A 53,024-nucleotide genomic window follows, 5' to 3' on the forward strand; every position below is an offset into this window, starting at 1 on the left:
ATTTGCGTATGTCTGCATATAATTTCCAACCTCGGGTAAATATTCCATGCAACGCTATAACCCGCCATAACTTTCGAAGTGATCTTTAGTAATATACGGTTGTCGTAAGGGGCAACTAACGGGATCGGATCAATTTTTTTAATTGCAATGGGTGTTGAAATTTTTGAGTTTGTACTAAGTTCACTGGGTTTGGAAACATGGAAACATATGTAAATGTTCAGAGTCAAATGTTTGCACAGCTACGATTTTATGTATCCAGCCAGATATCAAGGTTCTGTGTATGGGTGTAGGGATTTATGTGCTCATTTTACAGGTAATTAAAAAATGCTCATTTTAAGATGTTAGAGACCAACGTAAATGTGACATCATTAAAGGTACTACATAAATAGATAAATGACTGAATAAATGAATAAATGAATGAATAAATGAATAAATGAATAAATGAATGAATGAATGAATGAATGATGCGGTTATTTCAATAATACTGTCTGTCAGCGCTCGGGCAAGCAACCATAATTACAATATATTTCCCTCCAATGACGATGAAAAATGCTGATGATGATAACAGTTTCAAATTAAAAAGTTTGAAGAAAAGAATTTATGTAACCTTGCATTAAATCGACTCTCGCGCCCTCTACCGACCGAACGCTATTTCAGGCGAATCTCATAGAGTTATGTCCCCTGGAGCGATTTTTACAAATATCTTACGCGCAACTTGTGATTGAAACCAGTTCGTCAAATCCCGACCACACCGCGACTAATGTACGTGCGTCTTCGACGTACGGAGCAATCGTCTACATTCCATATATGGCAAGTGTTCTCTATCTGGAAGCTGTTCGCTGTCGTAAGAGGCGACTAACGGGATCGTTAGACTGTTACAAGGTGTCTCTGTCATCTGAACAACCCATGGAAACCACGAGAATTACAATAAGGACTCCTGGACCAGGGCAGACTTCATACTCATTAATATAACCTGGAGACCCTTGTAATGGATGGGCAGAAGACAAATCGGAACGATACTATTTTCCTTGCGCCTAGCCCTTAATGGGTGGTAACATCCTAAATGGAGCACGTCTAGTGCACCACACACGTCTAGATTTTCCCTGGTTCACTGAAAATCTAACACGCACGCACGCACGCACGCATGCACGCACGCACACACACATACACCAACACCAATACAAAAAATGCTAAAAAAACCGGGCCCACACCGGGTTAATTAGTGGTTAATTTCGAGAAATTCAGAAATATAGGTGTGGCCTTGAAAGACAAAAAGCATATCCAGGGCATGTATCGATCCTTAATTACTGGATCCTGGCACGTTATCCAAACTGCCAAGTCTCTGAAAATAGGAACTTTTGATAGAATATACATGTCCATTTATACCGATTTAGCCCCAGTGAGCTCGGAAACTCGGAACTAGAGGGCGTTTAGAGAGGCTTTATCATGGACTGTTACATTGCCAGAAAGGTGTGGCGGACAGCTTGGAGGAGACAGATTACTGTCACGTCTAAGGCCTCAGTGATGCAGGGTGAATGTGTCTCGTTCAAAGGGGGAATCGTATTTTAAAAGACTAATCTCCTTGTAATATTTGTATTCGTATTCTGGAAAATAAATATATACGTCTGAACCAGAAGAAAATTTCCTTCATTTAAAACACACTCTGCTGATCACAGCAGGTGGCTTCATAAACCAGAACACTGCAGTTGACTTCAGCCGCCTTGTAGTGAGTGAGTGAGTTTAGTTTCGCGCCGCACTCAGCAATATTCCAGCTATATGGCAGCGATCTGTAAATAATCGAGTCTGGACCAGACAATATCCAGTGATCAACAGCATGAGCATCAATCTGCGCTATTGGGAACCGATGACATGTGTCCACCAAGTCAGTGACTCTGATCACCCGACCTCGTTAGTCGCCTCTTACAAGTATACTCGCTCCTTGTGGTAAGCAGGGGTTTCTGAAGGCCTATTCTACCCTGGACCTTCACGGGTCAGAGCCGGCATGGAAGCAACCCTGGGCGAGGTATGTCAATATCTCTGGGCTGACGTTGTATTGATGACGTTCATCAGCTGATGATGATAGTGATTAATGAGAGCCAATTCCATGATGCGATAACTGTTGTCAATTCATTAACTCTCTGCTTGACTGATGATGCAGTCGTTCACCATACTGACATTGGGAATCAAACGGCATATGGCGTCGTAGTTTTCATCTACACGAGGTCACCCAATACTCTCAATATATGCATATACAATCTTGTGACTCTACGAGGGCACCGAAACAGTTAACACACAGTCCTGGCAGACTCCAGGGCCTAGGTTTTCGAAGCTCTCTTAGCGCTAAGATAGTAGTAAGTTCATGTTAATGAATGGCACTTACGACTACCGTAGCACTAAGAGAGCTTCGAAAATCTTGGCCTAGGAGGGCACTGAAACACACAGCCCTGGCAGACTCCCCATGGTCACTGTAACAGCTAACGTACAGCCCTGGCAAACTCCAGGTGGTCACTGAAACATTTATCACACAGCCATGGCAGAATCCACGAGGGCACTGAAACTGTTAACTCAGAGCTCTGACAGACGCAACGTGGTCACTGAAATAGTTAACAAACAGCCCTAGTAGCTTCTACGCGGTCATTGAAACAGTTAAGAAACAACCCCGGCAGATTCCACGTGGTCTATGAAACAGTTAACACACAGCAACGCTAGACCCCATATGGTCAGTGAAACAGTTAACACAAAGCCCCAGTAGATCTAGTCACGGAAACAGTTAACGCATAAGATGTAAACATTCGTTCCGATTATCAAACAGGTTTCCACAGGAAGAATTTCTAAATTCATTATCAATTGCCCTTTGTTAACCTGATCTCAGAAAAATCCCCTCACATCGTAAAACCTTCTTGTCGTTTTATTTCCTTCTAGTTTTAGGGAAGATGAAATCGATACTTAATTCTGAAACCGAGCTGTAGCCAGTTGTCAAGCTAGTGCTGGTGAAAAAGATATTTTGCACATTGCATGGACATCGCAAGACGCCTCGAATGGCGGCGCAAGTTGTAGAGGACATACCCAGGAAGTCAAGCAGACTCTGGTGGTTCGACACAAGGACGTAGGGAAGAAGAAATCGACACTTACAGTGGTTCGACACAAGGACGTAGTTAAGATGAAATCGACACTTATCTCGGAAACAGAACTGTTCGTTTGTGCGTCCGTTTGTTTGTTTGTTGTTTAACGCCGCACACAGCAATATTCCAGCTATATGGCAGTTGTCTGGAAATGATCGATCTGGGCAAATGGGATACAATGACAAGTGTCAACCATGTCAGTGGGCCTGACCACACGAGCCAGCTAGTCATGGGTTACACTGCTGATCGCATTACAACGCATGATTGGCTAATCTCAGTGTTGTTACAAACATGGTACAAAAATGAAACGAAATGGTTTCATATTGTTAGCATGTTGATTAAATATGTTTTTGTAAATTTTGTACAATCATAACTATTAACATGGGTGCTGGCCTATTCTTGCAACGTGTCCGAAGATATTTGCCTTTCTTATTTCTAATACGCCTTGTATTGGTACAATGTGGTCTTTCAAGTGACTGACTTTAGTTTTACGTTGCTTTCAGCTACATTCCTGCAACATCGGGACGGGGGACACCAGAATCACACATTGCACCCATGTAGGGAATCGAACCTGGGTGTTCAGCGTGATGAGCAAACGCTTTAAACACTCTGCTACCTCACTGCGGGCTTTCAAGACAGAATTAAGGAGAATCGTTGATTAAATGTCAGTCAGTCTGTAGTTGTTGCAACGTCAATCTTCAAAGTGATACTGCCACTGAACCATCGGGTCTGATATCCGCTTATCTGATAACGGTCTTCTGGAATGTTATGACTGGATAGGCTCGTGCACCTGGACAACCTGAAGTTGTCACAACACATGAACTGATTGCTGGTGACCAACGTATCTGGTGACTTCATTTTCCCCTGCTCTCTCATGAAGAATACATCCGTGAAGATCCGAGTTAAAGTTGATCTTCACTAAACGGCGTTGACGAACACCCAAACCAAATCATAATGAAAACAGAACCCACTCACCATTTGACTCCATGGCTACTTACATGAGGGTCAGGTCGTTTGATTTGAGGCCAACTCACGTAACCGGAACTGGGTCAAGTATTCTACTCATGACTGATCTCCGCGCATGTGCAATTTGTGGACAGACTGCGCACACAAGTTTCTGAACAATCTATAAGTGTGTTTGCACATCACATAACAGCCACAAAGATTTCATAAAATAGTTTATTTATAACTCTGTATACTATAAAGAATCACACTGATACATGTTGCCACTACCTTGAAACGTGGAGATAAGACCTGGCAATAAATACAACATATGTACCAGATATGTCTACATACATGATATCAGCACATGGCTGTTCTGGGTCCACTCCTGTTCTTTCATCGTGAGTCCAACCTACCAAATATCACACCATAACACGCTTATACACTTACATCGATTACGTTTGAATCACACTGGTTACGGGTATCTTGTACCAAAGTTCCAACAGACGAATCTAACACCTCAAGGTCACACTCACACTCTGAAATAAATGTCATATTGGCATGGTAACATATCTCAGCATTTTAACAACGGTACATGTGACAATTGGGTGGGGTAACAAATATGACGGCAAAACATAATAATGACCAGAATTTTATTAAAGCGCCTGCTGCCTGAAACAGGCCATCTAGACGAAGAGGCTGGTTTAGGTTACAGGGATTCAGTTAAGGGGCGAAGGTAAGGATACAAGGGTCTGGTTAAGAGGAGGTGTGGGCAAGGGTTCCAACTTCGAAGGGATGAAGATTCCACTTGGGTGTGGGGTGTGGGGTGTGGGGTGTGGGGTGTGGGTGTGTGAAAATATAAGTACAATTGTGTTAAGTTTCTGGGCGTGTGGGCAAGTGGAGGATTCAGAGAAAGGGGGACCAAAAACATTGGGTAAGAAGGTCTGCTGGGTAGTTTGTGTATGGAGCCAGTGTAAGTGGGTCCAAGTCGATACAGTGGGTAATAAGTCCTTTAGAAGGGGTGGAGTGTCCAGCAGGACAGGGCCAGTAAGTGGTCCAGCTAGATAGAGTGGGACATGGGTCCTTTGGAAGCGGGTTCAACTTGACAGTGTGGGTAAGATATCCAGTTGTATTAGGCCCAGCTAGATAGGGTTGGTAAGCGGTCCAGTGGAAGTGGGTCCAGCTGATAAGGAAGCCAGCAAAGGAAAGCAAGTGAAGAAGCTCCAGCTTCAGTAAGTGAACAAGGTGTACAGAGGGGTGCAGCTGTATCTGTCACTCACCATTACTGTGACACGACTATTTCTTTACTTAAGCACATAGGGATGGCTCACTCTTCAGACATCAACTGGGTGATGGGGTGGCCTAGTTGGTAAAGCATTTGCTCATGACACCAAACCATGGGATCGATTTCTGATGTTGGTACGTTTGAAGCCCATTTCCGATCCCACGTCATACTATTGCTGCAATATTGCTGAAAGTGGCATAAAACCCATCTCACTAGCACATCAACTGACTGACAATCAGTCTTTTACAATAAACAAGGGGGCATGATTTCACCTGATGTTTTGCTCGTGTCAGCTAAATGCAACATAGAAATCTGAAAGATAAGGTCAAATTCTGACTGGGACAGATCTTGACCCTGCTTGCACAGTGTCATGGATATACAGAGAAACACTGTCAATCGTTACCCTTAAAACCTCTACATACACATACAGCAACATTGGGGGTTGTGGGGTAGTCTAGTGGTTGAAGCGTTCGTTCATCACATTGAAGACATGGGTTCGATTCCCCGCATGGTTACAATATGTACAGACCATTTCTGATGTCCCCTACCATGATATTGCTCATATATTGCTACAAGCAGCATAAAGCTAGACTCACAACAGCAAAATGCTATATTAATAACTTATTAATCCATAAATTTCTGACGGTCTTCTTCAGAACAACAAAACAGGTCTCCTTACAAAAAACAACGGATTCTACTCAGATCTCTGTCAGTAGCAAAAAATGTGTAAGAAAATGTCTTGATTATAGAATGTAAGTGTCATGGGACTACAGTGGAGTGATAAATATCCGAGAGGTAACTTTGAGCAAAAATGCAAGAAAGAAATGAATACAATAATTCTCATGACTTGTGAGTGGTGACATGTAGGCTTGGAGTACCAACAAATCACAATTCTGAACATACTGATGCTGCAGTCCCCGAATTCAGACCTAACTTTGAGTACGTTCTGAGTAAATTTTAGAAAAAATGTTTTATCACAATAGTTCAATAGTTGATGCGTGCTGATTACACAATTTTCATATTAACAATAATTAATAATGATTACAATCAACAATATCTCTGGTCACCAACCTTTTTAGCTAACCCTAGTAAGTCACTAACGGACAGTTCAGTGGGGAGAGAGAGAGTACTGAGCAGCATGTAAAATGTGAATGACACTGCCCCTGCGCCCCATGAAAAAACTTCAAAATAGGTGACCCCAACCTACATGTCGAGTACAAAACTTCAATGGACATTGTTACTTTGTTTAATTGTTTACTGAATAATTATTTTTAATTCCAACCTCCTCTCAACAAAATTGGTGACCCACATCATCTCCGTGCTCTCCCCTCCACCCCCACTTTTAAAAATCATCATCACCCCTAAATAAATTATGAATGGTCCCTAGAACGTCTTGATTACAGATTGCAAATGTCATCAGAGTACTAAGTGGAGTGGTTACGTACCCTGAGACCACATTTACAGTACCCTGATTGGTCAAGAGTTTCACTTCCATCAATCTTTGATAACATCCTGTAATTGTCAAAGATTAACTCAGGACCTATTGCTTTATGATCAGTGTCCAATCTACAGCTTCATACACTGTGTGTCTGGAATGCACCAAGAAAGGGGTCTGTTGTAATGAGAGCTTGTGAAGAAAGACACTGTCTGCACATTGGGCTGCAGCAAACCATGAAGAACAGGCTTTAAGCTATCAAATTACAAGTACAGCTTCTCTAAAACTATGTAACGATAAAGTGTATCCTTTAGGTGGACTAAGGATCAAAGCATACCGTAACCACATTTTCTTGAGGTTGACCTCAGAGGCTGTCTTGAATGGACCCTATGTTAAAGAATGTGTTTTAGCCTGCCTCACACTGAATGCCTATAGCTTTGTTTCAGTGACATGATATACTTGTTGCACAAATAAACACTGGATCATGACTTGTAGGATTTCCAGTTTGTAGTGAAGACTTAGTATGCTGTTTCACAAAAATATCGACAAAAGCATTCACCATTCAGAATGTTTTGTTCAGTACATTCGAAAGGCTCTCTTTCAACAAATCCGGTTTGCTGGTGATGATTGCAAGTCTCTCATTCAACATAACCTGCTTGCTGGTGATGATTGTGACACTTTCATTCAACACCTTAATAATCTAATGAAGCAAACAAGTTCACATCAGATCAATGATACAAATAACACCTTTCAATCATGTGTAAATACAGATTTGCTCCTAAAGTGGAGCCAGTCATAAAAAAACATCATATACATATCCAGCAGGAAAAAGGCTGAAGCATAAAATAGAGCACAAACATGCTCAATGACAAGTTGAAAGCACACAAATTGTTCTAAATCCTCCAATCAAGAAAGTTTCAGTTTTGTAAAATGAATTCTAAAATCACGTATCCATCTGAGACTTGAAGATCAACTAGCTTCCGCAGCTGCTACTTCACAGTGGTGGTTACTCTGGGCTGACGTGACTCTAATGATGTTTGATTGAAGGCGTCCAGCATCTGTTGCCTGATGTCCTCTGTGAGCACCGCCACGTCCTCGTCCTTTTTGCCCACTGTATCCACCGGAGGCAGGCATGTAATGATGAATTTACCTGTGACACACAATCATAATGACAGCCTCAAGTGTTTTTTGACAGAATAAAGTCACAGGGAGTAAGTGATGTGTTTAGTTTCACACCATGCTCAGCAATATTTCAGCTATATGGTGGTGGTCTTTAAATAATCAAGTCTGGATCACTCAATCAAGTGATCAACAGCATGATCATTGATCTTCATGGGTCTTCTGTATGACAAGAACAACAATGAAAATGTGACCTGTGTGGACATGGCATGCCCAACACTACCAGGACAAGTGTTGTTTATTTTCGCAAAGATAAAAACTATTTTTGTCTCTTGGTGTGGATCCTAGTGCCTAGGCCTTGCACAGAGCTCACACTTCACCTGATAAAATCAACAACTCAACTTATGGATCACAAATTTACTCAGGTATGCAAGAAGTCGTGTGCACAAGTTCTAAGCTGAGCAATTATCTAACCTAAAGGGATCAAATCTCTTGTCCCATTTGGCACACAGTTGATACCTACCTGTTTCAAATCTCTTGTCACGTTTGCTGTAGAAGTCCGAGTAGGAGGAGAAGACAACTGGTACGACCGGTACCTGCAGCACAAAGAGAGTGTTACACAATCAGAGGGTACAACAAACACACACAAGTGGATAACACAATGGCTGTATGGCATACCAGTTCATCACAAAACACTCTTAAACATGTTAAAATGATATGCATTGCATTGTCTTTTTCTCAGAACCAGTATATCAGGTGATACAAATACATAACGTTATGTGATTATCTCTATGGTTAAAATTAAAATCAACACACTTTCATGAAGTTTTCCCAATGTAAATAACCGACAAAACAGCATACTTTGAATAAAAAAAAACAAAGTAAAAAAAGGAATTATAATCCTTCAAAATCACACATAATTTCAAGGTTTTTGTTATCCCACACATATTTTTAAGGCTTTAGTAGAAAATAGGCTTTGTACGTACAGTGGAAGCTGCCTAAACCAGTCCTCAATGGGATTGAAGAAATAATCCAGTTGAGACAGCGTGTCAGATTGTTGAGCTGACGCTGTTACCTTACACACATGAATGTACAGTTGTTCTATTATTTACCTGGGCCCACTTGCACAAAGTGGTCTTAGCGCAACGACTATCTTGACCTTGTATCTCCAAGCATTGTTCGCTACATGCCCCTTTATCCCCATGCATTACTCCTAACATTTCCTTGTGTCACCATGTAATACTCCCTACATGCCCTTGTGTAACCATGCATTACTCCTTAAATGCAAGCACATTAGACACCAGCAGCATATCAACCACAAACACAGTATAAAAATAATGAAAAAAAATGTCAGCCTCTCATCCCCACCGCCCCCTAAAATCTAAAACAAACCCATCAAGCACACTATAAAATGAACTGTGTAAAACACATACAGACTACACTACATATGAAGTGTAAGGCTAATGAAAGACTAATGTGTCTGAATATCTCTAATTTTGATTGTAACAAATAAATCCACAAAAATGGAAAAAGAGCCCAAGGCAGACCAGAGATTCCTGAACCTGGAGAAATCTATATGTGCCTCATTTAGAGCTTTAGCACTGCAGAGAGGGCTAGGCAGTAGGGAAGATAATGTGGTTCAGGGATTATGAGAGAGACTAACAAAGTGTATACAATGCAAGCACATAGCTTAACCCCAACATATTGTACAACACAAGCCAAACAAACAAAACTAAGCACATCATACATGAGAACACAGTTGTAGGTTTACAAGACATGCAGGGGTGCCAAATCCACAGAGGAAACAAACATTCTCACCTGAGCCTGTACAGCCAGGTAGAAGGCACCTTTCTTGAAGGGTAAAATGGACCCTGAATGGTTACGGGTACCCTCAGGGAAAATGAACACTTTCACCTGTATGAAGCAAATTACAATTAATGTTGGTTCACTGATAATCTCATGATGTCCATGTAGTTAGCAAAAAGGTTAAAAAAATGATTGTTTTTAATGCAACACTTAGCAATATTCTGACTGAATACACAGGTCAGTGAACAGAATAGGCCTTCATCAACCCATGCATGTTGTAAGAGGCAGTCAGCAGCATTGGTTGGTCAGACTTGCTGACATGGTTGACACATGTCACTGTATCCCAATTGTGCAGATTGATTCTCAAGCTGTTGATCACTGGATCGTCACAATTATTTACAGATCACCGCCATATAGCTGGAATATTGCTGAGTGCAGCGCTAAACAACCAACCAACCAACCAAAGGATATGTGAGTCTATTTGAACAAAGTCAATGTATCCAAAGGCCTCAGACAGTATACACCACAAAGACTACATTAAAAGAATCTACGAGAGTCAATATCAGAAGAGTGTCACTTAATTGTATTCGTAAAATGTTATTCATGCACTAGTTCCTGACAATGTGTGCCCATTAGCTTTCACATTTACATTGTTCTTATTGATGAAGTCTGCAGTCTCTTTTATGGTGCTGACAGCCCGGTCATGGTTCAGGCGGTCAATGAACACGGTTCCACACAGCCATGCTGCTAGTCCAAATGGCCCAGTGTACATTAGCTCCTTCTTGGCCAAGCTGGTGCAACGTAATGGCCATATCTCCATCATACCTGCAACATGGTATACATACAGATGTGATACACGTGAAAATAGTTCCCCTATCCAACCCATTATACTTCCTCACAGCGCTTTCCTGAAAGGCATTGTGCATTTCACATTTCCTCAATTCACTCTGAGAACAATGAGAACATGGTGAATACATGTGCAGAGAGTTATATACATGTAATACAAAGACACACAAGTATTGGACATGAGCGGAGTAATGCATTGGACACAAGGACATGGAAGGAGTAATGCATGGGAATACTAGGACAAGTAAAGAATAATGCATGGGGATAAAGGTGCATGCAATACATGGGAAGATGGAGACATACAGGGAGAAATGCATGGGTATACAGGGACATGCAGGGAGTAATAGGCCCTACAAGAAGTAATGTATGGTTATTCAAGGTCATAATTGGAGTAATGCATTGAGATACAAGCGCATGCAGAGGTAATGCAGGGACATGCAGGGAATAATGCATGGGTATAAAAGGACATAAATGGAGTAATGCATCAAGATAAAAGGACATACAAGGAGTAATGCATGGGACATGGAGTGATATATGGTTAATACTAGGACATGATAACTATACATGGATAATATAAGAAAATACAAGGTACTGTACACAATTAATACAACTTATCACAAAGGCCTATGGACATTTCCAAAGGGAAACACGCTTACTTTTCACTAATGCCAACGTATCATGTTATATCCTACACATAAAGGACGTTATACAATGGTAATACAAGCACATAAACATGATAAAGGGTGTTATACACAGGAAATACAAGCATATAAAGGGTGTTATACACAGGTAATATAAATTATAAGTACATAAAGGGTACACAGGAAGTACAAGCATATAAAGCGTGTTATACACAGGCAATATAAGCACTTAAAGGATGTTATACACAATACACAAGTAATACAAGCACATAAAGGGTGTTATACACAGGCATTATAAGCACATAAAGGGTGTTATAAACAGGTAATACAAGCATGTAAAGGGTGTTATACACAGGTAATATAAGTACATAAAGGCTGTTATACACAGGCAATGTAAGCACATATAGGGTGTTATACACAGACATTATAAGCACATAAAGGGTGTTTTACACAAGTAATACAAGCACATAAAGGGTGTTATAAAGAGGAAATACAAGCATATGAAGGGTGCTTATATGCAGGCATCATACATATGAAGGGTGCTGTACATAGTTAATACAAGGACATAGAGAACTCACCAAAGAAGTCGAGAGAGCTCTGGTGGTTGGACACCAGTATGTATGGTTTATCTGACTCAAGATTTTCTTTCCCACGGATTTCTATCTCGATTCCAAACAACTTTCTGACGCTCTTGATGGCTGAGCTGACGTACCTACCAAAACACAAATGTCGTTTCTCTGAATAATTCCAAGTAAAACCTATACAGGTATTAATCCATAAGAGTGATTAATATAGGTTTCATGCAACTTTTAGTATTATCGTAGCAGGATAGACAAGAAAAAGGTCCTCAATGAACCTATGTTGGGAATCAAACCTGGGTCTTCGTTGTGACAAGCAAACACTTAGACCACATTAACCACTAGGCTACCCCACCGCTCCTAATCTGTATGAAGCAATCTCATAAGTATCAGACCTTTAACTCCTAATCTCCCTCTTGAAGGTCTGATGAATCCCCTGTCATGCCAACAGGAAATCATGGAATTATCAAGACCTGCTAAGGGGCCGACATTCACCACCAAGCCTGTAACAAATGATACAAGAAATTCCCAATCTGAGCTAAACACTTCCCCAAACAGCAAACATTTGTGCCATTAAACACGATGTGCACTCTGAAACAAATTAAATATTGAGTAATATCATGATTTTATTTCCAAATCGGAGCACCAGATGCACGTGGTTTGGAACTGCAATGAAATCCTGGACAACAATTCAACAGAGATCAATAACAACTTTCAAATCAGTAAATCATCATGATCGACAGGGAGATTTCTTAATTCTCCAGACGCTTAGAGCAGCACATCTGGCTTCTATATATGAAAACTGAAGATCAATACAAAATTTAAACAGTAGAATAAAACAAGGCAAGCATCCTTATGTGTCATCATGATCACTGCAGCCTAACTGAAAAGGTTGAAAATAGTGCATTCTAAGTATCAAGGGAACATCCGTCATGCACACTTCTACTTTTGCTGAGTCAAAATTTTCTAAAATCAGAACACACTCTGAGACTATCAACACAAAATGATGATGTAATTAATTGATATAGTGAAGCCAATCATATCAGGAAGCTGATAAATGACTGGCATGAAGACCCACACATTTGCCTGTTTGACGTAACCTTATGTGATCCATGGAATGAATTTACTAAGAATTGGGAGAGTGAGTTTTGCAGCTTTTAGCAATATTCCAGCAATATCACAATGGGGACACCTGAAATATAACTTTCACATAACATACCCATGGGGGTATTGAACCCATGTCTTTGTCATGACGAGTGAATACTTTAACCACTAGGCTATCACAACGATCATCAGATTTAGAGTAGGGCTGCAGCAAATACACTTTGTGGCGAATATGATATGCACCACGAATATTGAGTCACAAATATGAATTATTATTCACAAATACAATATTGTATTCAAGTGACTGATTCACACTCTCAGTGTGGACCACCCATGTTGACTGTTAATTTGTCATAGTAATAACCAGTTATCTGACATGACACTCAAATTTGGTATGTAATAGACCAGTAGTTATAGGCCACAGTACCATGTGCAGCCATTGCAAACTAACATGACTTGCACTACTTCAAGGCTAGTACAGATTCCTTCCTTGCATATCTCACTTTGAAAAAGGACAGGCTCCATTTTAAAAATCCAAATGTTCATTCATATTTGGTTCTGGTGACCATGAATAACAAACTGAATTCATGATTCACTGAACATGTGAGTGTATCGTAACAGAAAAATTTAGAGAGTTTGAGCAAAAGATTATGAGACAAATGATTTCTTGGCGCAAAACCATGAAATACATACTCAAACTGTACATGAAACCATGGTATTGGTAACCAACACAATGACCATGATAATTTTGCTTTAAAATGGGACCCGTGTTGGGACTTTTGATGATCTAAAAATGCTCAGTGTCAAAACAGCTTGATATCGACAATGATCAACACATTTTAGGAATATGAAAGGTGTCATGAAACCAAAATGATCATAATTAAATAACGTATCTAAATGTCCATGAACATGTCACATGTCAAAATGACACGTAATGGGCAATTAGTCCTGCATGGTGTAGTAACAATGGTAACATGTTATTGAAAGATAATGGTACCTGGCCTACTCTGGAATCTGCACCAGCCTAGTGACAAACATCTAGTGTTATGTCTATTGAAATCCCTGTTAAATATAAAATGTCCAAACTTATCATGTGTAGGAGCTATCAAGGTCATCATAAATAAAAACATATATGAATATAAAAAGTGGCTTTGACATGTATTTGAAATCCCTGGCAATGAACATCTGTTGAAGTGACACTACCTCTGGTACTAGTGGTAGAAGAGGTGTATGAACTCAGCAGAATACACTGGGTGGAAGTATGCACGTGGCAGTATACAACAAATGAGTGTGTGCATGATTACTGGACAGGATAGGAAAGTTTGATGTTAATATTTCACTGTTAGTGCTATGCCAATGGGTCTTCCAATGTTCTAGTCCTGACCTAATGTCATCTACTGATGATCTAGACCATACTGTTGGAAGGCAAAACAAGGTTATTCTTTGTTATCACCAGGTTTATAGTGCATGCTAGAAAAGTGAGTGAGTTGAGTTTTATGCCACACTCAGCAATATTCCAGCTATATCATGTATATGGTGGCAGTCTGTAAGTAATCAAATCTAGACCAGACAATCCAGTGATCAACAACATGAGCACTGATCTGCGCAATTGGGAACTGATGACGTGTCAACCAAGTCACCAAGCCTGACCACCTGATCCTGTTAAACGACTCTTACGACAAGCATAGTCGCCTGCATGCTTAAAGAACAAGCTGTACTAAACACAAAAATATATGATAACTATTTTATTCTTCGTCCATTTTTAAATTTGTATACCTTAATTTTTGCTTTTTCTGAGGACCATTTAAGAGTAGTGTTTATGGTCATTTTTCACATATACAAGCTTAATAATGGTCTTAAGAATACTCATTATAATATATGATGCTGTGCAAGACTATCCAAAATGAAAATAAGCAAATACAGTGATGTGAGTGAGTGAGTCTAGTTTTACACCACACTCCGCAATATTCCATCTTTATGACGGCAGTCTCGTGTAATAAAATAAATGAGTTTCGACCAAACAATCCAGTATCAACAGCATGAGCATCAATCTACACAACTGGGAACTGATGTGTCAACCAAGTCTGCTACTGCGAGCATGACCACCTGATCCTGTTTGTCACCTCTTACGACAAGCATGGGTCACGGAAGGTTTATTCTAACATGGACCTTCATGGGTCACAGTGATTTGAAAGAGTATTCATTAAAATATCAACATGACAAGTTGGACTACCTGGACATGATTGTAAATTTTTTTTATCTAAACTGGACCAGTTATTTACTAGACAATGATGTTCAGACACGCCTAAGTGTCGAACCCTTAGAAAGGTAACATCTTAGCTATATGCAAAATAACACGTAACTCATACTAACTGTTCCGGTTCTGCAATTACGCGAAAGAGCCTTTTCTTACACTAAGCGGTAACTCATAATCAAAGTTATTCACAGATGAAATAACTAATTGATAACTGAGTAATTGACAGTGGACCACATAACAAATGGCCATCATTTTGTCACCAATAGCATCACAACATGTGGTGTGTATTGTTGAAAACATTTAGTCAGCTTGCTGCCATGTTTAGGCATGATTTACCATGTTTACAACCAGGGCTGCACAGTATTACTGGTATATTGCAATAACTTTTTCAAACAATACCCATTGCAACATTTTATTCTGAGGACCGATGTATTGGGTAAAGAACATATGTGTTTTTTTGTGATTATCTTTATGGTCTAAATTAAAATCTAGAAACACATTCACATACAACAGATGTTTTCTTTTATTATTCAATGACAAAACAACATAATATAAAATTAAATTGTACAAAAAGGAAAATAGTATTCATTACTGTGCAACCTAATTTTGAGACTACTGTTATCAAAACCTTAACACAGAAACAGGACTGACATACACGATTAGTCCCACTCACAGTCAAACACTGATGGTTCCAATTTATTGTAATATGTATGGCAATATGGGTTAAAAATTAGAAATAAACTGCAATATAATAGAATATATAATATAAATATAAATGTCCCATTTACAATGTTACATTAAAGTAACTATGTCCACAAAAACAACAGCAACATGTCCACTAAATTCTGTTAAGTTTATCAGCTTTTCCTTCAAGGAAGGCAGATATCAGATTGCCAATATTAATACTGCTGGCCAATGCAAAGCTACTTGCATGAAAATGTAAATATTGGCTTGCCAGCTTTGGAAGCAAACAGAACAGTCAGAATAGTCTTTGGGTTTTAATGCCAACACAAGGTTTAACAGATGTATCATAAGCCTGGCTTAAGGGGAGCCAGCAGATCAAAGTTCATCAGAGGCCTAATCACAAACTAACATGAGCTGCAGTTAACCTTGTTTAACATTTTGTTTCTTGTAATGTGTTGGCAGATAATACAGGGAAAGAAACCTTTCAAAATGTCCCACTTGACCACAGGACCAGTGAGAGGACAATAATTAGCGTTCCTGTCTGTGTTTAACTGGTCCAAGAACACATTTGCAGATTTACTTTAAAGGTCACATGCAACGTAAAATACAACTTTGCAGATTCTGGCACCTTTCGGTGTGCACTTACCGAAACAAATCATAAAAAATGCCAATTCAACCTGTAAAGTTGAAAAAAAACGCGATGAAAAAAAGCCCGCGAAATCGGAGTTCAAACGTTTCACTAAATTCCCCCCAGCGCTGGGGGAAAAACTGGTTTCAACAGCTGTGCTGCGCTGCGTCCATAACGCATGCGCAGTGAATAGGTTCGCGGAGCTTGAAACAGTATGCATGCCCAGCGTCTGAGGTCGTGAGCAATAGTCTAATCTCGGTTGTGTACACAAACAAGTACATAATCTACTCGTTACGTAAAACAACTTGTTGACTGTGGCAAGCAGTCTCTGTCACAGAGAAAACTCAGTGTCTCGTTTATTCACACCTATATGTCTGTCTGCCTGTCTGCCTGTCTGCTAAAGACAACATGCAATACACAGCTTCAATCATTGACAACGTGCAATTTGAACTTAACACCTATCAGACTATACGACATAAAGAACATAAGTTGATTTATGACTCGTGCACCCGAGTCCCGTGTCTGCCACATTATGTAATTAGGCACGTGTGATACACATGACATGTTTTTATGTCTGTGGGTTGCAAACAAACTACATTCATTTTATTCGGATGACTGGATGTGACGGAAACTTGTGCAAACTCCAGATTCCAGTCCTGTTTCGTACTTGGACGAATGACAGATGGCTGGAGCCACGCAGTAGTTTACCATCTCTACTGACATGATTTTTTATTGGATCGAGCGCAAATTCAGAGAACATGTATTTTCAAAACCTAACATCTCTATATACATTCGTCACGGATATCGACTTCTTTTGGTGTATATGATTTTGCTTGACAACGGAATATGAATCCATACTGAAACGACGCATCAAGTACACAAAAAGAAGTTGTTATCCACAAAGAATCTTACTTTCTTGTGACTGGCTATACTTCTAAAATGCCCATCAAACAGATCATCTTTCTGTACACACAATGAACCCTCAGCATGTCAGCAAATGGAACAGCCAATCGGAAGCCGTCGTTACACTTGAGTGCATATCCACCCGCTATGACTGGGTTCGGTCTCCCGAGGGCTTCGTTTCGGGGGAAGTAAGCCCAAGTACAAAATATTGCACTTTTGAATCGCGATTGTACGCTTATAATTTTGTTTATTTGTTTTTTTAAAAGCAGCAATGTATATTATATGTCATGAATAAGTGATAAATGTGTTTTAATTATGTTTGATTTTTTGGTTGCATGTGACCTTTAAACATAATTCAATTTTTACTAGTCAGGGTCCTCAGTGTAAACTTCGCACACTGGAGTAATTACACAGTTTAGGTGTAACCTGTAATATCCAATGCAGAGGCATTAAGATGGTTGTTATGTTTGAGTGTTTTGTAGGAAGATAATGCCTGGGAGAAGTTTTAAACATGTTAGAAAGTCACTAGTCAGATAACTGAAGCAAATTCTGATGAAGGGAGAATGGTCAGAAATCTTTAACTGAAACCATGTCCTAGATTTTTCCCACAAACAATTATTAATGATGATAAATAAACAAATCATCTAGACTTGCAGAACATTTCCCAATGCACAATACCATTCCCGAAGGTGAACAACTAATGAACTTTATGCGGTCTCGGGTTGAGGACTTTGGACTCGTCCGCGGTTTAGGGTACCGGGTACATTTCTGTACACAGAAACACACATGGGGTACATATATGTTGTACCCAGGCCAACGACACCTTCAACAGTAGTACATGGTACTATCTCTCTGGGATACGCGAATAACATGTCCGTTGACAAGTCAGCCTCTGGATTTTGAAAGTAAAACAAGTAAAACTTGTGTGCGGTCGAAAACGAAATGGCTCTGACATCGTCTGCTTGACTCTGATGTAAACATTCAATAAGCTTACCTGTAATTCGTGACATCCTTCGCTCGTGGAAGACTCAGGAAAATAACCATGAAAGCCAAAACATTGACAATGACATAGTAGAAGAAAAACTTGGCATAATACTTGAACGTGCTGTTCAGCTCGTACAGAATGGGTAGTATCAACAGAAAGCCAATGACAACCCACTGCAGCACATCCAGCGCCATTTCCTCCAGTTTTCACACGTGACAAAGGTTATTGCCGTAAAGTGGTCTGGTGTAACATAAAGCAAGTTGTAATGTCGCAAACACTCGTGGGCGCTTTAGGGGCCGATACGATAAATCCAACAATTGTTTAATGTCTTTTAACTTGAGAATAACTGGAATGGTTCCGAAATATGAATGGACAGTTTGGTGCTGATGACCTATAGCTTCACGCGGACAATTGAACCGGCTGGCAAAGTTTGGGACAACTCTGAGAAAAAAAAAGAAACAAAAACGATTTCTGTTGAAATTAAAAAAATGTTCGCCAAACAGTCCTTCAAACAATACTTGCTCCGTGTATAGTCAGTGGGTACTCTAGTAGCAAAAGATATGTAGGGTTTTATACGGTTTGGGAACAATAAACACAAATCCACTTCACCCCAAACAGTTAATGTAGTCTCTTTGCATGCTACCATGACGCAATAACGAAGGCTGCATAAAAAAGTGTTCTATCACACACTCATTCTTACAGTGGACAAATAGATGATCGGCCAAGGCAAAATTATTTACTTTAAGAGTCGTTTTCAAAATATTCTCATGAAATGACAAAGTGAAATGATTGAAAAGTTGTTCTTTCTTTAAACAGCTTCACGTGTTATTGCTCTTTCTAAACATAACAGAGCTAAGACTTAATTGTAGTTATTTTCGTAAAAAATATGTTGTTTTCTCAAATCACCAATTGCAAATTTACACTTCTTTCCCGTAACAACACTTAGATGATGCAACATGTTACAAAAATGATATTTCTAGCAATATTGTATGACAGATATGAAGATAAGCTTAGATTGTATGCATATCCACAAAAATGTTTGAATTTGCATGGATTTCTCTGCTCAAATTGATTTGTATCTATACTTTCTAAAAATCACGCATAAAACTAAGTTTCCATTTTTAATTTTTCAGCAAAGACTCACCCAAGAAAACATTGTATTACATTAATAGTAATGAAAACATTCATACTTCTTGATGCAGTGTTTTTAAATAAATATGATTTGTTAAAACCTTAAAAAAATATAAAAAAAACATATTGTTGTTATGGGAAAGATATGCTTGTTAAAATTCAAGACAAAAAATGTCGCATAACAATCTATTTTTCACGTCATATACACATCAATATATTGACCCAAAAGAGTGATTTTACACAGGTTTACACCTAAGTATATATTAAGACATATGCATATTTCATGCAAAGATCCTCTGTGAACCTTTTTTTTCTTTACCGTAACATACACGTTCTTTGCGGTTGTATTCATTGTAGTTTAATGCTGCTAATTGCATACACATACGGTAGAAAATAATATTCATGAAATGATTACCCCTACATGGGGTAAGATATTAGTAAATTTTGAACATGACAATAACAGTGACAGATATATTCTTTCCCTTAACAATTATCATTCTCTACTTTAAAAGTCTGAAGAAAAAAATATCACTTAACATCTGTTTTTCACATTGTATAAACGTAATATATTGAACCGAAAGTATGACAGGTTCGCACCTAAAAATATATTAAGATACAAGTATATATTACATAGTTCCTGTGTGAACGTCTGATTTTTCTTTCCCGCTACAATATTTATATTTACAGAAAAGAATGTTAGAGGAAAGAAGTACATCAACACAAATTACATTATGAGAAAATTAGTGCCCCTTCACAAGAATGGGATTTTACCAAGTTCCAAATGTTTCATTGTTCAAATGAAATCATGGAAACAAAATTTTGCAATATTGTACATGTCAGTGCAACAGTTTGTTACAGGATGGATGCTTAATAAATATATGCTCCAAGTCCTAATATTTTAAGTCCTTTCCCCGCAGCTCTCAGTCAATACAACATCTGGAACTTGTGTCATCATGAGAGCATAGAAAGTGCCAAAGAGCATGCAGACGTTTGGGTATCTGAGCATCAGGGATCATACATTATTTCAAATTTGAGGCTGTCGTTACGGGAAAGAACAATAGCTGAGAGACAGCTACAAAACATGTCTTATTTAAAATAGGTTAACTACTTTAGTGAATTTTGTATGAAAACAAATTGAAAAAAACATTGAAAAACGAACAACACCCTGGCTGAGGGACAATGAAAACAGTTCATTTTATGCCCTTTCAAGGACGGTAATAGAAAAACTAAAAACATTTGCCCACAATTAAACATGGATATACAAACATAATGACTTCATTTCCTTCTGTGGCTGAAAAATGCAACAAATTTGAAGAAATATTTTTAATGAGGAGGGACAAGAATTCATGCATTTTTTTTGAAAACGTCTCTTTAAAAATGGCAATAAAATTGTTACGCGCACAAATAAAAGTGATTCACCGATGCCCGAGAAACATTTCACTTTTTTACTTAGCTTAACCACTATTAACCGTTTTAGAAGAGAAGTAAATCTAAGAGCACTTGTTCTGAACATTATGAGAAAACCCTTCCTGTAAAATACTTAGAATTCTGAGTTTTGTGATTTGGAGCCTATATGTGTGTTCTATAGGAAGAACGCTGCTACTTACAGAACGCCCATGTTCTAGATTTCAGAAAACGCTTTGTATGTCCTGTATGTGTTCAGTACAGAACACCCCGGACGCCTCGGACGCAGATTTTGAATGCCCCTCTAGTGTTCTGAGCCTCATTTCAGAACACTAGCGTTCCATTCCCGCATGGGTACAGTGTGTGAAGCTTCTTTCTGGTGTCTCCCGAACTGATATTGAAGGGATTTTGCTAAAGGTGGCGTAAAACTAAACTCGCTCACTACAGCTGCATCATGGTAGTTCTGCTATCAGCAATGTTACAGCTTTATTAAGGAGACATGTAGTCAGCAATGTTAGAGATATATCACACCGACATGAAGTCAGCAATGTTAGAGATATATCACACCGACATGAAGTCAGCAATGTTAGAGATATATCACACCGACATGAAGTCAGAAATGTTCGAGGTATATCACACCGACATGAAGTCAGCAGTGTTAGAGATATATCACACCGACATGAAGTCAGCAATGTTAGAGATATATCACACCGACATGAAGTCAGCAATGTTAGAGATATATCACACCGACATGAAGTCAGAAATGTTCGAGGTATATCACACCGACATGAAGTCAGCAGTGTTAGAGATATATCACACCGACATGAAGTCAGCAGTGTTAGAGATATATCACACCGACATGAAGTCAGCAGTGTTAGAGATATATCACACCGACATGAAGTCAGCAATGTTAGAGGTATATTACACCGACATGACGTTAGCAATGTTCTAGATATATCACATCGACATGAAGTCAGCAATGTTAGAGTGTGAAAGCGCACCTCTGGAATGAGTATATCACCAAAATCATGAGATTTTACGTACGTTTCAAGACATTGCTGTTCAGACGATCCAACAGGGTGCCATTACTGATATACATATGCGACTGCTAATGTACGTGTACGTTTAACTTGAAAATCTGAAAACAATGTTCACAATTTAATATTAATCCAAGTGCTGCAGCCTACAAAAGACCCATGGAGACACTGGTTAGAATTGATCTTCAGCAATCCATGCTTGTCGCAAGAGGCGATAACGAGATCTGGTGGTCAGACTCGCCGAAGTAGTTCACACATGTCATCGTATCCCAATTGTGCAGATCAATTACTATGCTGTTGATCACTGGATTGTCTGATTCAGACTCGATTACACGCAGACCACCGTCACATAACTGGAATATTGCTAATTGCGGTTTTAAACATCAATCAACGGTTACCAAACATCAAACATCAAACACTAGAGAACGTGAACCTACTGATTTAATCACAGAACGTTCATACTACGTCAATCAATACACAGGTGCCGAAACACCCCTGACACTCAAACAACGCGAGTCGTAGTGGTGTGCAAAGAATGTTTGTTTTGACTGAACTAAGCTCATTGTTTTACGTGAAATGTTTTGCACTAATTGTTCGCGATCTAACATACAATTGGGTGTCATGACTTGCACTATTTTGCATTAAAAGCCACAAATGAAAGTGTATAGAACTGCGCCATTTACAAGATGAAATCCTCACCTTTGGCAATAAATAAATGGCGATTTGAAGAAAGTGCCCGACTTCCCATCAGAAGGTTCTCCGTTCGGACCACACTGACCATTTCATAACCGCTGAGTGAGTGAGTGAGTGAGTTTAGTTTTATAGCTATATGGCGGCTGTCAGTAAATAATGGAGTCTGGACCAGACAGTCCAATGATCAGCAGCATGAGCATCGATCTGCGCAACTGGAAACCAATGACATGTTTCCACCAAGTCAGTGAGCCTGACCACCCGATCCCGTTAGTCACCACTTACGACAAGCATAGTCGCCTTTTATGGCAAGCATGGGTTTCTGAAGGCCTATTCTACCCTGGACCTTCACGGGTCCCGCTGCATGAGATTTATATTTCCTTTGAAGCATGAAAGAACTCGCTTGCTGAGTTATTGTATACTTTGTAAGACTAGCTTGTTACATAAGATTGGGATATAATATCTCGAGATATGGTATCAATAATTCCCATATACTGTAATCTCTGAAGTAATGTACTTCAGTGCATGTGCTGATAAACATAAATATTGTTTCCACGTACCTATATATTATGATCTGTACTTAGACGTTAAAGTGTCGATAAAAAAATATGAAATAATACTTGTGTTATCAATATGTGTATACTTTGATATCATTGATCTATCTATTCAGATCTAACATACATCGACTTGAAAGGTATCTGGTTACTCTGTTTCAACAAATACATTCATTGGAGTATATTACTCAAAATTGTTGAATCAATCAGCTATTAAAACCCTGATAAAGGAAAACAATCCCATGAATACACGCCATATGTCTTATAAATGAAGAGATGAAAATGAAAGCACCTCGTAGCACGAGCAGAACGCGTAGATATTGTCTAGAGTCAGGCTCGTGGAAAACGTGCTGCAGATGCGCAGTAACGGGGCCATTAGGTTCCGGACCGTTCACATTGGCTGGTAAATTTATGGTTGGACAAGCGATGCTCATGGAAGAAAGGAAGGGTGAGTTGTATATTGTTTTCTGGTTCTATAAGCAATACTGTCAGCACCAAGGGAGGGTGAGTTGTTCATTTTTGTCTGGTTCTATAAGTGACACTGTCAACACCAGGAGAGGATACATTGCGTATTATTGTCTGGTTCTACAGTAGATACTGTCAACACCAAAGGAAGGCGACCTGTATGTTATTGTCTGGTTCTACAGGTTATATTGGCAAGACCTGGGGAGGGTGAGTTGTATATCATTGTCTGGTTCTACAGTAGTCACTGTCAGTACTTGGGGAAGGTGAGCTGTATGTTTTTGTCGGTTACTACAGGCTATATTGTAAGATCAGTTGAAGGTGAGCTGTGTTTTAACGTCTGGTTCTAGAGAAGATACCGTCCAAACCAGGGGAGGGTGAGTTATTGTCTGGTTCTACAATAGATACTGTCAACACCAAGCGAGTGTGAGTTGTGTATTAGTGTTCTATACTACTACACAGTCAAGATCAAACGTTTTCACCTTTGAGATCTAAGTTCACATAATCAGTGTGCGTGGCCGAATGTATCAATCATTAAACATGAAATCCCTTCCTACCCACCCATCCACCTTACCACAACCCCTACCCTCACATCCACCCCTGCCACAATTATACACATCTACCTGAACACACACACCTAGCACAATGCACAAAAAGAACAAAAGAACAATAGAACAAAATGTAGCAACTGAAGCACGGGTTGGGTGCAACGATTTAAGCACAAGAGAACCAAAGGGCCAACGAGTAATGAAGAAGAGGGCGAACAGTGAACAAGAGGCCGAACAATACACAAGAGGTCGAACCGAGCACAGACTAGGTTATACTCCTGGGCGGGTAATGCTCAGATGGACAGTTATTAGCGAGTATTGCTCAGAGTAACGAGTAATGCTACGGGACCCGTGAAGGTCAGGGGTAGAATAGGCCTTCAGCAACCCATGCTTGCCATAAACGGCGACTAACGGGATCGGGTGGTCGCTGACTTGGTTGACACATGTCATCGGTTCCCAGATCGATGTTCATGCTGTTGATCACTGGATTGTCTGGTCCAGACTCGATTATTTACAGACCGCTATCATATAGCTGGAATATTTCGGAGCGCGGCGTAAACTCACCCACTCAGTAATGCTACGGGGCGAGTAATGCTCTATGTGTCAGGTTGTGCTCTGATGGGCAAGTAATGCACAAAAAACTACGTATGGGGATTCGCAGCAGGCGTTTAATGTCCACGACTGAATCAATAACACACTTTAGACAAATCTATTGCTGTTTGCACTATTTATCTGATTCAACACTGTCAGAGTACACCTGCATCCAGTGTACACACTGTTAAGTGTCATTCATTTGGTTAGACAAATGTAAGGTTTCGGTTTGTCTTACTGTATGGGCAATGTAGTAGGAAAGAAGTGATGAACCCAGCGTCCGAAATACGTGAGTGTAAGAAAAGTAATGTATTTACTCAAGAGGGACTATAGTAGTTGCACATAGTGTAGTCTTTTCACTGAAAAGTTATAGTTTAACATGGTGTAATGTATTCAGGGGAGAGTTATTATAGTGGTTGCACCTGGTGTAATGTATTCACGGAAGAGCTATAATGGTTGCACATGGTGTAATGTATTCATGTTAGAGTTATAGTGGTTGCACTTGCTGTAATGTACCCAAGGAAGAGTTATTATAGTAGTTGCACATGGTGCAACGTATTCACGGAAGAGTTAATATATATTGGTTTCACATGTTGTAATATATTCACGGAATAGTTCCTATAGTAGTTGCACATGTTGTGAAATAGTTATGTAGACGGTATTAGAGTAGTTGTTTTGTGATGAAATACCGTGGTGCATCAATGAAAAAGAGACATATAGATACATAAAACACTCACTTTCCCCGTCTCTGTATGGTTGTGTGGTCCTCGGGTAATGAGCAATTGTTCCATTATTTCAGAAATCACACGTTCACAATATGCTGTCTAAACGGGATCGCGGCATCATTGCCAGCGCATGCGCCATCGTGATGGTGACACTGTTCCTGTTCCATTCCCCTCTGGTAAGTGGCGACATCGTAATGAAGGATACTAGCAATAAACTCTCCAATATACTAACAGTTCAGGGGCCAATCGAGGAGAAGGTGGGCGGGAAGTGTAAGCGCATCTGTGAGCACAATATTAACAGGTAAAATACACAATGATTCAAGAATATTTTCCATCACAATGTAGGTCGAGTTTGCCTTTCACATATTGACGTCAAGGCGGCTATCTGGCATGTGTATGAACAAGTGTCACACTTGTAGATGAGCAGGTAGGTGTCACATGTAGATGAGCAGGTAGGTGTCACATGTAGATTGTCAGGTACGTGTAATATGTAGATGATCATGCAGGTTTCACGCTTGCAGATGATCATAAGGTGTCACTTATGTGGAGGAACAGGTAGGTGCCACATGTAGATCGGCAGGTAGGTGTCACATGTAGATGATCAGGTACGTGTAATATGTAGATGATCATAAGGTGTCACTTATGTGGATGGACAGGTAGGTGTCATTTCCTTTACGTGACCAGGTAGGCGTCACTTATGCAAATGTGGATGTCACTGATGAGTCGAGATTGTTCTGGACAGCTCAGATGATAGGACAAGGACGTACACACGGCAAGGTGAATGCGTGCGTTGTTCAACGTCGACACTTTGGTTGGGCACAACTTGTTACTGTCAATAACTGCCATAACTGGAGACTATCCTTGTCGTTAGAGGCAACTAACGGGATCGGGTGGTCAGGCTTGCTGATTTGGTTGACACATGTCATCGGTTCCCAATTGCTCAGATTAATGCTGTTGATCACTGGATTGTCTGGTCCAGACTCGATTATCAATCAATATCTTTCAACCGTTGTTTGAAAATAGTTGTAAACGCGACAGAATCACCCTCATTTTGGCATAACCAAACGTGGGGAAAACCTGTGTAAAATAGCAAATTTCTGAGACTTGACACCCAGTTTTGTTTTCCAGCATCACCTACTTTTTTTGAACATTATATAGCATTATATACTTGGTGTGTACTTTTTCTATAGCTTCAAAGTATCTTGTCCCCCATATTTCAGACACATATAGTAAGATTGGTGAAACTTTGCGATCAACTATTTTACAAGCCACAGGAAAGGATATGCAACTAAGTTATCGAAACAATGTGAACAGAGGTATCATTGCACGTGAAGCTTGTCCTGCCAGCGTTTGACATGCTTTTCCCCAGTTGAATGTCGATGAAATCAGAATACCTAGATACTTATAATATGGTGTAATGTTTTAGATTTATCTTGTTTAGAACCCATCTTTCACGTTTAGCAACAATACTTCCATTTCTGAAAACCACAACGTTGGACTTGAAATCCCCATCTGGAGGACTGGAGCACATTCAATTGCTTTTTCAACCATGAAACAGCATGGGAGAACACTGTAACATCATCGGCATACAAAAGTAGCGTTATATCATAAATATTTTGTGTAACAAATATACCGTGATCACATTTGTCATACATTTCAGTCACAAGCTAATTCATGAAAAGGGTGAAAAGTATAGGACTAAGAACACATCCTTGTCGAACACCTGTCGATGTCATAAAATTGCTGGTTCTTTTTTAATTTGATCTCTCACATGATTTATATGATGAATACATAATTATTCTTAAGTAAAATTAACATTTCCTATGACAGCCCTTCAGTGCTAATTTATATAATAAATTGTCTCCGTCTGCATAATCAAAGGCCTTCCTAAAGTCAATAAATACACAGAAGAACCTGCCACGTGGTTTACACAAATATTTAGAGATCAATGCATGTAGAGTGAATGTATTGTCGGCGGTAGAGTAACTAGACCTAAAGCCGCCTGGGTTTCGGATATTAGGTCGTTCAGTTCAATCCAAGCCTCAGACGTTTTTTCTAAGAGTGTTGTAAATATTTTCCCCATAACGTTCATTATAGAAATCCCTCTGTAATTGTTAGGGTCTAACTTATCTCTTGATTTATGGAGTGGAACAATCAAGCCTATATTCCAAGCTGTAGAAAGGTTTCCAGTTTCAAATATCTTATTCAATAAAACATGAAGATAATATATGAGTACGTCACTGGAACACTTCAGGAACATCTTCAGCTGAAGCTTTTTCGCTCTTAAGGTACTGTATAGCATCTATTTCTGCAATCGTAATTTCCCCTGGAAGAAACTCTTCAGTTACAGGACAATCTGAACAGGTATCACATGTATGAGAATTAATAAAATCTTTCACTGTCGTATCAAAGTTTGACAAAGTAGTTTTGTCTAGGTTAAGGAGATTTTGAAAATATGAAAACCAAGTTTGGGGCATATCTGGAGAATCACCTAGATTACAATTAACAGAAAGGGCACGTTTAACAGTTTGCCAGAAACTTTTACAGTCCTCAAACAGTGTTTGAGATGATATATCCTCCTCTATTTTGTGATTGTATAATATCTTTTAGAACTACACAGCAATGTTTGAATTCAAACCATAGCCTTCAAGTACTAACGTAAATTATTAGCTTACTGATATCTTCTGTATCAGTTTAATAGCCTGTACTTTTCTGGCTTTAATCAACGACAAGCTTTGTCAAACCAAGAGGGTTGTTTGAAGCATGGTTGGCGATGTACTTGTTTAGGTTTACATACACAAACTTCAGATACAAAATGTTTGATAATTTCTACACATTCCATCTTTTCGACTTTGTACAATATGAACACACACAGCTCTAAAAGTTGACTTTCGTAATTATTTACCATAGGATCAGAAGATTTTCGTGTGAAAACGAGTGAAAACGTGTCTACACCATATTGGTGACATATTGGTAGGTAGTCTGTATCATCATCGATTACAATCGCCGCATAATATCAAATTACAGTTTTCATCAAAGTCATGGAATATATGAAGCAACTGACTTTCAAGGCAGCTAATTCCACTGTCATAAGAATTATTATATACAGGAGAACTCTCTGGGTGAATGTAAATAACATCTATGAGTATCTGTGACAGCACGGGGTTCTTCTCCTGAGAATCTCCCTCGCAGTTCAAGTCTTCGTGCATCACTGACAAAACTAGTTTTAAAGCATCAGGACACATTGTTTCAATCACTGAATATGTGTCAAATCATTTCAGAACAAAATACAAAGTCACCACAACGTATTTTAGATTTTAAGCCATGTGTGTTCTATGTACATACTTATAAAAGTTCTTGACAATATGGTACAGTCAGGAGGTTGAAGAGAACTTTTGGGATAAATTGGGGCCAGTGCCGAGATCCTATTCTCAAGGAAGAGAATAGGGAATACTTATGTTCTTTTATTCTTTTCCCCGTTCCTTCACAAGTAATATATAAAAGGTGACTATGCTTGTTGTAAGAGGCGACTAACGGGATCAGGTGGACAGGCTCGCTGACTTGATTGACATATGTCATCGGTTCCCTATTGCTCAGATCGATGCTCATGTTGTTGGTCACTGGATTGTCTGGTCCAGACTCGGTTATTTACAGACCGCCGCCATATAGCTGGAATATTGCTGAGTGCGGCGTAACACTAAATTCACTCACTCACTCACAAGTTACATATGGCACCGTGGGGGAAACTTTTTCGTGTGAATTTACGCTAAACAGTAATGCCAGGTCTGCGTCAGCTATTTCAACGTTAGTGAAACCTTATTTCAGCTCTAAAGGGTAGCCATATTTCAGATTTGAGGAATAACCTTATTTCAGCGTTAAATAGTAACCCTGTTTCAGAAGTGGCCTTGTGTCAGCGATGAAGGGTTATCAGCGTAAAACAATAATGTCGTTTCATCATTGAAGAGTTGGACGGTGGAGTAGTCTAGTGGTTGACGCGTTTGTTCATCACACCTAAGATCCGGGTTCGATGGCCTACATGGATACAATGTTCGGAGCTCATTCCTGTTTTTTTTCCCATCGTGATTTTGCTGGAATATTGCTAAAAGCGACGCAAAACTAAACTCACGCACACATTACAGTGTCAACATGTTCACCTTATGCCAAGGATCAAGTTTAATTTCACCGTTAAAGGGTCATGTTTTGCAGGTACCAAGGCCTAACAGTTTGATTTTTCCACCACGAGTCGACAGTAAAGGTAACTTCGATGGGAAACTCTCAGAGTCACATAAACGACGGGTGCCTTTGGTTGATAAATCGCCACTGGCCAGTCTCCGTCGTCTTGGTTCGGTAAGTACGGCGGACAAGACCATTTCCATGATGGACAGGTGAACCATTTGATATAAACTTTTAGTGATTATTTAAACGCCTGGCAAAACAAAACACTAGCATGGAACATTTACACATGAAAAAAACATTGACGATTAACCAAAAAATTACATATTTGTAACGTGCATATTTACAAAATTACAGGCGCCATGCCACGCGTTGGGGCAGTTCCCAATATATGGGTCATGTCACGTGTTAGGTTAGAACGCCATATAGGTGTCATATTACGTTAGAGCGTTAGAGTGTCGTGTTATGTGCTACTTAAGGCTGAACAGAAAAAGTGAAATGTTTCTCGGGCATCGGCGCGACTCATTCATGTGTGTGCGTAACTATTTTTTATTGCCATTTAAAACAAATAATTTTGACTTTACCGCGTCCCGAACATCCTCTTGTCAACTATAAGAATGAATCTTTGTAAGAACGAGTGTGACTGGATCTACAAATCATTAACACGCCATGTGACTTACTTGAAGTTGCGTTTCATGGTGTGCCAAATTAGTGTGTTACATGCTCAGCGTTCACCTTCCTTGTGTTTCGACAGTTGGAAATTCCCCCCAAAGATGAACTGGAGAAGCTGAACAGTTCAACTTTGTTCAAGATATACCACAGGTAAACTCAACAGACTCCCTATCTGTCACAGAAGGTAGCACGCCATGGTATGTCCTGTGTTTCAGCTACAAGCTACCTTGTACCTGACACCCAAAAGAAGGTACTTGTTGTTACCCTGGATTGATTGATTGATTTATTTATTTCAGTTACTTGTTGTTACCCTGGATTGATTGATTGATTGATTGATTGATTGATTGATTGATTGATTTCAGTTACCTTGACAACATGAACCACATGTGTCACCGGAGACTGCGGATGGGGAGGGTCGGAGATGGAGGATGGGAAGTCTGCGACGATGAAGAATTTCGACCGGTCGCACCATGTCTTGTATATTCATTTGGGTAAGAGAAATATCTACCCTGCATCTCCGTTGGGCTCTATGTCCTAAACAGTTGATTTCATTGTTCATATGTCTCATCTTCATACGTAAACTTTCTGGTGTCTTCCGTCGTGATATTGCTGGAATATTGCTCAAAGCGGCGGAAAACTAAAACTCACTCACTGACTCTCTCATACGTAGAAGTCCCGGGTTCAGTTCCCCACAGGATATAATATTTGAAGTGTCCTTAGCCTTGATATTGCTTGAATGACTTCAAAAGCGGCGTAAAATATATTCATTCTTCCAGTTTCCCTGAACAGATAATCGAAATCCCTCTATACATCTTTTTGGCTTTAGGTAGTTGTATGACATTTTATCCGCAGCATCAACAACGACTTCACATTTGACGATGATGTCGCCAAGAACTACCGGTGCCAAGTCTTGTCCTTTGACCCGAGGTAAAGTGAAACTGTTATGATGAAGCACCGAATAAGTTATTTAACTAACCTAGTCCGTTATTTAAACGTCCTTTTTCAAAATAATTCATCACAAATTCACCACAACAAATGTTTTATCCTTTCGTTCCAGCTCGAATGTGTACTCACATGGCTGTTACCTCTGAAGGTTGACACGTGTCATCGTATCCTAATTTCGTAGATCAATGCTCCTCGTTTTGACCACCAGAGGGTCTCTGGTCCAGACTGAATTATTAACAGGCCGCCGCCATATAGCAGGAATAATGCTAGTGGGGCTTTAACCAACCATCCAACCAATGAAGAAACAATGATGATGATATTGAGAAAGACTAACTTAAATGGGTCTGTTTGTTATTGTCAAAATTATGTACCTTCAGAGAAAAAGCGTCAGTGGCTAGTCATCATCTTGAGAAGTTGTCACCAACTAGTCACATTGCACCTGTAGGATATGAGGGATTTCTTTCGGTCCCAACATACCAACGTAGATATTTAACGGAATTATTGGGGATTCGCCTTGTTTTGCAGTATGAACAGATCAAGCTACCAGAGGTCGCCACTGGTTCATTTCTATGACCTTGGCATTGCTGAATCTGACAGGGTTGTAAAGGGCAAGGGCTGGCAACTCCGATCACTGTCATCATTGAAACGACAATTTAATCATACAGAGGTTAGTTTAAAGAAATTCGCTGCAATATATCTGATTGCGGCGTAGAAACACTCACTCACTCGTATAAAATACAGGTATTTACAGCCCCCGAAGTGCTCTTGTCATATGACGGGTGACAAAGCAGACCGTCAAGTGATCGATGAAAATCCAGAAAATCAAGACATTGATGAACCAGAATAGTTGAGTTTGAATTTCAACTACCGTAATGACGTTCAATCTGTCAGGGGTTTGTGAGGTAGCCTGGTGGTTAAAGCGTTCGTTTGTCACACGGAAGTCACGGTTCGATTCCCCACATGGGTACAATGCGTGAGGCCCATTCCAGGTGTCCCCTGCCGTGAAACTGCACGAATACTGCTAAAAGCAGTGTAAAACCCAACTCCCGCCGTGATATTGCTAGAATATTGCTAAAAGAGTCGTAAAACTCACTTACTCACTCAGTCTATTAGTGTCCCCATTATTGATGGCAGAGCCGACATTCTCAACATCTCGTCATAGTCATCCGTTCACGCATAATAAATTTCCATGTGTTAAAAATGACATGAAGATGGCTTCATTCGTGTATTCTTACCATGCAGCGCATCATCGATGTGTTGAAGATGGACGTGGAAGGTGAGGAATGGAGAACCATCCCGCAGCTTGTGGCGTCGTGGGAGCTGAACCGGGTGCGGCAGCTGTTGATGGAGTTCCACGGGGCATTCAAAACCAGGGCTTCCTCCCTACCTGCCCTCAAGCTGTTGGCGGATTTGCACGCCATGGGCTTTCGGAAGTTCTATGTCCATAAGAACCGGGTGTGTCGTCTCAGGTGGAAAGACTACCCTGTCATGAGAACCAGTTGCTATGAGGTTCACTTTGTAAACAATAATCTGCTGGAGTAGGTGTCTGTGTTTCGTTGGAAACATTAAACTGTTGGAGGAAGAAACACTGTACTGTTTTACTGGCCGTCAAGTGGGCGAGGTGAGGCATCATCTGTACACTGTCATCACATCGGCAATACTCCATACATCGGCACTAAGCCACCGCTACGTCTGCCCTAAACCAGAAACACAACCAACAACACCACACAGCACTATGTCACCAATCCATCACCGCTGCACCACCACTACACCAACACTACATAGCACCACATAGCACCACGTCAGTAAATACATCACTACACCAGCACTACGTCGGCCCTAAACCAGCACTACGTCAGCCCTAAATCAGCACTACGATAGCCTTAGACCAGCACTGCGATAGCCCTAAACCAGCAACTACGTCAGCACTATGCCAGCTCTGCACCAGCACTGCGATAGCCCTAAAGCAGCACTACGACAGCCTTAAGCCAGCACTACGGTAGCACTAAGCGAGCACTTCGATAACCCTAAGTCAGCATTACGTCCGCCCTAGCTAAGGGAGCACTTAAACCTAAACCAGCACTACACAAAACTAGGTCACAGTAGCACAAAGCAACTGTTTCCACATCGAAAAGGCAGCACAACTGCAGCAGCGACTCAAGCGTGTTTTGGCACTGCGGAATGGCACTGAGAATATGGGACCCCAAACAACGCTATATATGTATTAATAACGCACTCCCCAGCATGAAAATAGTGGCCATTAGCTGACAAAAATATATGTGATAGACGATGATCATGGATATGGCATCTGTTTTTTGTTTATTTTAAAAAAGGATTGCAGTTCACACAAGAAGTCAGTAACGAGTGTGACCTTGTGTCGCTGCGACGACATCACAACGTCTTCTAATGGACGTGAGTGTAGTTTTACGCCGCTTTTAACAATGAATATTTAAGCCATTTCTGGGTTCACCAGAAACGGGTTTGACACACTGTACCCATGTGAGAAGTCGAATCCTGGTCTTCGGCGTGACGAACGAACGTTTTATCCACTAGGCTACCCCCGTGTCTGCCAAGACTAAAAAGAAGATGACCCCTGATACGAAATGCTTCACAACGCAATACAGTCATTATGCATTGTACAGTGAAGCATTTCGAGTCGGGGGCCATCTCACATTTGTAAATATTTTTAATAAAAACGATTAGTCCTCTTAAAAAGGCACGAGGATCTGTGGCTCTCTGGGCTAAGAATAGATCTTAAAATTGAAGTGAGTTTGGTTTTACGGCGCTTTTAGCAATATCCCAGCGATATCACGACGGGGGACACCAGAAAAAGGGCCTCACATTGTACGCACGTGGGGCATCAAATCCGGATCTTCGGCGTGACGAGCGAACGCTTTAACCACTAAACTACCCCACCGCCCCCTTACAATTGAAGACTCATAGACACAATCACGCAGTATAAACCTTTAATGCATGAGTACCATATTAATTTTGGAAAGCCACTTTTAGCTCATTTCTATGCACCACCCGTGGGGTCGGACAGACCGCGATTCCATTCAGTGATAGCGGCCACACTCAAAAATTCAACTGGGATACGACACGTTCACCATATATATGATACATACATACACCATCCATGCTCTGCTTTGTCATTGGGTTTTGAACACATTATTGTTTATGCAAAGCTTATGAAGCTGTTGAAGACAGAGGCCAACTTATTTATACAAGGGACTACTAAAAATTAATATTTAACCACCAAGTAGTTATTTGTTTTTAAATATTTTTTTCTGTTCCCACATACGAGCATTTACACAGAAACATGTCATTTGAGATTACTTATCACTAAATCAGAACCATGACTTCTGAGAGAGATAACAAAGCTAAGGCAAGTAAGCTTCGGGTAAGTTGTTATTCTCCAATGCGAACAGATATATTGATTACCTTAACTGGTTTAAACTACTCAAAACCACTGACTTTATGAGAACTTGAAGCTCAGGCGAGAAATCGTGGGAAGTAACACGAGGCTGGCCTGATGAAATTCATCACTTGCGGAAAAATCAAACTTTGTCCTCGGTATGTGACGTTGAGATGGAAAGTAGATTTGCCATATTGCTTGTTTCTTTAACTTATCCTTACCAGCATTTTCAGATACCTCAGCCGCAGTAGCTATTGGTTGGGTATGACTCACATAGTATATATTGTTCAACGTTATTTCAGGTTTCACATTGGACAACTTTGATGGTCGTGCTTGGGTCTTCATGTGTCCAATAGAACGTTTCAGGAAGCTCGTCAGTTTACGGGTGGAAGTGTCATAGTGTATGCATAGGGCGGCATCGGAACTCATGTAGGAACTTACGCTTTCATTGTTGATGGCAATTTGAATGGCGCACGCTGTCGATGTCACATTGCCAACGCGGTTGATGCAATCTTTGGTTTACGTTTGGATTGAGAAAGTTGTGTTCTACGCCACTTTTATCAATATTGCAGCAATTTCACGACGAGAAATGGACTTCACGCATTGCATCCATGTTGAGAATCGAACCCGGGTCTTCAGCGTGACGAGCGAACGCTTTAACCACTAGGGCTACCCACCGCACCTTTACATTTTTAACATGACCCAGGTTGTAAACACTCACCTGGTTTCTTTCTTGTATCAAGGGACCCATGAAGATACGGGTTTGACGTGATCTTCAGTAAACGATGCTGGTAGGTCACTGATTGTTGGGTCCAGACTCGGCTATTTACAGGCCTCTGACATATCGTTCGAATATAGTTGAGTGCGGCGTAAACGTACACTCACTTTGATCCACGAACAGCTGTCGGGTCAAAACCAGTGCGTGTGCGCGTGCGTGTGCGTGTGCGTGTGCGCGAGTGCTTGTGTCGTGGAGTGAAATCTGTAACAGAGTAGAATATTTCAGCACAGCCCAGACACCCTGGTGTCAATTCTGGAAGATTGCTTTGATACTGTAATAGTGAGTGAGCTTAGTTTTTCGCCACATTCCATCTACAAGGCAGCAGTCTGTAAATAATGCAGTCTGTGGCAGACAGTCCATCGATCAACGGCATGAGCATTGATCTGTGCAATTGGGAAACAATGAAGCCATCCAGCCTGACAACCCGATCCTTTCAGTCTCCTCAAAAGATAGGCACGGGTTACTGAAGGCTAATATTCTACCCCAGACCTTCACGGATCAGACAATGTCTTTTTGTTGCAAGTCTGACCTCTGATGATATGGTTACGTGGGATAACAACAAACTGGGCAAATGTCAAATATGGGCTTGCACTGATAGCCATTCAGTGGCATATGGTATTTACTGGGTCGGATTCCGAAATGTTAAATAACTGAATTATTAAGAGGGAATACAATATCCTTGCCGAAATGTCATGAGAGACAAAATGTTGGTTAGTCTTCACATCACATATGTATTTTCGTGAGCGTTCATTAAGACGCCTGAAGATCATTCGAATATATTCGGTTGTATTGCTGTGAGATCACTAGATCACTGGTGAACGTATTGAATGTAACTGTGTTCTTCACATTTCCGTATCTCATCTCACAGTCATTCACTGGGGAATAGCCTATACATATGTACTGTCACATTTTGAAATCATTTCGTAAAATGATTAAGAGGGTCATTTCTGGTAACAACAATCAATATATTTGTCATTTCATGAAATTTCATTTTATCTATACGTGGTGGACATGGGTCTGTGGGGTGTAGCTGCCCTGGCCACAACACGTGTCAGACAAACAGGTGTAAATGCTTCAAAGTCAAACTGAAGTGCAACAGTCGCTGCCACTAGGGACAACAAGTAATGCCGGAAATCACGAAATGACTGACTTCGCAAGTTGACTGCATGCCTGGAGTTGTAATCATACTTCACACCGATATTAACAATCTATTATTTCATATTTCAATTGATGAATTCGTTTTCTTTTCCAGGAACATAATCTTTTTCAGAGACACTGGAAATGTGATAACATATACTTCAACCACGTCAGTTCTATGACGGCGGTCTGTAAATTATGTAGCTTTGAGTTCGTTATAATAATACTTTACTGTATATTCTCAGTATCTCCTTTTCATATTGCAGTTGATGATTTCCTTTTCTGCGCCTGGCATAAAATCATTTTATAAGACAATGGAAATCCAACGGTGGCTGCTTGCATGCGTGACGTCATTGACGTTTTTGTGAGTGACAAACGGATCATCAGAAAACGTCACCACCTCCAAGAGGCGCATTCCTTTGTAGACGAACCACATGGTGCTCGCAGTTCCTGTTTTCTGATTCCACCTGCGTTTTAAATACCACAGAGACTTCAACGGAAAGCGGTGTCATGTGCACTTCAAGCAGGGTCCTGTCACAGGTAACAAACAACTGTCATTAGGGAGCAATCATTCGATCTACGGGTCAGAAGACCCCGAAGTCGTTTTTGATAAATTATATATCAAGCCCCCGTAATACAGATGTATTTTCATTGTGTCTTTGTGTCATTGATTTCACATGTCTTGCATAGGAAGAAAACGAAATTATCAGCGTTCCATGATTTTAGATAAAAACTGAAAATTACTGACGGGTTTGTCCTAAAGACTTCATGTCTTAGGCATGATGATTTCAAGCCATCTCTCTCTCTCCCTCTCTTACACACATACGTCATCACCATTATCGACCTTTCCTATATGGATATCACAGCGGAAAGTGGTAAAGTCCATTAGCATGATATGCGCAACACACGGCTCTTAGATCTACAGACAGATTTGTTGACAGGTTCGTACAGCTTTTGACTCTTTTTCATAGCGTGCTTCGGGAGATCGAACACAAACATGAGGAGGAAATCGCATGCTGTCCAAGGTGTTACAGAATACTCCGACATCTTAGACTACGTGCCCGGTGCTTCGCACGTGGGTAGGGCAGCAAAACGCGACATCTTCAAGTGATTTACTGCCTGAATTTACACTACACCATTTGGAGACATGCCACGACAGGTTCAAACTGTAGCTTCTTTCTGAAGTATTACTGGAGGTCTTGTTGGCAGCCGTCAACTGACAGGCGTGTTGCTTGATGAGACATAAGACTAAACACACCACCTTCCATTTTCAGTGTATGAAATAGTGTCTGCCCGGCAGCTGCTGCTTCTAGTTACCTGGCGGGCTTACAATTTGATTTTATAGCCAGCTCTATGGCCCAATACATTTTCCAAGCGTATAAATTTGACCATGTCATTTAACACGTAAAATAGTGCGAAAATAATTTACCGTTGTGGTAGCTAGGCGACGTGTGTATAGTTCATGATCAATGAAACCATAAAAAGTCCACAGATCAGTCTACCCTTTTATGTAACTCTAAATTTGATTGGTCAAAAGAATGCTATTAGCCAATGAACTATGTTGTTCTTGGTGGCGGTGACACAATATGAATCAACAGTAACCAGCAAGTTATGTTTCTTTTCAGATTTCCTTTTTCATATGTTTAAGTTTACCTCACAACAGGTAATTATTTAACTACTGTATTCCTATTTTTTTACACTGGGTTGGCTACATGCTAACAGGGCCAGCAACATTTTTCAATTATCAGTTCTGTGGGTTTCCTGTATTTATAAAATTGTGTGCTGGTGGGTGCTACAAGGCTTCAGATCACCCTTTCCCGTGAAGGTCCCGGAGTAAATAGGCCTTCAGCAACCCATGCTTGCCATAAAAGGCAACTATGCCTGTCGTAAGAGGCGACTAACGGGATCGGGTGGTCAGGCTCGCTGACTTGGTTTACACACGTCGTCGGTTCCCGAATGCGCAGATCGATACTCATGTTGTTGGTAACTGGATTGTCTGATCCAGACTCGATTATTTACAGAACGTTGCTATATAGCTGGAATATTGCTGAGTGCGGCGTAAAACTAAACTCACTCAAATCACCCTTCAACTCAAACACCCCACGTCCCAGATTTTCTGTGATTTCTTTTATTTCCATGATTCCACGCTACGTCACATTATGACCTATAATAATTTGTTTCGAGACTGATGCTGTTTTGTTTCATTTAGTGCCTATTTGTGTTCGTTGTTTAACACCGCACTCAGCAAATGTTCAAACTTTACTGAACAGCAAAAGAAATGCAACTCTGTTCTTTGTCAGTTTCTTCGAAACTTGAGTTTCTTTTGCTATTCAGCACATATGACGGCAGCGTGTGAATCATCCAGTGAGTCTAGGCAATGCAGTGAGCCATGAGCATGGATCTCAGTTTGTACTCAGCTGTGAAGTTCTCAGCTATGACATTACGTTTAAATGAGGGCGAGGTCAGGACATAAAGAAGTTGTTGAGTTTCTAATGAAGGAAGTAGCAGATTTATCTCTTGTGGACCAATTCGGTAACAACATCCTTCACTGAGCCTGTATGGGAGGCGATATGAGGACTCTGAAGTATCTCCTCTCACACAGTGTGTTGGACATCAACAGTAAGGAGCAGCACAACAGAACACCACTGATGTTTGCGATATTCCAAAGGTGTCACGAAGTGATGGAGTTACTTGTAGAACAAGGGGCTGATTTGTCTCAAGTATATGATTTCGGTAACAACGTACTCCACTGCGCATGTATTAGAGACAATTTGGTGGCTGTGAGATTTCTTCTGTCACGTGGTCTAGCAGACATCCATGGAACAAACTAGGAAATACAGCAGCTGGCCTAGCTAAAGCAAAAGGTTTCGATAGACTATGTAATTTTACTGCTTCATACATGTGAAAAAGGACAGAAGAAAAGGAGATATGTGTTTATTAACATGGGAAAATTGAGCAAAGTTTTACCAGTATTTTACAACGGTATGTGTTATTGAAAACTGGAAATTTACAGACCAACTGACCACGTTCCACAATGTGGAACCACAATGCTAAAACTGTCAAGGGTCACAGTGACAACGACTATCGGACTTAATCCGAGACCAGTATCTCTAAAGTTAACAGAACCAAGGTACAATGCATGCATCTCTCTTTACGGCTATTTGTAGTTCCCCACTGCCCATCGATGCCTTGGTCCATCTATATGACATAATCTGACCTTCACAATAACAACATTATCGTAAGTATTATCTGAAACGCGATTTTCTATGTTAGCTGGAATAGGTATATACTACGGATGACAGTCACAAATCAGGGGTGGCTGTCCTGCGGACTCGAGGAACATAAACAAACCTTGAGGGTACATGAGCCCATGGCCCCCTCGTGATCAGTGAACAACCTATATTGTATGTAACCGGAAGTGCAGGGCCCTGTATCACAGTGTCACAACATCAGCGACGAAAGTGTTCTCTCAACGTCATTGTGCGTTCTCCCATTTGGGTGCCCCTTCGACCGTGATGAACTGAACTGATTTTTCAACACAAGAAATCCCTTGTGTCCTGTTTGAATAATGTGATTGCCGGGGGAAGCGTGTGCCTTCTTCTGAAAGAAGGCCGAATCAGTGAAAGTTGTTAAAAGATACAAAAGACATATCTGAAACATTTGTATAAATCACACACACACACACACACACACACACACACACACACACACACACACACACACACACACACACACACACACACACACACACACACAATTTTATTCATGTATTAAATGCCATGGCCTATGTTACATGTACATGTATTCTGTTGTAAGTGTGTTGATGCTGGTCTTATGGTGTTGTTACATGATATATCTAAGAAGCTCTCTTAAAATTACAATAGTGATGTTATACCACACTATGAAACAGTATTTCAGCAGGTATGCCGAAATTCCAATCAATATTTTATGTATTCCTTTTTTCAAGGACTTTATTTAAAAACACCACGTATAAAAACACCATGTACTTTATATAAAAAAGCCATGCAATACATTTTTGTCACTACACGTTTTACGGTTGTATGCAAGGAAGAGTAATGAACACTGTACAACCTTTTGGAACGTTCCGCGTGTACGATGTGAAGCTAGAAGATCGATCCATTTCGCATAGCTTACACGTTACAGATAACGAAATCTTTGTGAAACTGTAAGCGCTACATCTAGAGACAATACATTTGATGATCATACGTTCAGTTGGATCATTGGCGATAATTTTCTTTTGTAAAGAAGTTCAATACTGTAATCAGTCGAAAAATGAAGATTTCATTCCGGGCAATATGAATTAAAACACAGCAAATAACCTCCTATGGCTTGGAGATACTTTATCGATTTATGCATGAGCAAGATGATTACAGAAAGATAGAAGATAACTCATTAGATGATCTAGGCAAATTGCTACACGAATTTGTGATGGTGGTCAAGAAAGGGGATAGGTCTATCTACGAACCGAACAGCCCGAGAATCATATCATCGAGTATCTATCGACACCTTAGTTCCAAATCTTATGAAAATTCGATCTTATTCGATTCTTATTTCAATAATCTTTAAGTTGTTATTAAAGCATAACAGAAACTCACGAAACAAGATGGATTAGTGAACTTACTCAAGCATGCGCAATCTCTGAGTAATGTCGACATCGAGGCACTATGGGATTCCGACGAGTTGGGGTTAAATAACAATGAATCCATTTGAATAGACTGTAGTGGCATGACACTACACGCTTCCGTAGTGTAACACCTCAGAAAACACGCACCGTGGTCAACACCCATGATGTTCGTACTGTCCCACCCAAAGCCTGAGTCACAGGTGATGACCGATGTCAGGTGCTAGTCTGCAAGATGTATGCTGGACTCAGACCTCTTTGGGGGGGTCAATGCACCTGACAAACCATTCTATTTGGCAACCAATTCGAAATCCGAACCAAACCCTGGCAACCACTTGACCTAAATAAACTCCCTTCTATAATGCAAGGAATGGCATCCGATGCTAAGCTGTGGGGCTTAGCTACCATTTTAAAAAATCTCGGACTCACACACTCGGATATATAAAGCATCACTAAAGCAACACAAAGCTGTAACCAAAATATTTAGAAAGTGGCGCGATGATGCTAGCCATTCCCTCTAGCTAGCCATGGCACTTGGAGAAAGTCGCGTCTCAAAATCAAGTTCAAACAGATGTATCAGATTCAGGTTCAGTCTTTGCAGTAGCCAATAATTCAGTATTCAACGTGAATTTCTACTGCGAACAGAACAAATAGACTGCCACTTCTTCAAACCCTCGTCTTCGGGTGCATGACGTAAATGTTTAGTTATACGTCCTCCACATTCCATTCAATTCCTGTTAATGGATGTCCAATGGGAATATGTCCGTCATTTCAAATGCGTTGTGAATTTAATTGCTACAGCAGAGTTTTCGATTGAAAGTATGAAAAGCTAATTTGTTCAAATGACACCTTCTGTTGTGTTCTTTTTTATTTTCGAACTATTTGCAGATTAAATCCCATACTTACAACAAAGCCGTGTTTTTGTACGGGTTTAGGCTAACTGCCCCCTGGGACAAGTGCCCCCCATATTAACAACACACCAACTAATACATGCAATTGATAGTCCTATATATTGATACCATTTATACGCATGGCCAAGATTGTCTCGCTGTAAATGACTGGCAACTGTGAGGTCGTTTTCAGGCAATTTCGCTTGATTAATATCGGTAAAAACAGAATACCAAACAACCATGTGATACATTTATTAAACTAGAGCTTTCGCTCTTTGGTTCCAAATCATTAACTCGTTTAATAAATATGGTATAACATGGAATGTCGTTGAGTATCCTCTATGCATAAGACATACGTTCCCAGCCTGAATCGTTGTACAAGAGTTCACTAGTGTATGTCAACGTGTAACCGGAGACAGATATATTAAACTCTGATGCGAGTATCGGATCTTTTTGTTCTAGCATCTACATGCAAGGATACGCGATGTAACAGCGATATTGGCCTCAAGAGTAGTTTTGTCTTTTTATGGGTACATTAGTGCACTAGCTTAGATCCGATTTTGAAATTGATCGTTACATGAAAACATGAAACATTGCAAGGTGATGGGAATATAAATGATAAAACATTTGAAGTAAAGCAGAAAACCCTGTACAGTGCTAGAAACATCATGATAAGCCTAGTTTTGGTGTGTCGGATTTTGGGGCTTACTTTCCGAAAAATCCAAGACAGTGGCCCAAACTCAAAGAATGCTGATGTCCACCCAGAATGGTCGCCGACTGTGAAAACATGAAACATTGCAAGGTGATGGGAATATAAATGATAAAACGTTTGAAGTAAAGCAGAAAACCCTGTACAGTGTTAGAAACATCATGATAAGCCTAGTTTTGGTGTGTCGGATTTTGGGGCCTACTTTCCGAAAAATGAAAGACAGTGGCCCAAACTCAAAGAATGCTGATGTCCACCCAGAATGGTCGCCGACTGTGAAAAATCTTCACTTGTTGCAGTATCTGAGATATATATTGGCTTTTGAAGGGGCTATTTCTAATACTTTCAAGAAATATAAAATCCCAAACAATTTATGTTTAGTAGTATCGGATGTAATTCAACATTCATTTGATGAAAAGGTTACTGTTTTGATCAGTCACGTGACATTTTGCTGAACATCGATCTGTGTAATTCTGCAGTCTCATTTAACAGTTCCCATTACTGTCACAGAGCGATGTGCATAGATGTTGTGACGATTTACAAATGCACCTCTTTGACTACAGAAGTTGAGAGACTTGCAGCTACATTTGATTATGTAGTCATCTGTCATCCCCCTCTGAACCCATTATTGTTATACTTTCACATTTTCACTAACTATCCCCATCCATCTGCTTAAAATATGCCGTTAAATCATTTTTGAAAACTTGTGGCTGTATATGGATTAGACTTGTTTAGGATTATACCAGATATGGATTAGGCCAGGCTCGCTTACTTGGTTGACACATGTCATCGGTTTCCAATTGCGCAGATCGATGCTCATGTTGTTGATTATTGGGATGTCTGGTCCAGACGCGAATATTTAATGACCACCGAAATATAGCTGGCATATTGCTGAGTGCGGTGTATAACTAAACTCACTACTGGTTATTTTTTTTGTCCAGGACTAATAAATGATATATTAGTTTAAAATGCCGTTTTCGAACAAGCTGCATAATGACATGAAATATTTATTGGGTCGGATTGAGAAACGTTGAATATCTTCATTGTTAATGGGAACAAGATACCTTTGCTGATATGCTAAGTGAAGCAAAAATGGAGTCCATCAAACCCAAACATAAATGTTTCAGTCATAGATAAACGTCTGTTCGGCTGGAATAACTGGTTCCTCGGTAAAGGGAAGTATTGAATGCGACTGTGTTCGTGTTTCTTCACCTCATATCACAGTCCTATATTGTATGGTAATTGTTTCATACTGGCTTCGTTTTGATTGTGTTTTGCACGTTTGTGCTTCTTTCATATCAGGCTGTTTCACAACTTCTTCATGCATGAAAATTTGTATTTGATGTGTCTGGTTTTCATGGTTTGTACATCTTTTCTCACAGTCCTGTGCTGTTCTGGCAGACTTACGCTGTATGGTAATAATTGTTTCATACAGGAAGGCTACAACTGATTGTGACTGTGTTCTTCACTTGCTCGCTTTTCTCATCTCGTAGGCTATACGACAGCTGGTTCACACATAAAGGCAAGTGTTGAATGTGATTCTGTTTTTCATTATTTGTCTTTCTCATCTTGAATCAAAGGCTATATAATGACTTATAGATGAAAGCTATTTTTGAATGTGACTGTGTTTTTCATTATTTGTATTTTTCACCTTGATGTCTTTCACTGTGGAATAACTGGTTTATGCATGTAGGCTAGTGTTGAATGCGATTCTGTTTTTCATTGTTTGCATTTCTCATCTTGAAATCTTTCTCAGTGGAATAACTGGTTTATACATGTAGGCTAGTGTTGATTGTAATTCTGTTTCTATTGTTTGTATTTCTGATCTTGAATCTTTCACAGTGGAATAACTGGTTTATACATGAAGGCTAGTGTTCAATGTGATTCTGTTTCTATTGTTTGTATTTCTGATCTTGAATCTTTCATAGTGGAATAACTGGTTTATACATGAAGGCTAGTGTTGAATGTGATTCTGTTTCTATTGTTTGTATTTCTGATCTTGAATCTTTCATAGTGGAATAACTGGTTTAAACATGAAGGCTAGTGTTGAATGTGATCCTGTTCTGTTGTTTGCATGTCTCATCTTGACTCTTTTACAGTGGAATAACTGGTTTATACATGAAGGCTAGTGTTGAATGTGATTCTGTTTCTATTGTTTGTATTTCTGATCTTGAATCTTTCATAGTGGAATAACTGGTTTATACATGAAGGCTAGTGTTGAATGTGATCCTGTTCTGTTGTTTGCATGTCTCATCTTGACTCTTTTACAGTGGAATAACTGGTTTATACATGTAGGCTAGTGTTGAATGTAATTCTGTTTTCCATTGTTTGCATTTCTGATCTTGAATGTTTCATAGTGGAATAACTGGTTTATACATGAAGGCTAGTGTTGAATGTGATTCTGTTTCTATTCTTTACATTTCTCATCTTGACTCTTTTACAGTGGAATAACTAGTTTATACATGAAGGCTAGTGTTGAATGTGATTCTGTTTCTATTGTCTGTATTTCTCATCTTGAATCTATCATAGTGGAATAACTGGTTTATACATGAAGGCTAGTGTTGAATGTGATTCTGTTTTCCATTGTCTGTAGTTCTAATTACGAAGTCAAATGCTGTATAATGACTGCTAAGATGAGAGCTTGTGTTGAATGTGGTTGTGGTTTTCATTTTTCGTATTTCTCATTTTGAAGTCTTACATCATATCATGACTGACGTTTTATGATGGCCAGCATTGAATGTGATTGTGTTTAATGTTGTGATTTGTTCTCATCTTGAAATCGGATAGTATTCCCAGAAAGTATTGAGAAAGTTGTTTCGGGAAATATGTAATGAATGTATATGAACTGTCCAAATTGTACTCAAATGAATATGTTGAGATATATATGTTTCTCGGCCAGTCTAAAGTGTCTTTTCAGTACTTTGTGTGATCCCCTTCCCTGCTACATGACTGGATGTGCGGAAGTACACTACTGATCATAGTTTGAAGGACAAAGTGTGACAGCGTATCCCAATATTCGACCACACCTTTCTTCATATCCATATTTTGTCCAGATTTTCACACAGTTCGGAAAGAAAGCCAGACAGAACGTTCATCAGAAATGGAAACTTTACCCCAGTCTTGATATTCGTGAGCTTCTTACGACACATAAGCGTTGCTTAAGACCAGATCTGACAGTTGACCACGGCTATAGCGAAGAGGCTTATTGATAAAGGACTGACGGGTGTTCCGAACTAGGATTTTTATCCTGAAAACTTGCAATATATATATATATATATATGTAGTATATTATAGTCTACGTGCGTATAACAAACTAAGGTTCGGGAAAAAAAACTGAATTAGTGATCACTTTGAGTTCATTATGGCTTTAGTTGCTGTGCACTGATACTTTTTAGGGTGACATTTCAGTAAATGGTATTTCTTTCTCCGCCAGGTTCGCTACCAGTTTAAGAGGCACAATGGCAATGAAACTATGGCTGCTCATATGCGTAGCTTCAGTGACTAACGGATCATCAGTAAACAACATCAATTCAAGGAGACTATTTGGATCCAAGATGTGCGCATTCCTTTGTAGACGCACCACAGGGTGCTCGCAGTTCCTGTCTTTTGATTTCACCTGTGTTTTAAATACCACCGAGTCTTCAACGGAAGACGGTGTCATGTGCACTTCAGACCATGTCCTGACACAGGTAACAAATATCTGTCATTAGGGAGCAACTATTCCATTTTCGTGGAGATGGGCCGGAATGTTTCTTGATAAACTATTAATAACCTATCCTACTGATAAATTTCGTATATATCTTGAAGAGTAACAAAAAGAAATAATCAGGCTCTTTCCACCTATCATAATCCTAATTACCTTCCTCCTCGTCATTATCCTCCTCCTCGTCGTCATCGTCATCATCGTCGTCGATGTCGTTATTATTAACATCATCATCATCACCATCATCATCATCATCATCATCATCGTCATCATCATCACCGTCGTTTCAACATCGTCGTCGTCATCATCGTCGTCATCATCATCGTCGTCGGCGACGTCATCATCGTTGTCGACTTGTCTTACAAAAATACTATAGTGTCTTAAATGGAAAGTGGTCCATTGAAATGGTAAATGCAACATAATGTTTGTAGGCATCTAATGTGTGTAGAGACATTTGAGACTAGTGGGTACTTAGGATTGGTTCTTTGTGCATATAACTTGCTTCCTTGTTTCAGGATGTGAGCTGGACCCAGTGCTGTCCGAAGTGTTATAAAGTCGTCTACATTACAAGACGAAGTAGACAGTGCATCGTTTGTGAGTTGTGCAGCCAAACCCGTCATCTTCAAGTCAGTTACTCGTCCGCATTTACGCTGCCAGACATAAAACTGTACTCCCTTCCTCCTTTTGTGTCTCCCTCAGAGTCGGGCACCTAATCGCTAGTAAACAAAGTCAGCCGCCTAACCCACTCAGCCACCGCTTTCGTCCGTGTTAGCCTTGCCAAAGAAAACTTATCAGAGGGGTACTCAAAGTCAGTAGTCTAGACTACCTCTTGTCCGACTTCCATTATTGTGAAAGTTGCGATGGCTGGGCGGGAAAGGCGGATGACTTTGTGTATTGGCGATTAGGTGCCTGACTCTGAGGGTGTGGGTTCGAATCCCGGATGGGACTCAAGTGAAGTCAAAGTCAAGTCAAAAGCTTTTTATTTTTATGAATGGCCTCCGGTCCATATACACGAAAGTTACAGTGATGAAGGAATATTTGGATATTTAGCTTTATATCATTTTATAAGAAGATCTCTTTTTGCTAATGCATGTTGTATATGCAAAGACAACTGAACAAGAATAGTTTCGTTATTACTTTGTAGCAGAGACACATATGCATACAGGGGCTGGTACATATTTCTGTTTTAATTCATGATAACAAGGCCTAGGACATATCAGTGTAAAGTGGATTTCATTTTCTAACCCCATGTTACTATTTTCTACCCTCATTATTCACTAAAGATAGCAAACCTAAACGATATTTTACGAACATTGTTCGTAAACTATATGCAGTAATTATTGAGAAATATGTTTCCGGTTGGAGTATCGTTTTAAACATACTGTAATGTTCATATCGTGAGCTTGAATCTAAGGTGGATTTCCATTCTTGATTAAACATTTCTATTGATCTAATGTGAAATTCATTTATAAACCCATTCACATCGCCAACTGTCTGGTACAACCATATGAAACCGATATAATATTATCAGTTACCGAAGCATGTTTTCCCAAACTATCCAGATTTAAGTGCATATTGTAAGCTAATTTCGGAAGACGTTGTTCGTGCATATTTAGAATCTTGAACCAATATTTTAAACATTTTATTTGACAATTAATATATAAGGGAAATCTGCCACATTCACCATATACCATGCAGTTTGGTGTCCTTAGGTGTCTTATATTGAGGTACTTTCCACAGACTAAAAGATGAACTCTGCCCATACAACCGAACCGCAAAAAACATATTTCAGATCCATATAATACAATGGGTTGAATCTGAGCATTAAATGTCTTAAATACACATTGGGCGACATAGTTCCAACTTTGTATAACCAGCGTTCATTTGTAGTCACAGGACCGCGTTCAAATTTAGAGTGAGTTTAGTTTTACGCCGCACTCAGCGATATTACAGCTATATGGCGGCGGTCTGTAAATAATCGAGTCTGGACCAGACAATCCAGTGATCAACAACTTGACCATCGATCTGCGCAACTGGGAACCGATGACATGTGTCAACCAAGACAGCGAGCCTGACCACCCGATCCCGTTAATCGCCTCTTACGACAAGCATAGTCGCCTTTTATGGCAAGCATGGGTTGCTGAAGGTCTATTCAACCCCGGACCTTCACGGGTCCTCGGCATTCGACGAGGTAATATATACTTCAGATTCCAACAATGACTGTCATACAGAAGAAGACCGACTTGTACTATACAGTCCTATTGATAGGAAAGAAGCGATCAGTCATCTTAGAAATGGGAAATCTGCTGGACCTGACGATAACATAACAGAAAAGATTTAACTACTATGATTTTTTAGTTATGTTGTTTCTCGACGTATTTCTTTTTTGTAAATGACGGATAGTTTTCTAAAATGCAGATTGGCTGTTTGCAGGTTTTTCTAACTTCTCTTGTCTGCACGTTCTCATATCAGACTTATATTTTCAACAACAAGCTTTATACTTATTCCAGTTTTCGCAATATTTCCTTCTATCATAATTGCTGCGAGTCACTCTGACTCTACGAAGATATTTGAGCGCATTGCTTCTCGCATTTCTACAATCTGTATTTAGAATATTTGTTCTGTGTTTCTGACTGACATCTTTAAGCATACAACTGGCTGAAGTCGATGGAAGTTATGGTCCTGTTTACATCTGTATCAAGGTTTTGATGTTAAAATTCTCCAAACGAAGTTACGTTGTCTTTTACTTTCGATATGAAAGAGCTTGCAAAATTATCATTCCACACCAGGCGTTTAATGTTTGTAGACCAGTTATCATCGTTCATGCTATGATTAACACCGGGGAACTTACAGGTTAATTCAAAAGGTAAGTGGTCAGACTCATGTAGATCCCCAATATTCAATAGGCCGATATACTGGGGAAGAAATCAGGCGATCACATAAAATAATCCTTGACACAAGCACCTTGATTCGTACAGTATGTATATTCCCCTTGTAAATCGCCATACTAGTATACTCTTCCATTAACGATAAACATTTGAAATGCGTAACATACGTCTAAACGTTTCTGGCCAAATTTGTTTGCAGTTGAATCGTGAGACTTCTGAATATCAACATTAACATCATCACCTTCATGAAATCGAAAGTATCTGTGTATTGTGTCATCATTTGAGGGTGTTGAGGGGTTATTGGCATTACCGGTTTGGGAATATAGATCACCACACAAAACACTATGTTCCGAATGCTTGCCTTACAGAGTCAAGTTTATTTAAACTTCAACATCGTTATAATAAATATAATAGCTTAGCATCAACATCGTTATAATAAGGAGAGCCTTCAATGGTATATATGTGCATTCACATGCTTATCAACAGCAAAAAAAGCTTTTGACATGTGTATACATATCAAATTGTCGACATCTGTATTTATCAACTTTATCAACTTGCTGACAGACTGATGTATCTGTATACACTCCTCTCGAAAGTCTGCCATAATCAGACAGTTTCCCGGCTGAGCTGCAGAAAACTTTGTAATCAACAAACCAATTCATGTAAGCGTCAACAAATGTTTCGAGAAGGGAAACAATCTTACATTTTCTAATATATAAAGTCATCATCACCTGATTTATTACGAAGTCCGTTTATATTCCAACACACAATTGAGAGAGTTCCGTTGCGCAAGCAGTGGTCAGTGGGCGTAATACCGGTGTCACTGCCAGCAGTGCCTGTGAGATAAGATCGGAGCCTCGGCCCGAATCCTGCCACAGGGTTGACTCAACGAAACATAGTATTAGAATTTGTAATTTACATATGTTACAAAGAGAAATCAGAATGCTATGCATGCCGTCCAGAGACCAACTCAAGTCATTACAATTTCAGTCCAAATGTGAACTGTTCACTGCCACTTATTCCACAAAACTTTACCGAGACAAAACCGGTTTTGTTGTTTCTGAAAGAGACATATCTGTCTTCAGCATCGACTGAAGGAACCACTGAGCTGTCAACAACATCACGGAACCTCGGTACTACGGAAGGTGGACACCATCACGCCTGGATCAAGCCTTTCTCCCGCCCTCTGGCTCGTAGGGGTATCCCAGTGACTAAAGCTCATCCCACCACAAATCTGGGTTCGTGTTTCCCTCAATAGGTACAGTGTGTCCAGCCCATTTCTAGTCTACGCCGACCCGTGAAGGTCCCGGGGTAGAATAGACCTTCAGCAACCCATGCTTGCCATAAAAGGCGACTCAGCTTGTCGTAAGAGGCGACTAACGGGATCGGGTGGTCAGGCTCGCTGACTTGGTTGACGCATGTCATCGGTTCCCAATTGCGCAGATCGATGGTCAAGTTGTTGATCACTGGATTGTCTGGTCCAGACTCGATTATTTACAGACCACCGCCATATAGCTGTAATATTGCTGAGTGCGGCGTAAAACTAAACTCACTCACTCACTAACTCACTCTAGTCTACGCCATGATATCGCTTGAATCTTGTAGGAGTGTGTCAAATTAGTTTTACGCCGCATTCAGCAACATTTCATTTATTTGGCGGCGATCTGTAAATAATCGAGTCCAGATAATCCAGTGATCGACAGCACGAACATCGATTTGCGCAATTGGAACCGATGACATGTGTCAACCAAGTCAGAGAGACTGACCACTTGATCCCGTTAGTCGACTGTCTGGGTTTCTGAAGGCCAATGTTCTTACCCGGATCTTCACGGTCAGGATCTTAAGACATGCATAGTCGCCTTTTGTGGTAAGCATAGGTTGCTGAAGATCTATCCTACCTTGATCTTCACGGGGCATTACATCTATAGCTATCACAATGAGTTTTTATGATAATCAGCATGAAAGCAAAGTCGTTCAATTTCAGACCAAACATGAAATGTTCACTGCCACATTATGTTTCTCGACGAGATAAAAATGGTGCTTCGTTGTTACTGAGAGTGGTATCTCTGTCTTCAGCATCGACCGATGGAGCCACTGAGCTGCCAATAACATCACGGAGCATCCGTCCTAGAGAAAGTGGACACCATCATGTCAGGGCCAAGACTTTCGTACGTCCACTGAGTCGTAAGGGTATGCCAGTGGTTAAAGCTCATCCCACCAGAAATCCGGGTTCGTTTTCCATCAGTTGGACTGGTACAATGTGTCAAGTCCATTTCTAATGTCACCTACAGTTCTGTTATTAGAATCATGCTGAAATGGATGGATAATAACACCCACTCACCATTGGAGGGCAGGGTAGCCCATTGATTAAATCTCATCCCACTGAAGACCGGCTTCGTTGGAGCCAGTTTCTAGTCTCCTCCTTGATATTGTTACCATTTTGCTGAAATCTGTGTGAAAAAAACATACTCACTCACCTGCCACTATTCAAAACCATTGTTACTGTGGATATATGTTAATTAATAATTATGTTCCATTGTTTTCTTACAATCGTATTCAAATGACACTACAAAGATATTCTGTCAATTGTTTCAGACAGTTTCATTATTGTTAGTAATCCTCTGTTATCAACACCTACCAGTGCTTTTGGGTTTCATGAATTCGATATACGCCACAGACCTGAAAGGACTCCCTTCCTGTCTCAAGCGGGTGACACAGGCAACCTAGCCTCGAGGTTACAGAATTTGTTGATGATGCCAAAAATCTGGCTTTAATTCCCCAGATGGGTGTCATGTGTGAAGCCCATCTAGCCCACGGTGTCCTTCGCTGTGATATTGCTAGAATTTTGCTAAAGGTTCTGTAAAACTATACTCACTTACTCATTCCTGCCTCAAGCTAACACGTTATGATAACACTGAAATACTTTCAAACTCAATCCATTTTTCTCATAATGTCTCGAGGGACGATTGGGTAAACCATGCGGAACACCTGGGTTCGATTCCCCACATGGGTGTAATATGTGAGACCCATTTGTAGCATTCCCCGCAGTGGTATTGTTGGAATATCCCTAAAGACGATGTAAAATCTCACTCACTCATGCCCATACGTACGGACTCACAAACTCACAAACTCACAAACTCGCTCACAATGTTTTCATCTTTTAATGATCAGTGGATCCTGCTCCTCATCGTCAACGTGACCCCAAAGCGCAAGCCGAACTCATTCGAGCCTGTAGGATGGGAGATCTAGCCAAGGTCAAACTCATCTTGTCAAAAGATGGAGTGGACATCAACTTTTTCCAGTCCTGGCAAAAGCCACCTGTGATGATGGCGGCGAGGTGGGGACATATGGATGTTGTTTATTTCCTTGTAAACAAAGGTGCAAATTTGTCACTTGTGGACCAATTTGACAACAACGTCCTCCACGGCGCTTGTATCGGAGGAAATGAGAAGATTGTGAAGTATCTCCTTTCATGGAACGTGCTTGACATCAACTGTAAGGGACATTCTCTAAAAACACCATTGATGCTTGCCGCACTTTATAAGCATGAGAGAGTACTGGACTTACTTCTTTTGAAAGGAGCTGATATGTCACGAGT

The 53,024-nt window shown here is 40.1% G+C and overlaps 2 protein-coding genes across 2 annotated transcripts; one reads left to right on the forward strand and one right to left on the reverse strand.

The window, feature by feature from the left end:
- Positions 1–4,283: 4,283 nt before the first annotated feature.
- On the reverse strand, positions 4,284–18,560 carry LOC137273543 (1-acyl-sn-glycerol-3-phosphate acyltransferase alpha-like). Its single transcript, XM_067806280.1, has 6 exons — positions 18,345–18,560; positions 11,775–11,908; positions 10,359–10,534; positions 9,722–9,817; positions 8,427–8,499; positions 4,284–7,934 (listed from the first exon to the last, which is right to left on the reverse strand). Exons 1-6 carry the CDS (start codon positions 18,527–18,529, stop codon positions 7,774–7,776), a joined length of 825 nt encoding a protein of 274 aa, XP_067662381.1. The 5' UTR covers positions 18,530–18,560; the 3' UTR covers positions 4,284–7,773.
- A 4,913-nt stretch (positions 18,561–23,473) lies between these two features.
- On the forward strand, positions 23,474–32,853 carry LOC137273541 (probable methyltransferase-like protein 24). Its single transcript, XM_067806277.1, has 8 exons — positions 23,474–23,599; positions 25,552–25,653; positions 29,684–29,824; positions 30,405–30,472; positions 30,685–30,813; positions 31,175–31,249; positions 31,793–31,934; positions 32,510–32,853. The coding sequence occupies exons 2-8, from the start codon at positions 25,570–25,572 to the stop codon at positions 32,807–32,809; spliced, it is 939 nt and encodes a 312-aa protein (XP_067662378.1). The 5' UTR covers positions 23,474–23,599; positions 25,552–25,569; the 3' UTR covers positions 32,810–32,853.
- Positions 32,854–53,024: the final 20,171 nt, after the last annotated feature.

The sequence above is a fragment of the Haliotis asinina genome, chromosome 2 (assembly GCF_037392515.1).
Source record: "Haliotis asinina isolate JCU_RB_2024 chromosome 2, JCU_Hal_asi_v2, whole genome shotgun sequence".
In the NCBI taxonomy this organism is placed as follows: Eukaryota; Metazoa; Mollusca; class Gastropoda; order Lepetellida; family Haliotidae; genus Haliotis; species Haliotis asinina.

Excerpts from the sequence above, each read along its gene's own strand:
- LOC137273543 (XM_067806280.1), bottom strand. The coding sequence starts at position 18,529 with ATGGCGCTGGATGTGCTGCAGTGGGTTGTCATTGGCTTTCTGTTGATA. Across the intron at positions 10,535-11,774 it reads GAGCTCTCTCGACTTCTTTG|GTATGATGGAGATATGGCCA; the intron begins GTGAGTTCTCTA and ends ACCATGTTGCAG. Across the intron at positions 7,935-8,426 it reads TGACAAGAGATTTGAAACAG|GTAAATTCATCATTACATGC; the intron begins GTAGGTATCAAC and ends TGTGTGTCACAG.
- LOC137273541 (XM_067806277.1), top strand. The coding sequence starts at position 25,570 with ATGCTGTCTAAACGGGATCGCGGCATCATTGCCAGCGCATGCGCCATC. Across the intron at positions 31,250-31,792 it reads GTCTTGTCCTTTGACCCGAG|TATGAACAGATCAAGCTACC; the intron begins GTAAAGTGAAAC and ends CTTGTTTTGCAG. Across the intron at positions 31,935-32,509 it reads GACAATTTAATCATACAGAG|CGCATCATCGATGTGTTGAA; the intron begins GTTAGTTTAAAG and ends CTTACCATGCAG.